This window comes from Orcinus orca, chromosome X (assembly GCF_937001465.1).
Source record: "Orcinus orca chromosome X, mOrcOrc1.1, whole genome shotgun sequence".
NCBI classification, from domain to species: Eukaryota; Metazoa; Chordata; class Mammalia; order Artiodactyla; family Delphinidae; genus Orcinus; species Orcinus orca.
The window spans coordinates 43,437,994-43,505,871 of record NC_064580.1 but is presented as its reverse complement, the minus strand read 5'-3'; the positions used below and the strand labels follow the sequence as shown (position 1 = coordinate 43,505,871).

The following is a 67,878-nucleotide window of genomic DNA, read 5'->3' as shown; positions in this document are numbered from 1 at the left end:
AGGAAAGATACTGGAAGCAAGGAATTCAAAAAGGAGGTCCTTGCCATAGTGCTGGGGAGAACTTTCTCTTCATTTGTTCATTGTTCCATTCAACAAAGTGTATGCCAGATAGTCTAAATATATTAATTCCTTTAATCTGCATAAAAACCCTATGAGATAGGTACTATTATTATAAGCATTTTACAGATGAAAGCACTGAATGAAAGGGGAAAACATGCTCTAGACCAAAGCGATAGTAAATGGCACAGAGAGCAGACAGTGCAATGGACGGAAGGTGGGCCTGTGCCTGGTGTGTCTGAGGAAGAACACAGAGGCCAGCATGCCTTAAGTAAACCATGAGGTAAGTGATGGATCTGAGGTGAGAAAGTGAAGCACGGCCTTAACAGTGAGGCATTTGTCAAAAGCTACACTGTAGGCTTGAGCGGAACCAGGATTTAAAATGAAGTCCTGCTCTGCACAGGTTACCTGGAGCCAGCTTCCAGGTATCTGCAGTTTTATTATTCATTCTTTGTCATCTCCTCAAAATTCCTCAAGTACCCATTTGTTTTATGACTGAAGGTCTATGAGGTTAATGACAGAGAGTGCAGGATGAGTGATGGGGGTCTGTAGGGTGAAGAGTATCTGTGGGTACATGACAGGTGGTCTGTGGGGTTGAGTGATAGGATATGGGGTAAGTGATGGAAGATCTGTGGGGTAATTGGGGATCTATAGGGTGAGTGATGGGGTATGTAAGGTAAGTGATGGATTCTGCAGGGTGAGTTATGGGGAGTTTATAGGGTGGTGATAGGGGATCTGTATGGTGAGTGATGAGGCCTATGGGGTAAATGATAGGGGGTTTGTGGGGAGAGTGAGAGGGTTTGTGTGACACATGATAGGGAGTCTATGAGGTGAGTCTTGGAGTTGTACGTGATGGGAGGTCTGTTGGGGCGAGTGATGGGGTCTGTGGTGTGAGTGACAGAGGTCTGTGAGGTGAATGATGGTCTGTCTCTGGAGCAAATGAAAGGCTGTGGGGAGAGTGATGGGTATCTTAGTTGTTAATGATGGAGTATGTGGTGTGAGTGATGGGAGGGTGGTGGAGTGAGTTTTGTGGGGTCTCTGGTGTGAGTGATGGGAAGGTTAGGGTAGTGATGGGGGTCTTTGGAGTAATGAGGGGCCTGTGGAGTTAGTGATGGGGTAGTTGTGGGGTACCTGATCAGGAGACAAGAGGTTGAGTAAACTGAAGAACTTGGATTTGGAAAATTCTCAGCCTATCCATATTGTAAAAAGAGAGGTGTGTTCTGGAGAGAACGCCAAGGGCGTGGGTGGATGATCACGCCTTAAAAGAGCTGACAGGTGTGATTCATGGATCTAATCAGCCATCAGAGGAATCTGTGGGGTCAGTGATGGGGATTTGTGAGGTCATAGATTCGAGGTCTACATGATGATGATGGCAGTCTATGGCTGAGAGAATGATGGTCTGTGGAATGAGTGCTGGAGGGGTCTATGGGGTCAGTCATGGGGCATCTCTGGGGTTAGTCATTAAAGATCTCTCAGCATAGGGTCAAGATCTTTATTTCCTGATTTAAAAAAATTGTCCCCATCACAGACTTCCAAGGTTCTCTTGTACCTTTGTCCCAACAGCTCCTGACAGTAGCTCCACACAGCTCCTTTCTTCCCCCTGTTCACCCATCAGCCTGAGTTTGACAGATCAATTTGATTTGTCCTTCCAACCTGTGAGAGCAAGGATTGGAATCTTCTGGCAGGTGGAGAGTTCCTCAATAGCCAGTGTTCAAGCCCAGTTCATCACTCATTAGTTCTGCTTGCTCTTGGCTTTTGTGGCTTTGGTGTCCAGCATGCTCTGGGCACGAGCAAGTTGCTTTATAGAATCAAGCACGAGGATTCCAGGCAGCACCAGCCACAGGGCGTTCAAGAAGACAAAGTAAAACCAGAAGTAGAGAGGGTGGCCCAGCTCCCCATGCTGGAATCCCTCACGGTGCTCTGTCAGGAAATATAGCACATCCCCGTATATCTGACCTGTGGGAGATAGAAGGGGAAGAAGGAAAGCCTGTAAGGAGGGGGAACAATTCCAAGCCATTTTCCAAGTCATCAGAGCTCAGGATTCCCAAATTCAGAGACCTAAGTGTTCTGCAATCATATGGCTGAGGATTTCAGAAAACAGAAGTGAGATTTCCAGAAATCAGAAGCTGAGACTTTCTGAACTCAGGAGAGTTCGTATCTCTAGAGTTTAAGGAAGCTCAAAATCCTTTCATTCAAGACATCTCAGGATTCCAGGACTAGAGAGAACTCACATTTCCAGAAAGTTAACAAAGTAAGAACGTAAGAGGACTGAATCTCAGATGAAGGAAACTCAGAATCTTGCTCCTGGAGGATCCGGGGGCCTCCCACCATCATGGGTCACCTCATGTAACCGTAACCTTCATGGGAGACTTTGTGATGGAGTGGGAGGAGAAATGAACCCTCCTCGCTTGAGAATGCAGGCCAAGAGGGGCATGGCTGTTCCAGAACCTCAGGGAGTTTGTCATTCAGTCTGACTCAGCCCTGGATGGGCACATTGAGAGGTCCCACCTGCAGGGATGCCCCCACGTCTGTGGATCCCCCATCAAGCCCTCAAGCACCCAGTGTGGGCCCTCTCCTCACCCACAGAGACCACAAGCTGTAGGACAAAGCGGAGGGGCTGCTGGCGGAGAAAGGCGATCACCACCCATAGGCTGAGTGGTCCCCACAAGCAAGCTGTGATGGTCTCCATGCATATCATGAAGCTATCATTCCTGCAAGAGAAAGGATTGGGGGGCACTGGCATCACTGTGCTCTCCCCACAAGGCACCCCATTAGTGGTCCCTGACTCACCACCCCTCCAAAACACAGGTCTCCCTTGACAGAGGCAAACACTTACAGGATGTATCGGCTGTCTCCCTTGGCATACTCTTTCCCTGAAGAAGACGAGAGACATACATGAAGAATATCATCAGGAAAAGGAACTCAGACTAACTTCCCCATGCCTCAGTTTCCTCATCTGTGAAATGGGGTAGTTGTTTGGACTCTAGGGTTAATATATGTATACAAGATAATGTGTGCAAACCTGGCACAGAACAATAAGTGTTGCTGTGATTGTCTGGTATTCAATAAATGTTTGTGGAGTAAAATGAGGCAGGTGTAAATGATGGAGTGAGGGACGTAGCCAATGAGTGAGTGACAGCGAGAGAGAGAGAGAGAGAGAGAGAGAGAGAGAGAGAGAGAGAGAGAAGGTGAACAGATGAGTAAATGAAAGAGTGAGAAGAGAATCAAGAAAAAGACAGATCACCCAATGTAAAAATAGGAGACTGGAATAGGCTTTTCACAAAAGAGGATTTCCAAATGGTCAGTAAACACATGAAAGCTACTCAAACTTTTGTTAGTCATTAAGGGAAAGCCAATTAAAACCATAATGAGATATCACTCACATCCACTGGAAGGACTAAAATTTAAGAAACACCTGACCATACCAAGTGTCAGTGAGGATGTGGGAAACTAGAACTCTCATATACTGCCGGTGGGAATATAAAATGGCGCAGCCATTTTAAAAATTGTTTTGGTGCAGCCATTCTTGAAAAGTTTGGCAGTTTTTCATAAAGGTAAACACACATCTACCATGTGACCCAGCCATTCCACTCCTCCATATTTACCCTAGAGAAATGAAAGCAGATCTCCACACGGAGACTTGCAGAAGAATGTTCTACCAGATTTATTCTTGAGGCCAAAAAGGAGTATTGTTTGTAACAGCAAAATATTGGTGGAAAATGCTATCAGTACTGGAAAAGTCAAATAGTTCTGTAAGTGTCCTCATTTAAAAAAAGCAAAGTTCAGAAGTGTATATAGCATGTTACCATTTACACAAAAGAAAAAATAAAAATGATGATGATGATGATAATAAGTAATATGGCATCTACTATCTGCCAAACACTGTTCTAAGTGTCTTACATATATTTGGATATGACTTATTATCCCTCTTTTATAATTGAGCAAACTGAGGCTTATGTGTGTTAATTTATGTGTAAAACCCTGAAAAGAAACATATGCAATTATTTGGGGAAACTTGGTGGATAGAACGCAGATTTTCACCGCATACCTCTTTAAATTGTTTAGTTTTGGATCCATGTGAATATATATGCAACAAAAAGTTAAATAAATTTAAAAATTTTATTTAAAATGAATGGAAAAGAGTTGGTGGGTGGGTAAACATCTAAGCCAATCCCTGCCCAGGAAATTCCCTTCCACAGCACACTGAAGAACTCAGGACTCACAGAGTTGAGACAAGATGGCTTGGTCTCCGAGAAGGTCCTCGTGGTAGAGGCTGAACCAGCCCTCAATCACCAAGTGAATGAACCCACACACTGCAAACCAGCACAGGGACAGTCTCCGCCAAGTCCCCAGTGGGATGACCGCAGCATGACCTGACAACAGCCATGTGGTCACAACTAAGACCCCAGAGATGGAGAAGAGGCCAGCCAGGAGATGCCAGGTGGGGCAGTCATTAGGCACAAAGTTGTCCAGCCTCAGGTGCCGAGGCCAGTATGGGTGCACGGGGCTGGCATTGGTGGTCATGTCTTTGTAGGCTGATGGAGGTGTGTGGATATGTAGAAAGGAGAATAAAAGGAAAGGAAAAACCTGAACAAATAGAGAGCACAGAATGAGATCATAAAATCAAATCCAAATAGTTTATTATGACAAGAAATGTAAATGGACTCAATTAACCAATTAATACAGACATGATTAAAATAATCTAATTATTTACTGTTTTAAAAAACATGACTATAAGGCCACAGAAAGACTGAAAGCTTGTTCCAGCCCTCCGGGAGCCATAGGATGCGGTAGATACAGGAACTAGAACAGGTCCCAGCCCTCATTGGTCAGTTTGCTGGGGAAGATAGGAACCAGGCCCAGTCTCTGACCTCATTGGTCACAGTCTGGTGGGCAGACACAAGAATCATACTAGGTCCCAGCCCTCATTGGTCACGCTTTGGTGGGGGAGCCACCTGATCCCCGCCCTCAGGGGTCACAGTCGGCTGGGGGAGACACAACGACCAGGTAAGGTCCCATTTGCAGGGGTCACTGTCTTGCATCATGCAACGGAAAGCTATTACCCTCCCCGTAGTCCTGGAAACTGCAGGACAGAAGAGAGAAGACTAATCAGAACGACGACCCTCAGGTTCAGTGTGTGGGATCGCCTGACTCCTCCCGAAATTGCGCAGCCCGCGGCTAACCTGCAACAAAGAGGAGCCTTGCGCGGGGCGCTAAAGAGAAAAAGGAGGGTCAAATACAGAGACCACCAATCAGAACTAGAACCCGCTAGTTCAGCTGCCCAATGAGAAGGCGGATCTTCTGTCGTCCGGACGACCGCGCGGTAGCTGGGGGTCCTGCGCAGGCGCGTGGGGGGTGGCGGGGGGGGTGGGACGGCGCGGGGTGGGGGGGGGAGGGTAGGGTCTTGCGCAGGCGCGCCGAGGGCTGGCCGTTTTGCAATTGAGAACTAAGGGATGGAGTGGCAGGCCAGGCGGAGGGAACTCACCCAGCAGCGCGGCTGCAGCGGCCTCTCCCACCGGCTCCGGGGTCTCTCTAGGATCGCTCGCTGGCTCCGAAATATCCCTAGTTCAAACCCAACCCCTCACAGGTTCCGCCTTACGGAACTGGCCAATGGAGGGGCTGGGAAGGAGGCCACTGCCGCTCCCAACCAATAGTAATTCTCTGTGCCGCCGACCCCGCCCTCACGCGTTGGTACCATTTTCGCTGTTGGTTGAGACCCAGTCAGGCGTGGAAGAGGCTGGGAGGGCCAAGGTTGGTGGGCGTTTTCGGCGGAAGCCAACCTGCAGCGAGTCGCGGCTTCAGTTTCCTATCCCCTTATAAATCACATCGGAAATCGGGTGTTTCTGTGCTGTTGCATCAGCATTGCGTTGTGTCCTCTCACCTTTGCCCTCATTTTCAAAGGCAGAGCAACGAAATCTTTTCCTAGACCAACCTTCAATCCTAATCCCCGAATGGGCAAGGAAACTGTTAATACAACAGGCAGATCAATACTACACGCTGCCTCTGCCTCTCCCTCAGGCCATCTTCACCTCTCCTGACTTCAAGTCAGAAGAACCAATCAAAACCCAGGCCCTTCAGCCTTGTTGGCCAATTGGCATGGAGACCCTCAATCTCCCCCTGCCAACTCTAAAGAACCAATCAGGACTCCATAACTCTAACCCAGTGGGCGCCCAGACTAAGTCAGTATCCAGATCCAACCCAGGCCTCCTATCCAATTAGAACCCACAGCCCTCAGTCCTAAGGACCAATAAGCATCAACTCTTCATCAGTCTTTCCCTCCTCTGTCCCAGTCAGGGCAACCAAACCGAATGGGGATCCCTCAGTTTTTCTAGCCAATTAGTATCAGGCCTCCCCTACATCCAAGTATCCAATCTGTCCTGGCCCCACTCAAATCAAGCAGTGCTATCCTCAGGCTCATCATCCAATCATGAATGATAATAAACCATGAACCAATCACAACCTCCCTCTTCACGGTTTCTAGCTTCCAAACCTTTATCCATGCTGTGCCCCCTTCCTCACTCACTTCTATTCCCCACTGAGCAGTGAAGAGCGAGCCTTTTGTATACTTCCTACTTTTATTTGATAATAACAAACTGTATATAAAAAGGGTCAAGGAAGGCGGGGAGGCCCTGGATCTCCCCCTCTCTGCTTCCCCAAGCATCCCCCGCCCCTAGGCCCCAGCAGGGACCACTCCCTTCCCGCCTTGTGGTGGGGTGGGGATTGACAGGCATGGAAATGGTTGTTTGTGTGTGTGTGTGTGTGTGTGTGTGTGTGTGTGTATGGGTGTTGGGGGGTCAAGGATGGAGAGAGGGTCAAGAATTAGAGAGAGGGCCTTCCCTCATCCCCCATCAGAGCTGGCACCCTGAGGAGGGGTCTTGAGAGAGTTGTGAGGGTCCACAGATGTGCCTCAGCCTATGAGACGGTAGAAGATCCAGCATCCAAAAGTGACCCAGTGACTGGCCCAGCTGAGCTCTGACCATTTGTGGACAGTGTATGCCATGCCGTAGCCCTGTGGGAGAGAAAGCGGTGATGGTCGGTCCCACTCAGCAAGAACAAAGAAGGTCTCAGGAAAACCTACCCTTTGCTCAAGGACGTTTCTGTGACTCCACTGCAGCCCTGAGTGAGGCCCCAGAGAAGAGATTGGGTACATATGAAAGGTAGGCATATTTAGTTTTTTTCTTTTGTATTTTCTTCTCTTTCAAAAATTTAAAAAACAAGACAAGGCAATCCCACTCTCTGACCTGTACTCTCCCGTATATATAAAGAGCTCCTAGAAATTCACTTTTTAAAAAGACAAAAATTAGCAAAGGAGGTGAGTAGGCCATTTTCAGTAAAGGAAAAAAAAACCCAAATGGCTCTTAAATATACGAAAAAATACTCAGCCTCACTCATCATCTTCCTCCACTCAAACTGGCAAACATATCCATGAGGTCTGAGAGGCACTCTGTTGTCGGGGTGTCAAGCACGATCACATACTGCTGGTGGGAGGGCAAAAGGTAACTTCTCCATTGCTGTCAAGACTAGATCCTACAGCTCTGTCTGCACCTATGTGAATCCACATGGATGTGAGGGTATTACTTGCTGCAGCACCACTTACCATAGGAAAAGAGTGGGAATCACCTGGGTGTCCACCAATAAGGGACAAACTACATTGTGTCACAATGGAAAAAATGAACGAGGACACTCTATGTCTTCATGTGGAAGGTTTTCAGGAATTATGTGAAAAAAGCAACATGTAGCACAGTGTCATTCATGTGTTACCTTTAGGGTAAAAAGCAGGGGGGAGGGAATTAAAATATATTTTTATATCTGCTTATTATGCTTCAATTTTAGAAGGATAGTTTAATAAAATGAATAAAAGTGGTTACCTGTAAGAGGGTGGGGGTAAGACGGCAGGAATAAGACTCTCCCCTGAATATCTTGAATACTGTTTGGTTTTTCAACCATGTGATATGCATTAACTTTTTTTTTTTTTTTTTTTTTGGTCATGCCTCGTGGCTTGAGGGATCTTAGTTCCCCGACTAGGGATTGAACCCTGGCCCCCGCAGTGAAAGCGCCGAGTCCTAACCACTGGACAGCCAGGGAATTTCCTTAAATTTTTAATTGAAAATAAAACTTTATATTATTTTATATTTTGTCATTAAAAACAATTTTTAATTTTTTATTCAGGTTGACTGTGCAAAATCTGGGTTTTGCTTCTTTTTAAATAAAATTTTTGTTTTATTTTTATTAAAACTTTAAAAATAGTTAATGCAGGGTATTCCCTGGCCGTCCAGTGGTTAGGACTCGGCGCTTTCACTGCGGGGGCCAGGGTTCAATCCCTGGTCGGGGAACTAAGATCCCGAAAGCCGCCTGGAATGGCCAAAAAAAAAAAAAAAGAAAAAAAATGAGCTGAAAGAGAAGCTAAACCGGGATCCTGCTAGTGCCATATGAATAAACATTATTTTGAAATTGTTTTTCATTTAAAAAGGAGTAAAACCTGGAACGTGCACACTCCACCTGCATAAAACTAGTATATACATTTTAATATACACTATTTTTTTTTTTTTTTTTTTTTTGCGGTACGTGGGCCTCTCACTGTTGTGGCCTCTCCTGTTGCGGAGCACAGGCTCTGGACGCGCAGGCTCAGCAGCCATGGCTCATGGGCCCAGCCGCTCCGCGGCATGTGGGATCTTCCCGGACCGGGGCACAAACCCGTGTCCCCTGCATCGGCAGGTGGACTCTCAATCACTGCACCACCAGGGAATCCCAACATACACTTTTTAAGTAGAATCCAGGATTTGCACAATCAATGTAAGTAAAACTATTTTTTTTAACAAATTAAATAAAGAAATCTTGTGAATTCTACCTAAATAAAAATATGATGAAATAATTAACTTTTAAAAAAGTAAAACCTGGATTTTGCACTCCATCTCTAGAAAATAAATTTTATAAGTAAAATAAATGTATTTTGCACACTTCACCCAAGTAAAAGACCCAACAGTATGAATCAACCAGAGGGACAAGGGGACAGAAGGACGGTAGAGCAGTGGCTACACAAGCTGGAGACAGATGACACAAGGTTCCCATGCCTTGGCCTCCCCACCTTTGTCCTCATGGTTCCCATGAATAGGTAGCATATCCCTGGGTAACCCTGAGCCCAGGGCCCCACCTCACCTGCTCCTCTGTGGTGTCGTCCACATCAACATCGAACAGGGAGCCCAGGTAGGCCAGGTGGAAGATGGCCAGGGCCCCAAAGAGCAGGTTTAAGGCTCGCACCCCCAGGCCCTGTGGGGGACAGATGGATATGCTTGGCAGCTGGACCTAATCACCATCCCCCAGCCCCACTTGGGCAGGGGCACACAGGGAAATGCACAAGGCACAGGAATGAGGATGTCCAGGGCACCCACCCCCAGGGTAGGAAAGAGATGGTTCTGATCCTCCTATGGGAGCTCAAGGGGTATCCAAGGATGAGGGTACTGTTAGCATGAGAGCGTCCAGGTTGGGGGAGATGTGAGTATTCAGGCAGAGGAGGAAAAATGGTGGGTAGGGCTTTGAGTTGGGGGTTTATGGTGATAAACATTGGTTGTCGGGTGGGAGGAAAATCTGAAATTCTCCATACTTCTTGTTGCAAAAAGAATGAGAAAAAAAAAGACTCAAACGAAAGCAAATCCCCACTGTGACCTACAGGGCCCACCTCTCCCTGTCTCACTCACTCTGCTCAAGCCATACCGGCCTCCTCGCTGTTCCTCAAATATTCCAGGCCCTCTCCCATCTCAGGGCCTTTACACTGTTGTTGACTTTGCCTGGAATGCTTCCCTCCCTCACCTCCTTCAGTTAAAGAACTCAAAAGTCACCTCCCCATTTAAACTTGAAACCACTCAGCCCCTGATACTTCCCTTTCTCTTTCTCTTATGTATTTTCTCCTTGGCACTAATCACAGTCTAACAAACTATTATACTTTACTTATTTTTTATTTACTGTCTTCCCAGTTAAAATGTTTGTCCCAGAGGGCTGGGACTTTGGTCTGTTTTGTTCACCACTGTGTCTCCAGCACCTTGAACAATGCCTGATACCAGCAGGTGCTCAACAGATGTTCACTGGGGAAAATAAACGCTAGGTGGGTATATAGCAGTTGCTTGATAAATGTTCGTTAGATAAATGGATGCCAGTGAATAGAGATGAGGTTATGGGGGTGGATCGGGCACTGGAAGAGGAAGCTGGGCACCCTGAGACAGATATAAGATGGAGACAGAAGTAATTTTTGAGGGGGAGAGTTGGACAAAAGGCTGCCTAGGCTGAACCCTCACCAAGCGATGCTGGTGTGAACAGTCTGCTGGGCACCGTTTCGACAAGATGCAGGCACTGAGGATCCGAGCCAGGCGCTTTCGGAGGACTAGGGCAGATGCGGGGTGGGGGGTGGGCAGAGGTAAGGGCGTCAGGTTAGCCTCAGGGGACAGTGGTTCCAGCCCGCCACCAACCTTCCATCCCATCTACTGGGCTGGGTTCCGCCCTCACCGTGCTCCACATAAGTGATAAACGCCAGGGACAGCAGCACCGCAGCCAGGTGGAAGCTGAAGCCCTGGGGTGGGGGTGGGGGGCAATGAGGTGAGTGAGGAGGAGGCCCTACCACCCCCATCCAGCTACCACCCTGGTCCCGCTCCGCCCTGCTCACGTGCAGGAGGGCGCTGGCTGCATAGGTGACCAGCACAGCTGAGAAGGTCCCCAGGCGGAGAGCATTCTTGAAAACATCTGCAGGGGGGAGATGTGGGGCAAGTGTCTCCTGAGATTCCCCCTTGCCCTTCCTGGAGGGCCATAGGGCAGGGTGAGGATACCCACAACCTCTTGGGGCCCCCAGGATGAAGTCTCTTTATAATGGCCTCCAACTTCACATTGTCTAAAAGTTAGCTCCTGATCTTCCCTCCCAACCTGCTCCTCCTATAGTCTTTCCCAAGTGCAGCCAGTGTCAACTACACCCTTCCAGTTCCTCAGGACAAAAGCCTCACTATCACCCTTGATCTGCCCCCCACCCCCAACGCCCATAACCAAACTCAGCAAATCCTGTCAGTTCTATCTTCAGAGTTTATCCAGAATCTGACCTCTCCTCCCCATTTCCACTCTGCCCTCCCCGACTCCCTGTCTGTCCTCACAGTAGCCAGAGGGTCCTGGTACAACCTAAGTCAGCCCATGGCCCTCCTCTGCTCAGAACCCTGCTCTGAGATCTCTCTCAGAGAAAAAGCCAAAGTCCTCCCCGTGGCCAGAGAGGCCCTACAGAACCAGGCCCTGTCACCTCTCCGAACTCACCTCCTGCCACTGGTCCCCTCGCTCACTCTGATCCCACCACACTGGTCTCCTCACTGTTTTTCAAATGTGCCAGGTATGCTCCTGCCTCAGGGCCTTTGCACTTGCTGTTCCTTCCATGTGTTAAATTCCTCCCCTACATGTTTGCATTGATTGCTCTCTCACCTCCTTCAGGTCTTTGCTCAAACGTTAGCTCCTCAGTGAGACTTGCTCTGGATGATGTATTTAAAATTGCATCCACCCCTACTCACACACTCCTAAGACTCCCAGGTCATCTTTACCTGCTTTCTTTATTTTTTACCATAGCACTTATCACTACCTGAACTATTGTGTATTTTCTTTTTATTATACTGCTACCCCCACAAAAATGTCAACTCCACAAGGGCAGGAATTTGGGAGATTTTTTGGTCCCTACTATCTTCAGCTTGTTGTATGAATGTGTGAAAGGGGTGTGGGTTGAGGACTGCCAACTCTCTTGGAGTGGTGACTCACAGTTATTTAGCCAATAAGACATGGGCAGGTTCCAGCTTGTGACAACTTCCACCATGGACCGGGGCAGCTCCACGTTCAGTGGCTTAGAGACCGTCAGGTCCCTATGGGCAGAAGAGACACGCAAACTCATTTGGGATTTCAACCCACCTGATGGCCACACTTCTGTTCTTGGCTGTTCCCTCCCCCAGGAACACCCCCCTCCTCCCTGCAGCTCCTCTAGGCAGCACCCTGTGGGAGATGGGGCTCCCCAGCCCTCCCCACCATTCCAGGTGATCCTTCTCCTCGGTGAAGCCAGCCCCTGCCAACGTGGCCGTGGCCTCGGACAGAAAGCCCACAAAATAGTTGCTGAAGTGGAAGGAGACAGCACTCTCATAGGCTCGCAGCCACCTGCGGGAAAGGAGCCAGGGAGAGAGAGGCATCACGCCCAGGCCCCAGCGTGACACCCCACCATGTGCCAGCATCCCTGGCCCCTCTGTAGACTCACCTTACCATGGTGCCCCTAGGGGTCAGGAAGGCAGCAGAGAAGAAAGGAAAGAGAGTCAGAGAGGCCCTGGAGGCTGGCCTGAGTTGTTCATCAACAAGACAGACAAATATGGCGGCAAAAGAGGTGCGCTGTGATAGTCCCACACATCTATCCATCCGTACACCATCAGTTAGTTTCAGGCAGCTCAAATGGATGTGTGAGCTGCCCTATAATATGACACGGTCCCGCAGCTTCACGTGGCCAGACATCCAGACCCAGGGACTGTTAGAGGCTGACCTCACAGCCACATGGCCAGACACACATACTATCAGACTCCAAGCTCTCTGACCTGATTCGGTGACCATAAGATACCCGGAAGTCCTTTAGTTAGGCACAGAGACCATCAAGCACCCTGTTACGCATGCACACACAATTCTGTACTCAGTCATCCTGTCAGTTGTACAGTCAGACACGGTCAAAGACAAGCAGCGTCTTACACTGGAAAAAGCATAGGTTCTGGATTCAGGCCTGGGATTAGTGCCTGGCTGCTTAGTTGGGTGACACTGGGCAAGTCATTCCACCCTTCAGAGCCTCATTCAGCATCAGACACAATCAGCGGCCAGTGAGTAGGGGAGAAGGTCATACAGTCAAATAGCTGGATGAAATCCTAGTCACACCCGGGGTGGAAGGTCGGTTCTGCCCCTCAGCTAGACAATACCAAGGAGCCAGAGAAGGCAGACCCACAGGCAGAATCCATCACAGACATGCGCACGACACGCGACAGTCAGACCCATTCCCAGCCAGGGTTACAGACAAGCCAGATTTATCCTATCCAGTGACAGCCACATACTCCCATCATGGACAACCGCCCAGCCAGACAGCCAGAACTCCAGTCCCACACAGGAGTCCCTGGCTGATAGGTAAACAACCTATACAAACCCCTAGCTAGAGTCACAGACAGGTCAGTGTCACCAACCAACACATACTTGTGGCACTGCAGTCACATAACTTGCTTCTGATGGTGAAATAGCAGAACAGACGGACAGCCAGGCACAGTATGTGACGGAGTATCCATTGTACACGGAGTCATAGGGCCAATCTTGGTCAAACCACAGCCACAGACACTCAGTCTCTGTCTAGTCACCGGGTGGATGGTCAGACAGTCTCAGACTCACAGAACCAATCAGTCACAGACTGTGCACCCACCCCCATTCAGCCCCACTCGCCCTCAGCACCTGCCCTCATTTACCTGGCTTTGCGTTTCTTGCTGTAGTAACAGAAGACAGACAGAAGCATTAAGAGACAACTCAGAGCTGGGGAGACCCCAGGTCCCTCCCCAACCCCCTCACTGCTGGGCAGAGGCCTCGAAGGCTGTGCTCACTTGCGAAGGAGGCGGTCACCATCAAGGGGGATGAAGTACGGGAAGAGGTAGGGGCCCACACAGGTGGACAGCACAAGGCACAGCAGGGCCAGCGCCAGACTCCGGGCCACCTTCTGCAGCCATCGGCGGCTCTGTGGGGATCAAGGCTCCATGAACACTGCCCCATGGTGGCTTCCCATGGTCCCTGCCCACCTGTCCACCCAGGACCTCACCAGCGGGCGGCCTTGGACGGCCTGTAGGTAGCTGTGGAAGGATATCCAGGGCCCAAAGACGATGGTGCCCACGAAGTAGAGGTAGCCCATGAACTCCACGGGCGAGGGCACTGCACCCACCTCACCCCGGTCCAGGTCGAAGCCCAGAGACACCGCCTTCATGGCCACAATCATCTGGGCCCCTAGGTGTGGTGCCCATGGTCAAGTGGATGAGCAGAGAGCAGGTCATCATGGGGTACGGGGAACACCAGGTGAGAGGTGGTAAGAAAGAAGAGCAAGTGTGGAGAGGTGGGCATGGGGCCAGACAGGCAGCTGAGCAGGTAGGCCCAGGACTGGCAGATGTCTTGACTCAAGATCTTGAGTCAGGCATGGACATGAGATGGGACAGACAGATGGGGAAGAGACACGGTAGAGAGAAACACAGATGTAAGGGGAATCTAAGGGCTGCGTGTCCAGTGGGCTAGGCAGATGAGGGAGAAAAGCGGGGAAGGAAAGACAGGGTGGGGGGAGTTAGGAGATGTGGAGTGGTGCTGGAGGGCTGGGGCAGGGGAGAGGGCCAGGGCTGCCTACCTCTCATCTTGTGCCATGTCACGGTGTCCACCATGTGCATCTCACTGAGGAAAAAGGTGGTGGTCTTGGCCCTGTGACTCCTCTGGCCTCAGATACCACAAAGGGGGGAAACCAAGGTGCAGAGAGGGTATACCCTTCCCTGCCCTGCACAACCTCATGGAGGAATAGTTCTCCAGGGCTCCCTCCTCCAGGGGGAGCTCAAGTCCAGCCTGTTCTGTGTAGCCTTCGGAAAGAACAAGTCTCCCAGATTTCCATCCCCTCCAGAAACACCCCACGTCCTCCCTGTCCTGGACAGCCTCAGGAGGGGCGGCCTGGGGATCCCCCCGCCCTTCTGCGGACAGCGTGGGGATGAGGACATACACCCATACCCCATGAGTAGGTAGATGAGGATGGTGACGGAGAGGAAGACGCCGCGATGGGAGGAATGTCGGCAGAGGAACAGCACGAGGTAGCACAGGAGGCTGAGCAGTACGACCCAAACCATGTGCAGCTGGAAGAAGTGGTAGAGGCTGAAGAACCCGCCTGCCACGGTGCTTGCATGCTTCAGGTAGGATGGCAACCCTTTGGGTGAGAGAAAGAGAGGACAAGAAAGGGAATTAGAGCAGGGCTGGTAGAAGGGCAGCCTGGGCAGAGGACGTAGCTCAGGCAAAGGCTTAGAGGTTGGAACGTGGTGGGATTGCAGGGGGCCCAAAGCAGGTGTTGGGGAGCTGGGGAGGTGGCAGGGCTTGGGTTTAAAGAAAAGAGACATCTATAAAGGTCACTTTGGGAATCCTGGAGGAAATTTGAATAACTTATATTGAATAATATTATGGCATCAAGATTAAATTTCCTGAGGGGTGATGGTTGAGGCTCTGGCTGTTGGGGGAAGATGTCTTTGTTCTTGGGGGACACACGCAAGAGGATTTGGGATGAAGTGTCAGCACGTTATTCAAGTGATTCAGGAAGATGATAGATAGATAGATAGGCAGATGGACGGATGGATAGGTAGGTAGATAGATAGGTAGATAGAGCAAGCTAATGTGGCAAGATGTTGACAGTTGGAGAATCAGGTGATGCATATATGGGTGTTCATTGTACTATTCTTTCAACTTAGCTTTTCAGTAACTTTGAAACTTTTCAAAGTGATAAACCTGGGGAAAAAATAAAACATCCATTTAAAATAAAAGAACAAGAAAAAAGAAAGTGTAGAACTTCTGAATCTCAGATTTCCAAAATTCTCAGCATCCCATGGGGATCTCGGGCACTTGGGATCTCGTTGTTTGGATATAGGCTTGCCACGATTTGTGGAAACATTCCAGAATCCTAGAATCCAGAGATTTTATCATGCCTTGATTCCAGAAATCCAGAATGCCAGCATTTTGGAAGCCTGGAATGTGAGAATTTCAACTTGTCAGAATCCCCAAACCCCATAACACGGCACTTTGGGATACATGGTACTTTCCATAACCCTGTGACATCAGCATTTCAGAATCTTATAACCTTGGGATGTAGGCATTTCAGGATCCCAAGATTCAAGAACCTCAGCTTTCAACAGTCCCAGAACCCAGGGATACGGAAAGGTATGGCTTGGCATGGCAGGATGTGGCTTGGTGTGGTGTAGCATGGGGTGGCTGGGTTAGTGGGACGTGGTGTGGTAGAATGGCGCTTAGCCTGGTGGGCTGTGGTAGGCTGGACGTGTACGAGCCTGGCTTGGCTTGGCAAGATGTGGCAGGATAAAGTGGGGCTTGGTACGGATGAACGTGGCAGGTGTGATTTGGCCTGGCGTGGTGGCCCATGGTGTGGCAGGCACTTACCAAGCCTCCACAGGAGGCGGCAGGCGAGGCAGATGGCAAGGAGCAGCCAGATCTGGTCAAGGCCCTGCTGGGCAGTAGGCAGGAGACAGCCCTGCAGCAGCTGCTGGAAAAATTCCTGGCGGCTGAAGGTGGCCATTGTGGACCCCCACGGATGGATGGACTGATGGATAGACCTGCCAAAGGGGGGACATAGAAGGAGCTTAGTTGGGATGTCCACGGGGCAGACGATGCTCAAGAGATGGACTTGAGCACTCAGATTTCAGTCTGGGGCTGTCCAACCCTTGTAGAGACAGGGTACTGAGGGGCTGAGGGAGGGTGTGAGTGTCAGGTACATCAGATTGAGCCGCCAGCTGTGTGTGTGGGGGTGTTCTGGGTGCACACACACAGCCCATGACCTGCGGTGAATGAAGGACCTGTGTTTCTTGTATGCTGGGAAGAGTCCGGGTCCGATAGGGATTGAATGGTGTACATTGTAGGCCTGTATATCAAATTGGGGGGCTCCCTGGTTTCCGAGGTAGAGTCACTCAGTGTGGAGGGCAGAGAGGGAGATCCTGTGACACTTGGGGGCCGTGTGCATCTCTCCTTGAACGGATGTGGGGGGTGTCCTGTATCCCCCGCGCGCCCCATCCCACCCCCACCCGGTCTCTCCCGGCCGCCAACAAAGCCCTGCCCAGGCCCGGGGGCTGCAGGGAGGTGGAGGTGGTGGAAAGGGACACAGCAGAAGGGAGAGTTGGAAAGGTGATGGAGAGGGGGCCCTAGCACACGCGCTGCAGACCCGCAAGGGGAGGCCGGCTCAGGATGCGAGCGGGAGAGCCGCACGTGCACTACCGGCGACCTACCTGGCAGTAAGAAAGCTGCGGTCCAGGGGGCCGGGGACGTACAGCCGCCGCCACCGTCGCCGCCTCCTCCGGGCAGCCTCCCCCGCAGGCCGCAAGGCCGGGACCAGCTGCGGCTCCCAGGGCAGCGCGGAGAGCGGGCCCTTTAAATCCCGGGGAGGCCCGGCCGGCCCGCTCGGCCAATAAGAGGACAGGAGCGGGGCGGGGACGGAGGAGGAGGGGAGCGGGAGGATTGAGGGAAGGAGGAGCGGGAGGTTGAGAGGAGCCGGGCGCGGGAGGACGTCGGCGCGTGGAACGTTGGATCCCGCACCTTTCCGACCTCTTGGTGTGCCAGTCCCTGAAGGGTCGCGTCGGGAGGTCTTCTGGCCGTCCAAGAACAAACTGTCCAAACGCCAAATTCCTAATCCTTGGAAGCCGAGATGGGAAAGATGGGGGAGGGAGGAGAGAAAGTCCGTTTCCCCAGCCATCAGCCTCGCCCCCGAAACTGCCCACCCGCGCACGTCTTCGTGTCACTGTTGTGCCCCCTTTTCACAGATGGGAAAATAAACCGAGGTCTCTCCTTTCCCATCCTTTGAAGGAGCTATGGGAATTTCCAACCCTCTCCAGCACCAGGGACCGGCCAGAAACACCAGTATTGACTGTCACCTAGGAGCAAGAATTAGGCGCCTGTGCTTTCCCCTAGGGACTCCTTCCGGAGGCTAGTACGGAGCACCGATTGGGAGCATTTATAAGGCACTTACAGCGTCCCCAACAATGGTTTGTATTGGGCCCTATCTGCACCAACTCTGAGGATTTATGCAGCACTTGCTGTCTGCCTACCCTACCCTGCAGTGTCTGGACACTCCGCTCTGTCCCTAGGCTGATGAAGGGCCTTTTTCCAAAGGAGCATTTATTGGGCACGGACTGCATACTTACTTAGCTATCAGGTGCAAGGGAGAAGGAAGCCAAGGTCAAGCTGGACCCCACCCTGACCTGAGGAGCTAAAGAAAACAGGTTCTAGTCAGATTAATGCCTGCCTGTATGGAGCTGGGCAAGCCATGCCCACTCCCCGGGCTTCAGTGTCCCTTTCTGTTAAACAAAAGAGTGGGATTAGCAGTTCTTTGCTTGGAAATACCAATGGCAATTGAAGAGAAATGCATGTCTCCTCTCTTTAAAAAAATGTTAACATGAAGTTAGATGGAGTTTTACCTCATAAATGAATATGCATATATTACAAATGAAAAATATTTAACAGTTGACCCTTGAACAACGCAGGTTTGAACTGCACAATCCACTGATAGGTGGATACTTTTCAATAGTAAATACTACGGTACTACACAGTCCTTGTTTGGTTGATTCCTGGGATGCAGAGGAACTGTGGGTATGGAGGGCCGGCTATGAATTATACACGGATTGAGACCCTCCCCAGTTGTTCAGTGGTCAACTGTAATGGGTAATTACATAGGCCAGATGCACAAATATTAATTCCTTTCCTTAACAGCAGAATACAGGCCATACATTTTATGACTTAGACTTCATTCTAATTTTTTCCTCAGTTTTCAAACATACTCAAATCGAGTCAACAATGACCCACAGCACAAGCAAGAAATATTTCCTTTGGTTGCAAGACCTGGCATTTAAAACTGGAAGATCCTCACTATGTGTACCCTGAGCTTCACAGACTTGATTGTTTCCATCTAGTCTTCTGATGTGTGTGACAAAGAACTAGTCTCTAGATTCTAGGACATATAAAGGGCATCTACAAATCAATAAGAAAAGGACAAACAATACACTAGAAAATGGACAGTAGACATGAATAGGTAATCCACGGCAGAAGTCACCTGAAATGGCCAATACGTATAATATATGAAAAGATAACTCAATCTCTTTATCAGGGAAATGCAAAATTAAAACAACAGATATGATTTCATATCTACTAGGTGTGATGTTTCATATTTTTACCGCTGGAGCTTAGTAGAGAGTGGGCACTCAATAAATATCTGTCAGACTTTATAGCCTTTGTAGTCATTCTGGGTTATAGATTCTAGGACATTTTAAATGGTCTCCCTATAATTAAAGATGAAAATTAAGACAAAGAGATCCCATTCTTTGCTTATTAGATTGACAAAAAAAAATTGCCAAGCCTCAGAATAATGTTTTCTCTCTCTCATTTTGTCTCTCTTTTTCTCTCAGTATATCTCTATCTATCTATCTATAATTTTTTCTAAAGTATTTGATCGTAGTTGCAAGTGTGATGCCCTTTCAATGAAATACTTCAGTATAAAATTTCTAAGAACAAGGATATTTTCTTACGTTCCTGCCAGCAGAGTATGAGGGTTCCAATTTCTCCACATCTTCACAAACACTTTGTTATCTGATTCTAGCCATCCTAGTGGGTGTGCCAATACTGTCCTTTTATAGGAAAAGGAAATCCTAGGTCACGAGCTGCATTCCTTTATCAGGTCTTTTTGGTCTCTTTCAATCTGGAACAATGTCTCCATCTTCCATTAACTTTCGCGATCTTGATGTTTTCGAAGAGCACAGGTCAGTGCTTTGGAAGAATGTCCTTAAATTTGGGTTTATCTGATGTTTCCTCAAGATTAGATTTGGATTATGCATTTTGGGCAGGAATTCCACAGAAGTGACGCTGTGTTCTCCTCAGTGTATCCGGAAGCACAAAGCATTGGTTAATTCCAAATTGTTGGTATTAGCTTTGATCATTCGATTAAGGTGGTGTTTTCCAGGTTTCTCCACCGAAATGTACTCTTTCCCCTTTGTAATTAATAAGTATCTTGTAGGGACATACTTTGAGATTATGTATCTTTCCTATTTTTCGTCAAACTTCCACTCACCAGTTTAGCATGCGTTGGTGATTCTTGCCTGAAGCAATTACTACTATGATGGTGGCCATATGATGATTTTCTTTTACATGTATAGCTGGGATTCTACTGTGAGAAAGAGCTTTCTCTTCTTCCCCATGTATTTATTTATTCGTTTGTTTATTTGTATCAGTGTGGGACTCATAATTTACAGGTTAAAATCAGTTACTATCATTTTAAAATTAATTTATTAATTAATTTATTTTTGGCTGCATTGGGTCTTCGTTGCTGCACGTGGGCTTTCTCTAGTTGCGGCGAGCGGGGGCTAGTCTTCATTGTGTGGCTTCTCTTGTTGTGGAGCACGGGCTCTAGGTGCGGGGGCTTCAGTAGTTGTGGCGCGCGGGCTTAGTTGCTCCACGGCATGGGGGATCTTCCTGGACCAGGGCTCGAACCCATGTCCCCTGTATTGGCAGGTGGATTCTTAACCACTGCGCCACCAGGGAAGTCCCAGTTACTATCTTTATGTAGTTATAAAAGTAGCTTAATTGAGATATAATTTACATACCATAAAATTCACCCAAGTTAGTTGTACAAGGCAATGGTAGTTAGTGTATTTATAGGCTTGTGCAAAAATCACCACAATCTAATTTTAGGATATTTCGATCACCCCAAAAAGAAACCCTGTGACTGTTAGCATTCAATCCCTATCTGTCTCTGACAGCCCTAGGCAACCACTAATCTCATTCTGGATTTGCTTATTCTGGACATTTCATATAAATGAAATCATACAATCACAAATCTTTTGTGTCTTGTTTCTTTCACTGAACATAATTTTTTAAACTGTGATAAAATACACATAACATAAAGTTTAGCATCTTAACCATTTAAAAAATAATACATTTATTTATTTATTTTTGGCTGCATTGGGTCTTCGTTGCTGCGCGCGGGCTTTCTCTAGTTGTGGCGAGCGGGGGCTACTGTTTGTTGTGGTGCACGGGCTTCTCATTGCAGTGGCTTCTCTTGTTGTGGAGCACGGGCTCTAGGCGCACAGGCTTCAGTAGTTGTGGCATGTGGGCTCAGTAGTTGTGGCTCGTGGCTCTAGAGCACAGGCTCAGCAGTTGTGGTGCACGGGCTTAGTTGCTCCTCAGCGTGTGGGATCTTCCCGGACCAGGGCTCGAACCCATGTCCCCTGCGTTGGCAGGCAGATTCTTAACCACTGCACCACCAGGGAAGTCCGTCTTAACCATTTTTAAGTGTACAGTTCAGTGGCATTAAATACATTCACATTGTTGTGCAATCAACACCACCATCCATCTCCAGAACTTTTTTCATCTTTCCAAACTTAAACTCCATACCTGTTAAACATCAAATCCCCTCCCCTCGTCCCCCAACCCCTGGCAACCACCATTTTACTTTCTGTTTCTATGAATTTGGCTACTCTAAGTACCCCATGTAAATGGAAGCATACAGTATTTGCCCTTTTGTGACTGGCTTATTTCACTTAGCATAATGTCCTCAAGGTTCATCCATATTGTATGTAGCATGTGTCAGAATCTCCTTCTTTTTTAAGACTGGATAGTGTTCCATTATATGTATATGCCACATTTTGTTTATCCATTCATCCATTGGTGAACACTTGGGTTGCTTCCACCTTTTGGCTATTATGAATAATGCTACTATGAACACAGGTGTACAGATGCCTCTCTGAGAGCCTGCTTTCAATTCTTTTGGTTATATGTCCAGAAATGGAATTGCTGTATCATATGGTAATTCTATTCTTAGTTTTCTGAGGAACCACCATATTGTTTTCTGCAGTGACTGAAGCATTTTACATTCCAACCAACAGTGCACAAGAGTTCCAACAAGGTTATCTTAACCAGCCCTTGTTATTGTTTATTTTATTTATTTATTTATTTTTATAGTAGTCACCCTAATGGGTATGAGGTGTATCTCACTGTGTGTGTTTTTTTTTTAATAAATTTATTTGTTTATTAGTTTTGGCTGCATTGGGTCTTTGCTGCACACAGGCTTTCTTTAATTGCGGCGAGCGGGGGCTACTCTTTGTTGCAGTGCATGGGCTTCTCGTTGCGGTGGGTTCTCTTGTTGCAGAGCACCGGCTCTAGGTGCAAGGGCTTCAGTAGTTGTGGCACACGGGCTCAGTAGCTGTGGCTCACGGGCTTAGTCGCTCCGCGGCATGTGGGATCTTCCCGGACCAGGGCTCGAACCCATGTCCCCTGCCTTGGCAGGCGGATTCTTAACCACTGCACCACCGGGGAAGCCCCTCACTGTGGTTTTGACTTGTATTTCCCTAATGATTAGTGATGTTTATAATCTTTTCATGTGGTTATTGGCCTCATTTATATATATTCTTTGGAGAAAGGTCTATTCAAGTCCTTTGCTCATTTGAAAATGATGGTTGTTGTTGAGTTGTAGGGGTTCTTTGTATGTTCTGGATATTAGCCCCTTATCAGATATATGATTTGTAAATATTCTTTCCCATTCCATGGATTGCCTTTTCACTCTGTTGATTTTGTCCTTTGATGCACAGAAGTTCTTAATTTTGAGATAGCCGACTTACCTATTTTTTTCTTTTGTTGCCTATGCTTTTGGTGTCATATCCAAGAAATCATTACCAAATCCAATGTCATGAAGCTTTCCCTCTGTTTTCTTCCAAGAGTTTTATAGTTTTAGGTCTAACATTTATATGTTTGATCCATTGTGAGTTAATTTTTGTATATGATATGACCCAACTTCATTCTTTTGCATGTGGATATACAGTTTTCCCAACACCATTTGTTTAAAAAAACTGTGATTATTTATTTTAATGCTCAAATTGTTCTAGTTTTGGCCAGTGGGAGTCTCTTCGAGCTGGCTCCTGTGTCCTTTTGACATGTCTCCATCATTTTTTTAAGCACATCTTTCCTTTAGATCACATCAAGATGTTTCAGGCTCATCTTGTACTTTCCCAGTCCTGGCCCTGGACTCAGACATTTCTCTAGAGAAGCTTCGTTTTCTTTGAGTGGATAATGGCACTTAGGACACCAAGATCTGGGCACTAGAAGTGCTCATTGCTTCTGTAGTGTTGCTGATTCTAGGCCCTCTCCGTGGACAGAGTTAGGATATAATATGGATGCGTATATGTTGTGAATCCATATACACATATGTATGTAAATCCATGCACACATCTATCTTTCTACTTATACATTAAAATCCATGAGTTCCTACTGACATCTATTGTACAATACCAATCCAACACCAGAATGTTCCTCCGAGCCTTTCTCTGTTTCCCTTTCTGTTTGTAACTCCCTTCTCCAACAGTGAGAAACCTGATTCTCATTAGCCACAAGAATTTTACTTATTTGCTCAGTCCTAAAGTACACATTCAGTAGTTTCAGATTCACTAACCTGATTCACTGTGGAAGAGAAGTCCACCAACTAGAGGTCAGTATTTGTTACAGTCCATTTTGTCTGTAGCCTGATGGATACCTTGTTCAAAAGTTACTTCAGTTTGGGAATTCCCTGGAGGTCCAGTGGTTAGGACTCTGTGCTTCCACTGCAGGGGGCACGGGTTCAATCCCTGGTAGGATTTTTTTCCACAGCTTTTAGAAAGTTTTTTATTGGTTGCAATGATATAAAATGCATCATTTGAATTCCCCCCTGTCATTAAGTGCTTGCTAGCAACAGCATAAGAAAACTTTCTGTACATCTGACAAGCTCAAATGATTTATTTCATGCTGGAAGGGGAAAAATAGCAAACACCACTCTTAACTTGTCTGTCTATAATTAACCTCTCTCTCTCTCTCAAGGCTACGTTGGTTAAAATCAACGGACAACCCCTTTTGTATGTCAATTTGTAAATTTTAATGTTTTCATCAGAATAGTCTTTTATATCACTCTCCAACAAGAAACAATAAAATTACTAACAGCAAACTTCAATACAAGAACACTCTCCAGATTAACAACTCAAACAAAATGCAAAATGTAAATCACAATTGAAGCATCCAAAACAATTTAAATAATTTTAAATATTTTATTTTTAAACTGCTACAAACGCTTTATACAATATTTCAACATAAAGTCCCCATAACAGAAATGTAACAAAATGGGAATGATAGTGAAAGGGTTAAAGCGGCACAAATTCACCAAACAAGTATTAAACTACAAATTTTAAGAGGTAGATTACTTTTAAAGTTGAGGACAACAACAACAACAACAAAACATGAATAAAACAGCCATTTTCCACCAACTCAGTCATTAATTAGAGGGAAGGCATATAAGAATGCACGGAGAAATGACACTTGTATACTCAGATATAGGCCAATTCGTTGGGTTTTTAAAATCTGTATTAGAGACTGATGTGTAAAACCTGATAAGTAAATTCATTTACCCTTAGGTGTAGACATACATCTATACAGGCCTGTGATGTATCCCGGGCACTGATATATTGCTACCGTCTCCGATAATATAACAATTATAAGTTAGTGCCAGATAATAATCTGAGAGGATAATGTCCATTTGGATATATAAACGTGACACTGGAAGAGGCATAAAAAAGAGTCCATATCCAATCTGGTTTCCTCTCCATTATGCTGGCAATCGGCTTGTGGTAAAAAACAACAAACAACACAAAAAACAGGCTAAGAAAGAAGCTAAATCCCTCTGTCTACAATTCATTTAAAGGAAAGGCATCAAGGGCTGGTGTGACCAAAACATTATAAAACGAGTGCATCAGAATCCGTCATCCCTGAAATCTACAACAAACTATTGATAAAACAGCGAACTTGCTTTGCAAGATTAGGTTCAACTCATTCCTTTCTCTGCTCTGTGCCAAAAGGCAGGGCCACGCTCAGGTCTGAGTTACCAGTCCCGTGAAGAGGAGCCAGGTCAGCTAGCCCATCCTATAGCGCCCTCCTCTGTGCATCTCAATCCCCTGCGAGCCCAGCACGTGTGTTGGGCGCCAGCGAAGCAGCGGATGCCTGACTCTAACCAGGGCAACAAGAAGCCCGCTGGCAATCGGCTGTGTGTTAGGGTTTCTGAGTCAGCTTCAACTGGTCTTGCAAGCTTGGTAGATTTCATATGCTTTGCCGTAGTGCTTATCCTAAGTTGAGCATGCATTATCTTTATTTAGTCAATTAAGGTTTGTTTTGTTTGGGGGGCTTTTCTACAGGAAGTTCCTAGAAAGTAAGAAAACTGAAGATAAATGACAACATAACACAACCTTATATGAACTGACCATGTTAAAGGAAAGGTGGGAAGACCATGGGACGAATGTTAAGACAGCAACAGGATGACTCGGAAGGTGTGTGGGAACGTGGGTGTCCCATGCAAAAGAGACATGCTGGGAGGGACACAGACAGTCTCCTTGGAGTGATGTGGCAGAGATGGTATGTGAGAAACCAGCACCATTTTGTTTTTTTAACCAATTTCATGGTAAATGGAAAAGGTTGGTCTGGAATTTCGTTTTGCTTCTCCATCACTTATTTACATGTCCTTAACTGGCTGCAGTGGGAATATAGTATTAAACAGCAACAACAACGAAAGCGGCTCTAAAAGCAGCATTGAAGAATGTAAAAATGCCTTGGGATTTACAAAGATCAAAGATAGATAAGAGGGGAGTAGAAAATGTACCTCTTTCCTTATCTTTCTGTCTTACAGTCCATGGAAATGAGCCCTCAGCAACAGCTCTAAATGCAGTCCCACCGACAAGCCACAGGTGGGCTCCAACCCGACCCGTGGAAGGTGAGCCTGACACAGCATTCGCTGGGTTAAGAGCTGTAACAGGAGAATCTAGTTGGTGGTATGCCTCTGCGGCTTTGTCCTAAGAAAAGGATTTGGAGCACATGCCTTTTTCACACCCAGATTGGCACAATGGCTTGTGCTACAGGAAATGACCAAATGGCAAATTCTGCTGAGCTCTCAGTGTAGAATGGAAAACTGACGTCGTTCTCACGGCTGACTGCAAGTGTATACTTGAAAATGTGGAATCCTAAACTGGCATTTGAATGTAAAACGTCTGAGTGCTGAGGACTAGCCCTTAATCACAGTTATGATGAAACACACAGGAAAAGGGTGTACTGCCAGTTCGGGGATAAGTCCTGGAACATGCAATGGGGCAAGGACAGCGAAATCACTGAAAACCAGAGTGAAAGTGGATATTTCCAAACCTGTGCTATGAAATCACCCCTGAATAAAATTTACAAATAGAAATATACTGAAAAGGGAAGAAGACTAGTTAAAACAACTCCTTGGGCTTCCTTGGTGGTGCAGTGGTTGAGAATCTGCCTGCCGATGCAGGGGACATGGGTTCGAGCCCTGGTCTGGGAAGATCCCACATGCCGCGGAGCAACTAGGCCCGTGAGCCACAACTACTGAGCCTGCGCGTCTGGAGCCTGTGCTCCGCAACAAGAGAGGCCAAGATAGTGAGAGGCCCGTGCACCGCGATGAAGAGTGGCCCCCGCTTGCCGCAACTGGAGAAAGCCCTCGCACAGAAACGAAGACCCAACACAGCCAAAAATAAATAAACCAATGAACCGACATTAAAAAACAAAACAAAACAAAAACAACTCCTTGCCAGTGTAATACAACAAACATGGAAAATGACGAAGCCTCCACTAAGAGCCCTGGGCTGACACCGATGGACCATCACATCCCCAGGCCTGCGCCTAGGATCCTGGCTTTATACCAAATTCACTACAAGGTACTAAGACGGCCACAACTCTCTGAAGAAATTCCCACTCTTCTGCCCAGATGATCAAAATATGATGTCCCACTGAATGCTCATTTTGTAATTTCCAAAAATACTTCCCAAGTTCATGGTCATGGAAGCCTGCTGCTACCATCTACAGTCAGAATAATACCCGTGTCTTCTTACCTGATTCTTCCTTGTTTCCTTTTAGGCCAAATTTCATTCCAGCAATGTTAACTTTCAAACAAAGCAAAATAATTAAAACTAACTGGAGCAAAGAATAGAGACACAATTTTGTTAGGCACTTCGGTCCTTTGCAGTCTTTAGGGTTCTTCAAAAGCACTGGATGAACTTCACCCAGAGAGTTTTCCTTTATAGTAAGTTAATTTTTTTTTTTTTTTTTGCGGTACACGGGCCTCTCACTGTTGTGGCCTCTCCCGCTGCGGAGCACAGGCTCCAGACGCGCAGGCTCAGCGACCATGGCTCACGGTCCCAGCCGCTCCGCGGCATGTGGGGTCCTCCCGGACTGGGGCACGAACCCGTGTCCCCTGCATCAGCAGGAAGACTCTCAACAACTGCGCCACCAGGAAAGCCCCAGTAAGTTAATTTTTTCATATCCACTTTACCCTTGAACTGTATAAATGGGATCCAGTACAAAATAAGTGATTCTTTCAGATACTATCGGAAACAAAGGAGAATACACATATACATTCTGAAGCATCAACCACCTGGGAAATGTTTTTTAGTACAGTCCATGAAAACGATGGCATGTTCTAGGTTCTTTAACCTTGAAAAGGACAGTTCGAGATATTAAAAAAAAAGTTACTTGAGCTAGTTCTTCCTGGTCGCCTTCAGTGAAGCTGTGTTTGAAATATGGTTAAGGTTCATTTGTTTCTGTCTGTATTCCATTTTAGGATTTTACCCCATCCTTGTTAACTTCATTTATTTTTTTAAGTATGTGAAACATTAACACGGTTTCAAAAGTCAGAACTTTATCAACAAGTATGTTGATGTGACAACAAGCAGTGTCACTTCTCTGTCCCATTTCTTCTAGCTGGCCCTCACCCAGCCCTCTAGGCAACCAATCTCAATATGTGCTGGTTTAGCCTTTGTATGTTTCTTTTTTGTAAAGGTAAGCAAATATACATATGTTTTCTTATATCATCTTGTTTATTACACGAAGGGTTGCATACCCTTTTATGCACTTGGCTTTTTTCCATTTAACAGTATGTCCTGGAAATCACTCCTCATCCATCCACAGCTTTCCTCCTCGATCTTTTTACAGCTGCATAGGACTCCCTTGTGTGACTGTACCACCGTTTTATTCGACCACTGTCTATGTATAGGAACTGGCATTGTTGCCAATATTTTGCAATTATCAATCATGCTGCAGTGAATACCTTGTGCATATGTATTTTCACATTGTTGGAGGTGTATCTTCAGGGCCAATTGCTGGAAGTGGGATTGCTGGGGCAAATGAGAAGCACATATGCATTTTTGTTAGATGTCATATTCCCCGGCATTGGAATTGTAAAAAGGACATTTTTAAAAGCACGAAGAAGAAAAGCTGCTATTCACAAGAGAAACCAAACAGTCTTTCTTACTGCCATTCAATGGTCCATGTTGGTTTTAAGACTGAGGGATTTAATTTCACAGAGACTGGTTTTAAGAGAGTGATTTAATTTCACCAACATTGTCGGAGCCTCTGCGGGTGGCTGCACCCTCCCCCACACAACCTGATGCTGCTATAAGAGCCACTCATTTCCCAGAGGCAGCAACTGAGGTCACATATGATAAGCCACATGAGGGGCCATCTTGGACAGGCGATTCAAAGCCTGTCTGGGCTCTCAGCGATTTTAGAATTTACGCATTTGTTTCTTTGTGAGGTCCCAGATCTCCCAGAAAATCTGATTAAAGCCCTCTCCTTAGGAGCACACTGAGAAAGAGAAAAGCAGGCCCCATATCCAAGAGCTGGCATCCAACTCACAAACAGAACTTGGTGTGTCCCCACCCCCCCACGTTGAATGTGAACAGTTTTGTAGCACATCAGCCTCAGGCAAGGCCACTCTGCAGCCGCCATAGATCAAGACAAAAACAAGCCCACTCCATAATTACGTTCGAACACAGACAGAGCGTGAGGATTGTCCGAGCCACAGAAATGACCAAGTGGTCTCCTAACCTGGCTAATATGCTGCTTCTTTACCAATTACAACTTTAGCCTCACTTTAATCTTCCCTCTTTCTAGATAAGATTTACTGATACGCAATCACAGAATCACTCCACTTCCAATCCAGAGCAAAGCCCTGCTTCCTTAAGCCTTCCCCCAAATCACCTAACACCAGCCCAAATCCTAGAAGAAATCCTCCCTAGCACCCTCTTACTAAGATACCCCACGGTTCCCCACAGTGTGAGCTGTCTCTTGTTGCAATGAGCAGTCAACCCAACTTGTTCAAGCACCGGCGTATTCCTGGGGGTCTTTGGCTGGAGGGCTTTGACAGCACTTACAGAGTTCGCTGAAAATTCAAGGGCTCCTTGAAACCTCTGGTCCACAGGCTCTTAATTAAATGGCCTTGTGCCTAGAGCATCAGTAATGTCATTAAATAGATGGAAAAAGTGAGGTCTAGACAGATTAAGTGACTTCCTCAAAGTCCCACCCCCCAGGGCTGGTAGCTGGGTGGGAACTGGAAACCATGGTGGCTAACCCAAAGTGTTTCATCTTCCCTGGTCCAGCTGCTCTGGGTCGCAGAGCCTGGTCCCTCACAGACCCTGTCACCAGGAGTATGCCTTATTCCCATCTCTCTGCTTCCCTTCTCATACCTCCCTGCCTTTGCCCATGCCATGCCCTCTGCCTGGAATGCCCTTCCTCTGCTTCTCATCCTTGAGCTCTCCTGATTTCCCTTCAAGAGCCAGCTTGGTATCACCTGCGAGGTGGGGGAAACCTTTCCCGTCTCCTGTCTCTGGCACTCCCACACCCTGGGCCGACCCTCCCTTCATAGGCCTTGTCACACAGAAGCTCCTGTCTCCTCACTAGGCAGGGCCTGCACACCTGTTCTGTCTGGGGCCCCGAGTGCCTGTGCTGGGCTGCGCTGGGCTGGGCTTCCAGGGGATGTCCAGGGAGGGCTGACTACAGGACTCCATCAAGCAGCTGACTAGTGTGGGTGAAGGAGGGGAGGTGCTGCTGGCCTCTGCCTGCCTGGAGCATGCTTGGAATGGGGCTGCCAAGAAGACTCTCTGGATCTGGGGGGGCACTGACGCTCACCCCGCAGTCAGTCCTATTGCCCTCAGCTTCCTGCCCCACCACACCTGCAGGCTGCTGCTCCTGTTCCTTCCAGGACCCGCTTGGGCCTCTCCATAGCTCCTGGCTCCCCAGGGCCCCCTGGTACACTGTCCCTTACCCTGGGTCCCTCTGGTGCCCCAAGGTCTGACTGCACCGACCTCATGTTGAGCTGTTAAAGCTGTGGGCTTTTCCTAACTGGGCCTGACACCTGGAAGGCTGCAGCACGGGGGTTTGTTCAGCCACCGAGCCCCATCCCCTGCCAGGGATGTCATCCCTATGGCACATCCTCGACTGTCCTCCTGGCTCTTGGTAACTGTGAAAGACAACGCCATCCCACAGAGCCAACAGAGCCCAATGCTCCTGACAAAGGGCTTCGGATGGTTTCTTAGATAAAAATTCAGCTACACTCAGGAGATTTCAGAAGCTGCTTCCGTCGAGGAAATTCTTAGAGCCCCAGCTAGGAGTGGCCTCCACTTCCTGGTTAGAGATGCTCACCAGCACAGCTGCCCAGCGCTCCCCTCCCTCCTCTTCCCTTGGCGATGAGGCCGTGCATCCTGCAAGCCCCCCAGCTCTGCAGAGCCGGGTACGTTGGGATGCACATGCCTAATGCCCCCAACCATGCTGGGTCCCTCACACGCGTCCCCAGAGCACGTGGCATGAACCAGAGTTCACGATAGCATCTGCACACCAACCAGTCGTCTATGCATCCATCTGTCGTCCGTCTGTCCGTCCATCTCAGAGACAGTTCCCACAAAGGCATCCTTTCTGCGAATTTGGAGTCTTTTTGTTTCTTTGAATTGCAGGCTGGATTTGACACACATGGCTCCTTGGGGCTTGGAGCAAGAGTGGGCTGGCCACCCAAAGGTCTCTGGCTACACTCTCTGGGTGCCAGCTTTTTTGCTCAAATGTCACCCCTGGCTTCCCAGGGTCAGGGATGAAAGGTCCCTCCCCCTCTTCCCAGTGTCAACTTCTGCCTCGGCCCTTCATTCACCTGATTCTTCAACCACACTCATCTCTCTTACACCTCCCCAAATTTATCCATGCTGTGCCCACTTCCAGGAATGCCCTTCCTTCTCCTCTCTCTTGGGGTTTCCACAGAATCGATCACAGAATCATGCAGTGAGGTATGCCCGTGGATGTCTCTCCAGCTAGACTGGGGGCTGCATAAAAGCAGGGGGTGGACATGATTCATCTCTGTGCTCCCGATGCATGGTATGGGCTGGATCCATAAGAGTCTCCAGTTATGTGGGTGGGGGGGTGGATGGTTGGGTAGGTGTGTGAGTGGACGGATGGGTGGATGGATGAGTGGATGAATGAATAGGTGGGTAGGAGGGTCACTGATGGGTGGATGAATGGGTGCAAGGCTAGATGAGTGGTTGGGTGATGGGTGAGTGGGTGGGTGGATGGATGGAAGAGTGGGTGATGACTGTTCTAATGTTTTGACCTGCCCTATCTGCTTCCTGGAGCCTCCCGTCTGACCCTCCCACACAGAACTTATCTGTAATCATCCAGAAGAACAGACCTCCCTCTTTAGGAAGCTCCTTCCTCAGTGTTAGAAATTGATGCTTGATGAATACACATCTACTCAACAGCTTTGAAGCAGAACTCAAGTGACAGGTTGACAGCTGGACAGACAGAGCCCTCAGAGGAAGGGAAAAGAACTGCCTGGGAGGGCCATCTGCCTTGCATGGAGACCTAAGATAGGAAAGAGATTTCTCTTTCCTCCTGGGCTCCCTTGGGGCCTCTAGATCCACTGTGTACTTGGAAGTCTCCCCAGAGACCTCTCCTTCCTATTGCCACACTGCCCTAAATTCCACCATTAGATTAAATCGTTTCCAGCGAGGCTTTGCCTTCTTCAGATAGCCTCTGCCACAAACACGTTCACAGCTTCTGGAAGACATTGACATTTTAGTATAAAATACGTGTCACGAGAGGCAGAATTTCTGGTGGCTGAGAGAGATGAGGTTTACTGAGTCCATCCCTCAGCCCCTACAAGTTCCCCAAGCAGGCCTCAGGTGTGACCTAAGGACCAAACTCTCCTCTACATTAGCCTTGCGCACCCGGGCACTTGGGCTCTTGGCCGACTCTGCCTCTCAGCCTTTTGAGCAGCTTCCTTATTGTGGAGGGGCGTGCCTTTCCCCTTCTGGTCTGCAGTGCTTTATCTCTGAAAGCAGGGCCTGGGGTAGGGGGGAGCTTCAGTTTTCAGCTGTTATGCTCTTGGAGACCATCTGTTCCTCCCTAAAAGGTGGCTGCAAAGTCCTCAGCAGCCAATTCCCAACTCCAACGTGTCCATTGTGCAGATGGAGAAACCAAGGCCCCAAGAGGTGACTTCCCCCAGGGAGCCCCACAGTCACCTGATGGGAATTCATCTTTCCTTGTGTTCCTCCCCGCTTCGTCCTCTGGGCCCCAGGATCCCCTGGGTGGCAGCCACAGGGGTTCCAGAGAGAGTGAGCCAGACACATCCTCGCTGGCCAGGGATCTGACTCACTGATCCATCCCCCAGGGAGCACTTCCTAGGTATCTTAGCCCAGGATGGAGAAGCTGGGCCCTGCTAGGCCAGCATCTGCAAGGGGTCCCAAGCATCCTTTCTAAGATGTCTGCCATTGGAAGTTCTGCAAACAGACCTAATGACTGGCAGCTGACATTTATTTAGTCGTTGCTCTGTGCTGGACTATTTAAAGAGCTTCTCATCCATTACCTCGGTTAATCTGCTCCGCAGGAACCATAATTACCTTCATTTCATCGATAAGGCAGCTGAGACTCAGCTGTTGAAACAACCTGCCTGAGAATAAAGCCCTTCCCACTGGTGTCACCAGCCCAGCAGCCCAGGATGGCAATGGGGCATTTCAGCACCTGTGTGTCCTGAATAAGCCCAACACAACTGGCAGTGTCCAGGAAGGGGATGGGGAGCTGGCTGTGCCTTAGATCTGAATCAGGGCACAGCACTGACGGTGGGAACAAACAGGGGGGGCCCTCACCCCAGAGGGTCATTCCACATCTTCAGGGTTGGGGGGTGTCACAGCCCCCCTTTTCCACACCCTGTGCAAAGCACAGCCCTTCCCTCCAGGAGCAGGGCAGAGCCCAGGATGGCCTGGATTCAGCTGTCTCCCCACCCCAGCCCCTGGGGCTCCCTTCACGCAAGACCCTTCCCCTCCCACCTCTGTACCTTATCTGTACTATGACCTGGCAGATGTGGTTAAAGAAAAAGTTCCAAAACGGTAAGGTCACGACTCATACACATATAAAGTGAACACACGTCAAAGATTTTACTTAGGGCTTTTAGTAATGAGAACTGCTAAGACGTTACAATCAGCTCAAAGGAGAATCTGCAGAATAGATGTATATAGATGAATTTGCCAATTGCTGCCCTAGGATATTTGGAGTCATCCTTTCTACAGGGTAGAAAGCACTTGTATCTCGACAGGACAACATTCACTTGCATGTTTAATAACGGGACTCCTCAGTTCTGCGCATGTTAACTCCTGTCTCTATAGAGTTTCAAAATGGCCCAGCCACAGACAAGGGTGCTGCCCCTATGGATCAGATAAGCCATAAATGTCCCCTAGACACACGAGCGTTCCATTGAAATGACACCTGGGAATAGTTCTGCCCATTGAAAAGCCTCCCACCGTTTTTCCTGACAATGTACAGCACTGAACTAGACATTGGCTGAGACTTTTTGCAGCTCAGAGGCCTTCCTGAGTTGAGGCATGCCCAGCCCCTGTGGTTATATCCGCTTTCTGACTCATCTATCTCCTCACTTCTTTGCTTTTGAGACCTGGACGCTGAGGGGCGCCACTAGCTCACCTAGGACGTTTGCGAACTTCAGGAAAGGACGCCCCTTCCTCCTGACGGACATGGCCCCATGCCAAGATCCAGGGATGCAAGAGGAGCCCAGGCCACATCTCCGTCCCCACCTGCCTCCTTGGCCGGGTGTCCCTGGTCAGGGCACAGCCTGCCCAGCTGTGCACGGTGGCCTGCTGCCCCAATATTATACAGTCAGTAGTGGTGACCCCCTTACTAAAAGGATCTAGAAGAAAGCGATCAGCTTGGGGTTGAGGTGGGGGCCCTGACACTACACCTGAGGGGCTTTTTTGGGGTGAAGGGCTAGGGTGCTGAGACTAGAAGGGAGACCTCTCTGCTCTCTGCAAACCTGCTGTACATCTGGGCCAGCCTTGGAATTCAGGAGCAGCAGTCCCCCTGTCCAGCCAGAGCCAGGAGGAGGGTTGGGGGTCCCTGTGCCTCGCCCCCCCATCTGGGCAAGTTGGTGGGGGGCTGGGGCTGGCAGTGGAGCTGCCCCCTCCTAGCCCAGGGTGGCTGGTCCGCCAGGCCTGGCCTCCCCACTGCCAACAGGCCAGCGGGCATGGCTCCCTCAGCCCATTTCTGAACCTTGCCCCAGGAGAAAGGGTGTGAAGACTCAAAGGTAGCAGAGGAGCAGGACAGTGGCCTAACGCTGGGGAGCCGCTCTTCTGCCCGCTCACTGTCTGTGGGCTACTCTTTCAGGCTAAATGCTTCCCTGGGCCTGGGCTGCAAGCAGGCAAGCCATTTGACAGCAAAGAATACTGAGGCCCGGGAAGGGTTGTGGCTTACCTGGGCCCCAGTGGCCCTGGGAACCCTAAACAACTTCCTAAGTGTAAGCTGCCCATTCCAGGGACAGATCAACGACTCCCCCAACTACCAACCCTAATCCATCTCTAGGCCCCTCCTAGGCCTGGCCTCTGGGTCTCCTACAAGCGATGAGAGAGCCAGATGCGGCTTCCTGACCGAATGAACACTGCCTTCCTACTCCTAGGCCTTGGCCTTCTGAGTCGAGGCCTTTGCCTTGACTTCTGTCTCCCTTTTCCTGTCCCTGCACATCCAGGCCCTCCCTTGCCCTGGGCCCTCTTCCCTGCACCTTCCTACCCCACCCTCTAGGAAACCTTACCTGAGTCTCTGCTCCCTGATCTGAGCAGCTTGCTGGCACTTCTGCTTTGTATCATGGAGGCTTATAAGCATTGCTCATCTTTCCTGGAGTCTGGAGTTTGGTCACATCATCTCCAGGGTTCCAGAGCCCACCACTGTGCTCAACTTGGCTGAATGAAGGAAGGGGCGGTTTCCCAGCTCTAGCTTTGTCCCAAGTAACAAGGTTGGAGAAAAGCAAAACGGTCCTGAATTCCACTCCCCGGCCTCTGCCAAAACCTGGATTCCTAGAGAAAGCACACTTCTTGGTTTCTCTTACAATCCCCAGCCAGGTGTAGGTGGAAGGGGAGCAGCACGCCCATCCCCCACACAGATGCCATAAGTGTGTCCCCAAGGAGACATGTGCACAGACACCAAGATCCAAGCTCATGGGTACATCTGAACACCTGAGCACATGCCATGCATGGGCCCCTAGGGATACACGTATACACATGCCCTTACCCAGGCCCATGTCCACACATGAAACCACGCACACACATGGGCATGGGCCCCCAGAGTTGTACATGCACAGATAGTGAGGCCCAGGACTGTGGGCACACCTGCACCCACCCACCCACACACATGCACATTTATACAGGGCCCATGGACCAATATGCACCTGTGTACACACACATTTATGGGTGCCCAGGGGTACGCATGCACAGACATCACAGTCCAGGCTCCTGGGCGCTAGTGAGTCCATACAAACACAGATGTGCTTTCATGAACCCCCTAGGGGACATGAGCACAGACAGCCAGGCCCAGGCCGATGGAAATAACTCCAGCCATGCCTACACACATGCCCAGGCCCAGGCTCTCAGGGGTACGTGCTTACTGACACCCAGGCCCAGCCCCATGTGTGCACCTGGTCAATCACACTGGCAAATGCACCGGCACCCGGGATATACAAGCACAGACACTACACACACAAGCCTGGGCCAATGGGCTTCTCTGTACCTGTGCACTTACACACAGCCACGCATGTGCACCCTAGGGTACACCCATACACACACAGACACAAACACTCAGGCTTGCGCCCATGGTAATAGGGCTTTGAACACGAAATCTCCTGCATAAGCACATCCCAGTGTGTGTACACTATTGCTATTCACAAACACCCTGATCAGGGTATAGGCCTCCGTGTCCCTGCTGGGCTCATCTGCACCCTAGCATCTCCACAGGTGCACACTTGTACTTGTGTAATGCACATACACACCTGCACCCAAACCAGCAAAGCCTGAATGCACATGCATGTACCACATATGCGTGCACATGTGAACACTGTAAATGTGCACACACAGACATAAGCACACCAGGCACGCATGCAAATAATTTCACACATGCTGGAATGCACACTGTGCACACACACGTCCATGTGGGCGTGCACACCCGATAACCCTTGGAAGCTTTCAATCACCAACTCTGCCTGGCTGGTAATTGCTTTCAGCTCCTGCGTCTGGCAGAACTTTCTTGTGAGATGCGGTCTGTGATCTACGATCCACCCCAGCTTTCCCCAGCCCCTGCCACCTAGAGAGATTCAGACATTTGTCCCTAACCTTGGGCTGCCACCAAGCCTGAGACTACACCATTACAGCTACTCTCCCAAACCACGGCACCAGTGGCTCTAAACTGCATACGTGTTATGTGGGAGAACAGCCTGGCGTGAACCAGGTTTGGGTGGGGTTTTAGAAGGAGGCTTAGGGCGGTTCTGAAAACTCCCCAAACAATTATTTTTTAAAAAAATTTTTATTACCCCCAACAATTCTTACTCATCTTGCAGTGTGGCTGAGGATGTCCTGTGGATACAGCCCCCAGAATCCGATCTGTGGGAGTGCTGTGGATTTCACCCTGTGTTTCTCTGGCTACACATCCCCTCTCTGAGCTTCAGAGCCCCGTTCAGCTAGACAGGGAGACTGTGCTGAATTTTCCTTCTTTCACTTGAATGCCTGCTGTCCTCAGACATGGCCAAAATGAGTCTCCTGGAGTCAGATCTGAAACTGAGAGGCAAAGTATTAGTTTGCTCAATGTATTAGGGCTGCCATAACAAAATACCACTGACTGGGTGGCTTAAACAACAGACACATTTTCTCAAAGTTCTGGAGGCTGGAAGTCCAAGATCAAGGTGCCATTCGAGTTGGTTTCTGGTGAGGCATCTCTTCCTGGCTTGCAGATGGCCACCTTCTCACTGTGTCCTCACATGGCCTTTCCTCTGTGCACGTATGCATGGAAAGAGCTCGCTGGTGTCTCTTCCTCTTCTTATAAGACTCCCTCCAGTCCTATTGGATTAGAACCAACTCCTATGACCTCATTCCTCATTTAATTATGATCTCCTTAAAGCCCCCATCTTCAAAAACAGTCACATTGAGGGCTAGGGCTTCAACACATGAATTTGTAGGCGGACACAATTCAGGTCCTAACAGTCAACAAACAAAGCGCTACCTTGAGCTGTGGCAGGATGGCTACAGCTCCTCCTTTTCCTCAGATGAGTTCCTGAGACGTGTCTGTGCAGAAACCAGATGGAGAGGAGGAGGAACAACAGGCACGATCACAGCCCATCTTGTAGACATAGAATTCCTTACTGCTTGCAAAGTACTGCACTTAAAAAAAAGTCATATTTACTGAGGTATATTTTACATACAGTAAAATGTCTCCTTTGTAGCATACAGTTCTCCGAGGCTTGACAAACAAAACTAGTTGGTTAACTGCCACTAGTAGGAGAGAAGTTCTCTCACTTCAAAATAGTTCTTTGTGTGGCCACGCTGAAGTCAGCCCCTCCCTCCACCCCTAACTCCTCCCTGGCAACCACTGATCTGTGTGCTATCCCCACAGTTTTGCTTTTTTCCAGAATGCCATATAGGTGGAATCGGACAGTATGTAGCCTTGTTATTCAGGCTCCTTTCACTTAGCCTAGTGCATTTGAGGGTCATCTATGTTGGATGCATCAGTAGTTTGCTTTTCATTGCTGAGTAGTAAGTGAGGATGTATCAGTTTCTTCGTTTATTTGCCAGCAGTTGAAAGACATGTGGGTTGTTTCCAGGTTGGGGTGATTGCAAACAAAGCTGTTATGGATATTTGCATATAGGTTTTTGTATAAACACAAGTTTTCATTTTTCTTGGATAAATACCTATGAGTAGGATTGCTGGGTTGTGTGGTAGGTGTATGCTTCACTTCATAAGAAACTGCCTAACTGTTTTCCAAAGTGACTTAACCATTTAACACCCCTACCAGCACCATAGGAGAGTTTCAGCCTGGCCAACACTTAGTATGGTCAGTCTTTTTAAATTTCACCATTCGAATAAGTGTATAATGATATCTCATTGTGGTTTTAACTTGCATTTCTCGAATGATTAATGATGTTGAGCGTCTTTTCACATGTTTATTTGCCATCTGTATTTCCTCTTTGGTGCAGTATCTGTTCAAATCTCTTGCCCATTTTTTAATTGGGTTGTTGGTTTTCTTATTATTGAATTGTGGGAATTCTTTATATATTCTGGATACTGGTCCTTTGTCAGATAATGTATTTTGAAAATATTTTCTCCCAGTCTGTGGCTCATCCTTTCACTTTTGCATTATACATTTATATCTATTATTTTGTTACATTTATATCTATTATTTTGTTTCATTCATACTTTCAACAAGTATTTATTAAGTGTGCCATGCACTGCTCTAGGTACTAAAAACACAGAAGAGAACACAACAGGCACAAACACCTGTCTTCAGGGACCTCCCATGCTCAGTATTATTCAATAGGCAATGGAAAACACTAAATTAACATGTTAGATATTCTACTTGTCCCCTCACCCCCGGCAATCCATTCTCCCTCCTTCCCTGTCCTGCCCTGTGTCCCAGTGTGGACTCCATCAGCCATGCTCTGCCCCACCTGGCTTCCAGCGGGGTTGGCCAATGAGAGGCCCCGGTAGGTGACTGGACAACACAAGGACAGAGAAAGCCAGGTGTTCACTGGCTGGGGCTGGGTTCCAGCTTCTCCTGGGTTTCGGGAACACTGTTCCCGTTCCTGCCCCTTCAGGCCTAGGAATGGTGGCAGCACCCCTCTGATGCCAGTCCCTGGGTAGCTCAGCAACCTTACTGGTTTACTGAACTCTCTGCACCTCTGTAATTGTCCCTTCATTCAGGTCTCTTTGAAATTCCACCTGTGTGTGCTTTGTGTCCCTCCACCCCAAATGCAGTGCCCTGGCTGACTCAACAAGTAGATATATAATATACTATTAGGATGTACTAAGTGCTATGAAGAAAAACAAAGCAGGATGCAGGGATACAGAGGTCCTATTTTGGATAGTCAGGGAAGGCTTCCTAAGGAGATGATCTTTAAGCAGAGAAAAGAAAACGAAGGGGGAAGCCATGTAACTGTGAACGATGTACATATCTTGGGACAAGTGTTCAAGCACAGGGGAAACAGCAGGCGCACAGGCCCTGAAGTGGGAATAATGCTTTGGTGTGTTTGAGGAACATCAAGGAGGCTAGTGTGGTTGGAGAGAATAGGTGAGTAGAGATGCTGGAGAGATTGGCAGGGCAAGAATTATTATACTCATCTGCCAAAGGTGGAAACCCAGGGCCCAGGGAAAGGCAAGGCTGGCCTGAGGTCCCACAGTGAGGTCATTTTCATTCAATCCCCATGACTTCTCCCCAATATATCCTGTGTTTCTGGGGAACAGGAGGAGGGCTACCATATGCCCCAGTGAGAATGTACAGCCCCCTGGGGAGGCCTGTCAAGTGGTTATGGCCCTGGCTCCTGGGGCCCCTGCCCTCCATGGCTCAGCCTGATCTCTGATCTGACTTAAGGACTCCAGTCTGTCCTCACAGCAGCCAGAGGGTCCTGTTACAATCCAAGTCAGCCCACGGCCCTCCTCTGCTCAGAGCCCTGCTCTGAGATCTCTCTCAGAAAAAAAGACAAAGTCCTCCCCGTGGCCAGAGAGGCCCTACAGAACCAGGCCCTGTAACCTCTCCGACCTCACCTCCTGCCACTCGCGCCTCGCTCACTCTGCTCCCACTCTACCTCAAGTGTGCCAGGTATGCTCCTGCCTCAGGGCCTTTGCACAGGCTTTCCCCCTTTGTCTGGATTACTCTTTCTCTAGATGTAGCCCCTCCTGGGGTCACACTGACTGGTGTATGGATCCTCCCAGGGTCACATAGCCTGGGGTGTGGCCACTCCTGGGATCAAACAGATGACAGTGTAGACATTCATGAGGTCACTAGATTTGGGCGTAAGCAATCCTGGGGTCACACTGATTGGAATGTGGACCTCCTGGGGTCACACACTCGGGTGTGGAGGCTCTAGGGCGTCACACAGCCTGGTGTGTGGTCATGCAGGATGGGGCGTGGCCACTCCTGAAGTCTCATGGGCTGGGATGTGTTCTCCTAGATTCCTACAGATTGGTGGGTGGACACTCCTGGAGTCACACGGACTATGATCTGGTACCTTCTCACACAGGTTCAACTTTGGACACCATCAGAGTCACAAACTTTGGGGTCTGGACCACAGACTGGGACAATGACATGACTGAGGACACATACACTGGGGAGCCACTGTAGTCAAAGGACTGTCGCGTGGACACTGCTAGAGTATCATAGGCAGGAGTGTCCACGCCCCAGTGTATGTAACACCAGGAGGACCCACAGTCAGCCTGTGTTTATCCAGAAGGAGACCTCTGTAGTCATGCTGCTTGCAGTGTGCCCTCTGCTGGGATCACACCAACTGCAGCAGAGATGCCTCTCAGGACAGGCAGATGGGGGTGGACAGTGGTGTGATCACACCGAATTTGGTGTGGGCATTCCTCCAGTCACACTGAATGGGTGACCAACGCCCCTGTGATCACAGACACTGGAGCATGGAGACTCCTTTGGTCACACAGATGGGGGGTATCCTCCCCTGGGTCACCCAGACTGGAGTGTAGACCCACCAGCAGTCACAGGCATGGGACTTTCATACTCCTGTGGTCACCCTCATGGGAGCACACCCTCCTGAGGCCACAGGCACTGGGTATAGACACACTGTGCCAGCAACTGTGGGGTTTGGACAATACTGGGTCACATACACTCGAGATTGGACATTGCTTCTGTCACAGAAATTCAAGTGTGGACATTCCTGGGCCACGGAGACTGGAGCGTGGACACCTCTGTGATCACACAGTTTGAGATAATCACACTCACGGTGCCACTCAGACTGTGCTGTGGAACCTCCCAAAGTCACACAGACTAAGCCATTGCCACTTCTGGACTCTGACTGTGGGGTGGACACTCCTGGGGGGTCACAAAGGCTGGGCTGTGGACGTTTCTGTAGTCAAACATTGGGATGTGGACACAGCCAGGGTAAAACCCACCGGAGCCATCTGGGGTCACAAAGACAAGGGGAGGACATGTTTATGGTCACACGCACTCAAGTGTAGACACCCCTCTGCTCACCTTGTTCGGGATGTGGACGCTTGTGGCATCATGCAGACTGGAGTTCAGCTACTCCTAGGGTGACAGGGATGACGTAGTAAATGAGCCTGTGGGGCCACAGAGACTGAGGTGGGGACACTCCTTGCTCCCACACCGAGTAGAAAGCTCTGGAGTTGCAGGCTGGGGAGTGACGCCCTGGTGGTCACAGATCCCAGAGCACAGAGACTTCATTGATCACACAGTCAAGGGTGTACCATCCTAGGGACACATGGACTGGGTGGTGGCCACTCCTGTGGTCACACAGAAAGTTGATCATCCTGGGGTCATACAGACTATCGTGTAGACCCTTCTGGAGAAACACAGGCTGACTGTGGGTCCTCCTGGGGTTACATACACTGGGGTGTGGACACTCCTGGTGTTTCAAGCACTGAGGAATGATCACTCCTAGGGGACACTGACTGGCAGGTGGAAAGCCAACAGTGACAGACTGGGGTGTAAACAAACAATGCTTTCGTAACACAGACTAGGGGTGTGCTTCCCTCAGGACACACACTGGCATCTGGAGACTCCTGGGATCAGGCAGAGGGGGTGGACATTTCTATGGTGACAGAACCTGACATATGCCACTGGTGAAGTCACCCAGACTGGGACGTGGGCACTGCCGCTGACTGACATACTTTGCAGTGGGCACCTCTGTGGTCAAACAGACTGGAGTTTTTACAACGCTGCGGTCAGAAGCTTTGGGATATGCACACTTATGGGGTCACAGACTATATTTTGAATACTCCAGGTGTCACACAGACTGGAGTGTACACCCTCCTGTGGTGACACAGACTACACTGCAGACACCCTTGGGGGGCGACAATGACTGAGGTGTGGTAACCCTGGGGGTTACAGCGACAGGGGAATGGACACCCATTGTTGTTACACAGTCTAAGCAATTGACAAACCTGCAGTCATCTGACCAGGACGTGTACACTTTTGGGGTAACACAGGCTGTGTTGCGGAAAGCCTGGGGTCACAAAGACTGGAGAATAAACAATCCTGTCATCACAGACCGGGGTGGAAAAACTCCAGGAGTCACTCAGACTAAAGTACGTACCCCACTGGGGACACACGGGCTGGGACGGATGTACCTCTGGGGACAAACTGACTTTGGCGTGGAAAATTCTGGGGTCACACTGAGGGGCGTGGACACTCCTGGAGTCGCAAGGCTAGGGCCACGCAGGTGGAGAGTGGGCACTCCTGAGCTCAGAGAGCAGGCCTAGGCTGGGTGGGCCTCTCCTCGGCCACACACTTGGGGGTGTGGACTCCACTGGCTTGCACAGACTGGGAATTAGACACTGCTCCCGTCAGAGAGACTTTCGGTGTATACTTTTGACGTTACACAGATGGGGGTGGACACCAGGGACACACAGCCCAAGGTGAGTATGCCCACAGGGTCCCAAAGGCTGGTGTGTTTACGCTCCTGGGAATTGAGACGTGGATACTCCTGGGATTATACAAACTGGGCTGTCCACACTCCTGGGGCGTCACTGACTCTAGTGTGGACACTGCTGAATTTACACGGTGATGGGTGTGGACACACCACCTTTTGTGTGGATACTTCTGTTTTACATTCCTGGAGTCACACAGACTGGGGTGTGGACATTCCTGTGGTCACACTGACGTGGGTGATAAGACTCCTGGGTTAACAAGCTGTGGTGTGGGCCCCCTGGGGTTAGACTCAGTATGGACACTCCCAGGGTCACAAAGTCAGGTATAGAAACACCTGGGGTCACAGACTGGGATGTCGGTAGTCCTGAGGTCAATGGCTGGTGTGTGGACAAAGAACAGCGATTTTCTAAAGATAAGCGAGTAAGCTGCGGAAGCTGGGTCTGCCCATGTAGCTCGTGTTTGTCAGCTCCTGTTTGCTAAAATATAGAAATTCAGGACGGCAGTCATGGCAGACTTTCCGATATTCCTTTAAGAGAGGGGTTCTTAATGTAAAAAATTTGCTCTGGGGAGTTCCCTGGTGGCCTAGTGGTTAGGATTCTGGGCTTTCACTGCCGTGGTGTGGGTTCAACCCCTGATCAGGGAACTGAGATCCCACAAGCCATGCAGCATAGCTAAAAAAAAAATTGTTCTGGGGAACCTTTGGCATCTGATCTGATCAAGTCTGTGGACCCCTTCATAGAATATTTTTGAAAGCATGCGTGTGCATGTGCATACACACACACACACGCTCAAATACACAGGATTATGGAAACTAAATAAACAGCATGGGGGTTCCTCAAAATATTAAATAGAACTACCATATGATCCAGCATTCCCCATATCCCAAATATATACTTCTGAGTATATATACAAAGGAGATGGAATCACTGCCTCTAAGAGCTATCTGCACCCCAATGTTCACTGCAGTATTATCTACAATAGCCAAGATATGCAAACAACCTAGGGATCTGTTGACAGATGAATGAATAAAGAAAATGCAGTATATGCATATGATAGAATATTATTCAGCCATAAAAAAGGAAACCCGCCATTTGTGACTACGTGGACAGACCCTGAGGTAAGTATTATGCTAAATGAAATTAGTCAGAGAAACACAAATACTGTATGATCTCACTTATATGTGGAATCTAAAAATGGGTGAAGGTGGTCAAAAGGTACAACACTTCTAGTTATAAATAAGTTCTGGGGATGTAATATATAGCATAGTGACTATACTTATCAATACTATATTGTATATTTGAAAGTTGCTAAGAGAGCAAATCTTAAAACTTCCCATCACAAGAAAAAAAACTGTAACTATGTGAGGTGATAGATGTTAATTAAACCCGCGGTAGTCATCTTGCAATATACACATGTATCAAATCATTATGTTGTACACTTTCAACTTACACATTATATCAATTGTATTTCAATAAAACTAGAAAAATAGTTACCATGTTAAAATGAAACAACATTGGGATGCTATATGAACTTTTTTTATTAATACATCAAATTTTAAGATCTTATTCAAAGTAGTGACCAATGTGAACAATATTTTAAGATGCCTGCAACGACTGTAACATAACATAAAAAAGTAACTGTGATCTGTATTGGTGGAAGTTGCAGGCACTGCTTTTACTATTGTGATTTGACGCCAACATTCAGATCCGGGGGTACAGCTAAAATTTCAGTTATATTTAGTGAAAATAAAGATGTAATATATCCCTCCATCAAATCCACACATAACCCTGACTTCTACCAAGGTTAAGAACCCCCGCTCTCAGGGTAAATTCTGGACATAATCAGGACACGGCTGGAAAGATTTAGAGAAGAGGCAAGACCCCACTCAAGAATCCCCTCTGCAGTGCAGACGGACATTCCGTGATGTTTCTTTCCTCGCTGTGTTCCTGGTGGTTGCTGCAGGTTCCCACTCGGAGCTTGTATGTTCAGGACCGGTTGATGAGATATTTGAAAACAAGTTCATCAACTCAAGTTCTGGTTTTCCTGACAGCAAACAGCTTCCGAGTCCTTATCAGATTGCCAGCTAACTAAAGGTCAAAGTAAAAGGAAGTTTTAAACCAAAATATGTTTCCCCACTGTCTTCTACTATAATCATTGTTTGCTCAGCTACTAACATTTTTTTGAAGTTTTTTCCTTTACTTTCATTGTGAACCATAACACACAGAAAAATGCATAAAACATATAATGTTCATTCTTTGATGTGTAGTTCTCCACTGCGAATAAACCAGGATTTAACGATCCATACTACAGCTATTGGATATTTGGGCTGTATCTAGTCTGGGGGTACTACAAATAGTGCTGGCTAGGAACATTCTAGTACTCATTTCTTAGGAGTGGAACTGGCACACATGCAGCTTTAGCAGATAATGCCTAACAATTTTCCAGTGGCTACACCATTATATGCTGCCATGGGCATATTCAAGAGTTCCAACTGCTGCACATCCTTCCAGACGCTTAGTATTGTCAATCTTTTTAGTTCTAGCCTGCATTTCCCTGATGAGCAGCTTTTCATGTGCTTACTGGCCATTCTCATATTTTCTTTTCCTTACTGATTTATAGCAGTTTTTTAAATATCAAGGATACTATATATAGGGATTATAAATATCTCTTCCCATTGTGATTTGCCATTTCATTTTTTTAAAGATGTCTTTTTTACTTCTTATTTTAATGGAAGACTTGGTCTGAATAACCTGCAAAGCCATTGCCAGACAGGGATGTCCTCTAATGTGGTATCCTGAGTGTGCGAAGCCCTCCAGCACTGATAGGTTTAGCCCAGACTGTTCCAGGCAAACTGGCTCCTCACTGCTCCCTCACATACCAGGCAGGGTTCCACCTCAGGGCCTTTGTATTTGCTATTTCCTCTCCCTGGAATGCTCTTCCCCTAGATAAACACACGATTCCCTCCTTCATCTTCTTCAGGTCTCTGCTCAAACATTACCTCAGTGAGACCTTCCATGATAACCTTTTCAAAAACTGCAAACTGCCACCTCCTAGAATTCTTGACCTCTTTACCCTGCTTTAAAAATTTCTTCATATCCCATATTACTTTTACATTTTATATATGTGTGTGTGTGTGTGTGTGTGTGTGTGTGTGTGTGTGTGTGTGTGTACGTACATATATAGAGAGGTCAAGATAAATAGTTTGTGTATGTGTGGGTGGAAACTCCTGCATTTAGACTGTGTCACTGCTTATCACCTCTTTCCCAAACTAGAAGCTCTGACGGCCAGGATATTTGTCTGTGTTATTCCCTGCTCTATCTTCAAACCTAGAACAATGCCCAGCACACAGCATGTGCTCAATAAATGTTTACTGAGTACCTCAATATGTAAAATCCTTAAAGCAGTTCCTGGCACATAAGATCAGGTGTTTTAGTAAAGGTCTGCTGACTGAAATCTTACCAGCTGATGTAAAAATTTCAAAGGTGAAATTTTACTGTTTTTTCTTAAAGGTGCCATTTACTCAAATTCTTAGACAAAAAGGCAAATTTACCTTAACATCTTAAGGCGAACAGTTCATTTCACTGTCTTCCACCTACTCAAGAAAAAAAGAAGGGACTCAGATACTTGGCTAAGCTTTTCTGTTCACTGTACTTGGTTTTACCCATTGACTTTTATAGCTATTGGGAGGCAGGGAAGAGAAGTTTGTCCCAGAAACCATGTGATTTGGGGCAGAAGGAGGCACACGAGGAGGGGGTCACTGTGGGCACAGAGAAAGGGCATTAAGGGCTCTGGGCCCGTGTTTCCAGACCTCAGAGGCCAGCAGGGTGTGGCGCTGTGGGGCGGCCAGGGACTGGGGCAACGTGTCCACCGTGCTGATGGGGCAGTCCTGGGGGCGCATCTCCTTGGCCAGCCGCCCCTTCTTCTTCAAGGTGCAGGCCTCCTGGTATGGTGGTGAGATGGGGGGCTGCGTGGGCGGAGTATACTTGTATTCTGAGCCGTCCTCTAGCTGCAGGGACACATATCGGCAGGGGGTGGTGAGGACCTGGGAACCTAGGACAGCACCCCCCATCCACCCACTGTTGGCTGGGCGCTTACATCCAGTGGGTAACTGCGGTCCGAATCATATGCACTCAGGTCCCCACAGGTCACAAATGGTACAATGATGCGGGTGGGACCATCTAATTGGTTGAAATCTGGATCTGACAAGCAGGGAGAGATGAGGCAGGACAGGGCTGGGGTGTCTGGGAACAGTCGTGACTCAGGCTGCACCCAGGATGGGTACCGAGGCCTCCCCAACGTATCCACCAGCTACTCTTACCCTCCTTTACCAGAAATCCTTCATTTGGTTCAGATCACTTCCTCAGGGAAGCCCTCCATGATCACCTGTTCTAAAACACACACCCCCAACCCACTTTTCTCCGACTGCACTAATGTCCACCTGCCATATACTGTCTGGACTTTGTCTCACTCAAGTGTGCCTGCCACAAGAGCCACTCTGTGCTTTTTCCCTCTAGGGGCCAGTCTGAAGGCCCTCACAGGATGACATTCCCAAACAGGGGTGGGGTTTCCACCTGGGGCGTGACTGAGTCTTCTTAGTCTAGAATCTCCGCAGACAAGTGGAGTCTCCCTTGGGGTAGGACTCAGGATCCTCCTGTGACAGACTTTTCACCAGGTCCAAGAGTTACCACTAGGCCACTGGGTTAAAGATCCTCCTGGGACAAAATATCCATACGGGGGTGGAATTTCCAGAGGATGGGGCTGAGGATCCTTTTGGGACAGAATTCCCCTAAGGTGCAGAGTTTCCACCAGGGGGTGGGGCTGAGGGCCCTCCTGGGACATAAATTCCATTGGTGGACAGACTCTCCCCAGGGATGGGGCCCAGGGCTCTGGCTCTCACCGTAAGAGTGGTCCAGCAGGGGTTTGGTCAGGTCCGGCAGGAAGCCCTCAGGGGGGTCATAACCCTTACAGACAGCAAAGGCCTCTGTGGGGATAAGGTGGAGTGAGGGGCGACTGCCAGCACCACCCCGTGCGGATGGGTCCCTGAGATGCGCACCCCCCAGCCTGGCCCCTCCACCCCACTGACCAATGCTGGAGTTCCGGCTGCTCTTGGGCTTGGCACAGAGCACGGTGGAGAAGAAGACACGCAGCTGACTGTAGATCAGTGTCACATCCCGGCCTCGGAAGATCTGCAGGGTGGGGAGGCAGAGATGAAGGCATGAGGATGACCTTTGGAGACCCCTCTCTACCCCCTACCAGGTTCCCTGAGTCTTACCTTGGCCACAAAGCAGCCCCCTGGCTTCAAGACATGTGTAGCAATATTCAGAGCCTGTGGGCAGGACAGATGGCTAAGGCTGAGGTGGAGACAGCCAGGAGGGGGCCAAACTGAGGCAGGGGCAGCCAGGGTTACTCACGGCTAGGAGGAGCTGGGCCTGCATATACTCATCAACATCATGGAGGCCGGTTACTGCATCAAGAGAACAGCATTAGGGGGCCTTCCAGTCTAGCTATGCTCCTGTTCTAACCTCCCAGAGAGGTTAGAGAGCTAAAAACGTTTCCTAGGCTCTCTTACTGCTAAGGTTCTGCATGCAAATACTACCTGCCAACTAGATGCGTACTCTGAGCTCCTAACCCTTAGGCACTCATTTTTATTCTCAAAACCACCTCAGGCGCGAATATTGTTATCATCATTTCTACCTCCAGTCCAGACTGTTCCTCTTGACTCCAGACTCAGATCAGAACGAACATCTCAGACTCAATACATCCAAAAACAAACTCCCCATCTTCCTGTCCAAACCTGCTCCTCCCATCATCTTTCCCATCTCATCTGATCCTTCCAGTTGTTCAAGCCAAAAATCTTCGAGTTACCTTTGACACACACCCACCCACCACTCTCTCCTCACACCCACATTTAAGCCATTAGCAAATCTTCTCAACTCCACCTGGACGACTGCAGCGGCCTCCCCTCCCCAGGTCTCACCCCTCACACTGCTCACAGCAGCCAGAGGGATCCTGTCACAACCCAAGTCAGGCACGGCCCTCCTCTGCTCACAACCCTCTCATGGTTTTCCCCACGCTCTCATCTCAGTGAAGAAGCCAAAGTCACCACTGTGGCCCAGAAAGATCCACACAAGGATCTGTTCTCACCTCCTACAACTCTCCTGCTCACTCACTCTGATCCAGCCACGCTGATCTTGCTATACCTCACACATGCCAAGCACCCTCCTACCTCAGGGCCTTTGCATAGGCCAATTCCTTTACCTGGATTGTTCTTCCTCCAGACGTGCCCCTGGCCCATTCCCTTGACTCCTTTAGGTTTTTGTGCTAAAGCCAATGAGGCCTTCCCAACTTTATTTAAAATTCCTACAGGTACTCCCCTCTTCCCTCTCCTTTTCATTGACATCCCCATGGTACCTATCACCTTTTGACAGGCTACAAAGCTCAATCACTTGTTTCTCTTCTGTCTGCTCCCACTAGAACACCAGCTCTATAAGGTCAGAGATTAGCAGAATTTTATTCACAAATATTTTCCCAACATGTACAACAGTGCCTGACACACAACAGGTGCTCAGTAAATGTGCTGAATGGATGGATGGCTAACTAACTGAAAATAAAAAAAGAAAAAGAGTGAACACTAAGATGGAATTGGACAGTTGCAGAGAGATGAGCAATAAGAAGATGAAAGGGTGGACAAAACCCAAATGGTAGAGTACGGGGAGGGAGAAGACAGAGGCAGAGAATAGGAAACAGAGGTAGGGAGAAGTTGCTAGATATAGGAACAGCTGACAGTGGAGAGGAGAGGCAGTAAAAGAAGCCAACAGAGGCGGGACATACAGAGAAGGACACACATAGGGCCCCCGCCTGGCCTCCCAATCCCTGCTGTTTACCATCAGGAGCCCCGTCGCACACCACTAGGTCCGCGGGGCAGCCCTCAAAGTGCTGGATGATCTCCTTGGCAGTGGACAGCTATGGAAAAGAGGGAGGATGAGTGGCCCCAAAGCACCCCCTCCACAGCCCTCTAACCCCACCTGCCCTTGGCCCTGGCCCGCAGCCCCTGGGTCAGCCAAATTCTCAGGCTTTGCCTAAGACCAGGCTCCATCTCTGGGATCATTTTTTGCTGTCTCTCTGTGATGATTGACAGGCTGGCTCTGTTTCTCTGCTGTTACACTCTCTTGGGTTCTCTCAGTTACTCCATCTCTGTCTGTCTTTCTCAGTCTGTTTGTCTTTCTCTTTCTCTCTTCTACTTGCCGTAGCCCACAGGTTGGGGGGCCTTTGCCCAGGATACACCCCAACACCCCAAGCCATGCTCTCACCTGGGTGATATCCCCCTGGATCTGTAACACACCTGGTAGTGGAGCCATAGCCTGAAGGTCCACGGCCACCACGTGGCCGGACCCCTGGCCCCTGTGGACAACATGGTCCATGTCAGCCCAGTTATCACTCCTGGTCCACCCTCCATCTAACCTGCCCTCCCACTCTCCCATCTGGGACTCCACACTCACCCAATCTTCTGGCTCAGCACCTGGCTCCAGCTGCCCGGGGCCGCGCACAGGTCAACTGCCCGCGTCACACCTGAGCACACACAGGAAGGTGTAGTGGTCAGCTGCACCCACCTCTCCAACCTGGGACCCTACAAAGTTCACCCCTTTCCCCTGGGGAGCACCCGTATCTATCTGCTGCCTAGATGCCCAGCTCCTTTCACATACCTGCCCATCTTCCTGCCTGGCCCCTGCCCCATAGACCCTCCAAGTCAGCCCACCTACCACAGGGAGCTCTGTAGGCCTAGCCCACTTGTTTATTCCCTTCGCCCACCCCATCCCCCCGTGACCCGCCCGCCAAGTGGGGACCTTGGAAGAGTTGGAATTCCTCGTCAAGTTGTAGCAGCTTGAAGGCACTGCGGGCACGCCAGCCATTCTCCTTGGCTAGGCGGTAGTAGACATCCCGCTTATCCTTTGACGTCCGTCCCATCTCACACACTGTTTGCCCAGGGACCTGCCAACAGTAAGCTGACGCCGCCCTATATCAGTAAGTGGGCCATCACCTACCTCTGCAGGGCAGCGAGAACCACAAAAACTAAACCGGGCTCATCTGATCCATGTGACAGCTCACTCAACAGGTGGGAAGGCTGGAGCCCAGTCACTAACCCCAATGACCTCACTGAGCCTGAAGGACCCCACCACTGAGCTCTCAGGCTCCATCACTAACCCCACAGATCCCCCCCAAAGATCCCACAAACCCAACCCATATCTCATAGATGACCCATTACTGACCCTGTCCACCTCCCACTGCTGTCACTCACACACCACATATTAAACCCTACTATCAACCCTTCTCTGCCCACCTTACCCCCAATAACATCTTACTGTCTTCCCAGCTCTCCTCATTGCCCCTAGAGTCATATAGCCCTACTAGCCCCCCATTAATCCCTTGTTTTCACCCCATTATCCTCATACTACCTCACTGCACTCCCCACCTCCTTAATCTCTCTCCCCTGAAGTGATTAGGCCCCCAATAATTCCCTTATTACTACATCTTTATCACCGCCCCCCCATTAATGCCTGGAGAATCATGGCCTATTAGTCCCCCATCGAGCTCTCAATTACTATGATTTATCAGTCCCCATTAACCTGGCCCTCCAACTGATCCTTCATAGATCACACCACTAGCCCCTTGTAACCCTTCACTACCACACATTCATGTTAATCCCTGATAATCATACATCAGTTCCACATTCTCCCCTCACTGCCCACCTTTATCCCCACCCAACAATCACTTGATGATCACACCCAACAGCTTACTATTACCCCCTCTTTGCTCACTCTGCTCCTATTAATTCTTCAATGATCATACCATCATCACCCACTAAAATCTTTTGATTACAACACCCCTTCAGCCTCTCATTCTCTCTTCTTTGATCACTACTCCCATTAGTTCCTTGATCATGACTTTTACTGGCCTCTATTATTCCCTCCACGGTCGCACCATTATCCTTTCAATCACTATGCCCCACCACTCTTTAACCCGTTGAATATCATACCTCCATCAGTCCCTCAAGGATCACACTCCTACCTACCTCCCATTATCTTCTAGTTGCCCACTCTACCATCCCCTCATTAATTAACGAACACATCCCATTGGCCCCCTTGAACACATCGACTAAAACACGCCTTTTAGCCCTCACCGATTCCCCAATAACACTCCCACCAGACCTCTATTACACCCACGCAGCCCACCAAACCTCCACACCCACCCATTAACAGCCCTCTGGCTACACCGCCGGTCCCTCCTCCTCATTACCTGAAAGCCCAAGTCCCCAATGGGACCACAAGACCGGCTCCGCCGGTATCTGGACCTCTGCGCCCCCCTGCCCACCCCCAGACCATCCCGCATGAGTGGTCCCCTTCTCCAGACAAACCTTGGGTCTGGAGCCTACCTGGTGCCAGCTGCCCGGACTACGCAGCTGCAGCGCCGAGGGCGAACTTGCCTCCTTCCCTCACCGGCGGGACAACGCAGGCATGCCTCAACCGTCTTGGCCGGGACCCAAGTCCTCCGCGCCCCAGGGCCTACCTTAAACTTTCGGAGTGGGGAGAAGCGGAACGAAGGAGGCCGGTCCGCAAGCAGCCGGAGCCTCGGCGAGAGCGCAAACCGGTGAGAAGTCGTAGGGCTTCAGTCTGTATTCTAGTTGATCCGAATGTCTGTCGCGCATGCCTAAGGGCAACCAGAGCGTGGAAAGCCTGTCATCGTGGAACGCGGTAGCTCGCGCCAAGCGGGGACCAGACCTGAACGTACCACGTGAGTTCCGCCATCTCGCGCCGACGTAGCCGGTCGGGCGAACTGCCGTTCCCAGCATGCAACGGGCGCGAGTAAAGCGCCAAAGTCGCGCACGGCATGGCTGAAACGTCGCGAGGCACGAGAACTGACTTTGTTCTTTTGTTACAGGGCGAAAGTCGACGTACTCTCCGCCCCTCCCTTCTTGTACAATAGTATTCCTTGAACCTGTGGACTACATTTCCCAAGATACAACGCGCGCGGCGGCACCTATTTATTTTTCGCACGCCGCGAAGTGCAATCACCTCTGGGGTAGCGAATTTGAGAGGAAGGAGAGTACGTTAATTAAGTGCGCGAGCGCGCAGAAGCTGCTCGGCTGCAATTTCAAATCCCACTTCCGCTAACTGATAGCGCCTTCTGACTGTTACCGTCTCAGACCTGCGGTTTCTTCTTCTGTAAAATGGGGATGACAAGTAGTTCAGACTCCAGAGAGAGTCATTGGCAGGATTAAATAGGTGTAGTTCCGCACACTGTAATTCTGTGTTCTTCAAACACTTTTAACTCGGACCTAGAAAAAAGACTGCATCTCGACCCAGTGCACAAGCAAATATAGTAATGGAAACATTTGTTACAGCGTTTACCATGTGCCAGGCACTCTTCTGAGTGCTCTCAGTGGTGTGCTGGTAAATGGTTAACAATCAGCTCTTTAGGTGGAGAGGGAGAGGAAGCCCTGATTTCTAACATTTGCCAGTTTCCATGGTTTACATACTATCATCTTGTCAAATTTCAACTTACCAAGGTGTAGTCACGAACACAGTCTTGGAAGAGATGCACTAGTGCACCATTGTGTATTATTTCTACAGTACAATTAAAATAGGGATAAATGATCTCAGGAGCATAGAAATAATGAAATGTAGTAAAATAATAATTAAGAAGTGATGAGTTTTGAGTATCACCTTTTAAAATCTAATTTATTTAATTATAAGTTTACATAATTTCATTTTTAATAATAGCTGTGTTTTCCCCAGTTTACAGATGAGGAAAAGGAGACAAAGGAGAATATATATATATATATATTCTATGTGTAAACATATGCCATTTACTGCGTATGTGATGATATAGAAATATATAGTGATGTCTAATATTTACTAGTATATAAATTATATATTAGCAAATAAATATAAATATGTCATGTGGAAATATATCTATGCTTTTTTGTATAGTTTATGTATAAAATATACATATCTTATATAAATGTATATGCTGATATATATATATAAATCTGCTAGTATCTATACATATCTACTTACTAAAGTAACTACTAAATGAAATATACTATTAAGTATATAAATATGTTATGTCAGGTGATGATAAAAGCTATGAAGGATAATAAAGGAGGGTGAAAGGATTGGAGAGTAACAGGGATTGAATTGCTATTTTAGACAGTGTGTTCAGGGAAGGCTTTCTGACGAGGTGACATTTGAGCTGAGACCTGAAGGGGAGCACACCCTAGGAGTATTTGGAGGAAGAGCATTCCAGGCAGAGGGAACACCAAGTGCAAAGACCCTGAAGTGGGAATGAGCTTGGCGAGTATTCAAACAACTGAACGATAGATTCATCATTCCTTAGAAATGTGAGCTTCGCTAGGCAGGGGTTTCTGTTGTTTTGTTCACTGCTGCCTCCCTGGCGCCTAGAATAGGGCCCGGCACACAGGTGGTGTTCAATAGATGTTTGCTGAATTCACCCTTTTGTTGCTTTGTTCCTTCACTCTTTCCGTAGTGGTGTGCTCTGCATTTATGTGGGGCCCTGGGAGGAGGTGTAGACAGCCACGCAGAGACCCTGGAGAGCCAGGGAGGAAGTCAGAGCTTCTCAGCGGAGTTCAAGGGCATTGTGGGGGGCGGTGGGAACATGGCTCCCCTGCAGAGGTGAGCAAGTGTGAGAAAGCAAGGGTTCAAGCCACCAGGCGCTGCTCCACAGAGAGGAGGGGGTGCCAGGCATTGGGGGCCCATGTTCACTCTGTGGGATGCTTCCTGTTTTCTTGCCTCTCACAAAGAGGATGTTTAATTTTTTGCAAAGAAACTTGCTTCCTCCAGCAGGGCTGGGGGGATTGGGGGACAGGAGCCAGGCTCTGAACTCCCCAGGCTCTTCCCGAAGTGGGGTGTCCGCCTGCAGCTCCCACCCAGCACCCCACTGAGTGTAAAGGTGTCCTCCCCTCAGCCTCCTGAAAAGGTCAAGGAGAGGGGAGCTGCCAGGCCGGCCCTGTGCTGGAGGGCATCTTACCACGTGAGGGAAAGACGGGGGTGGTCCAGGTGCAGGGGACCAGACACTGACTCAAAAAGCCTTGCCGTCCAGGGTCTGCTTTGAGGGACGGAAGTGTTATCCGTGGGGAGCCTGCATGAAAGGAGAGATTAGAATCCAAACCCAGCTCAGTGGGGGGATGCCTTCACTGGCAGAGAAGAGTTCATTAATTCCTTTCACAAAGATGTTATTGAGCGATTACTGTATGTCAAGCATTGTTCTTAGCGTTTCACCTGTATTAATTCATTCAATCTTCCCCATGACCCTGAGTTAGGCAGTAGTAAGCCCTGTGGGAAGCTGAAACAGTGAGGTTTCGAAACTTGCTCCTGGCCGCACAGCTCCTAAGTTGCAGAGCTGGGAAAGCTTGCGTTGTTAACTGCTTTGCTCCGTGGCTCCCTCCCCTGAAGACTGCTGAGCAGTGTTTTAATGAAAAGCAGGGGTCTGCTTAGAAGAACTGACAAGATCCTAAACTGACTTTTAATAGATTCGATAGGAATCCCAAGTGTCCCACGAGGGTCTGCTTTAATGAACCAACAAAAGCCTTAAATGACCCTGAGAAAGGGCCCTACTTTGATGAACGAACAAAGCGTTCTTATCCCTGGCACGGCCTCAAGGCCTCGGTCAAGCTTAAAGACATCTGTTCCTTCTAAAGCAGGCTGCCTCTGCAGCCAGATTTCACTTTCCCTTTGTTTTTCCTCCTACCAGCATATGTGGAACACCTGCTATTTGCAATGCCCTGAAACTTAGCTGAGCTATGGGGTGCAGAGCTGGATGAAGGTTTGCCCCTCCCCTAGAAGAGTTCACTCGGCAGAAATAAAAATAATGATGATAATATGACACTTGATAAGTAGCATTCATTGACCTCCAGCTGTGTGCCCAGGTGGCCTTGTGCTGGGCAATGTTGGAGGGCAGGGCTGGCCCTTGGAGGGGAGGACAGTGATCAGAGGAGGAAGCTGCTCTGGGAGGTGGTGGGTGAGGGCATCTGTTTTTTGTTGAAGTTTCACTAGTTCTTTGGATGGGACACTTCAAACTTTTCTTGGAATCTAGACACCTGCCTAACCAGTCCCCGTCCCCCGCCCCTTAGTCATTTGGGCCAAGGCCTCTGCTGACAGGTGTCTCTCTCCCTGGCTGGCCTGAAGCACAGATGTTTAATGGCTCTCAGGGGGGAAGAGGAGAGAGACGAGAGACACGGAGTAGGCCGGGATAGACGGTGGAGTGGTGTGTGTGTGTGCACCCGCTGGCTTGTGCCCGCGCGCCTGTGTATGAATACCCTGAGGGTATCTCAGCTACCTGTACATGTTCCCAGCAACAAACACATGTATGTGAGTTCCACGTGTGTCTTACTATGTTACTTGCCTGGTTGTGTCTTGTGTCTATCGCTGCCTATCCAACTCGTGTGTTTCCTTTTTGACAACTGTGTGTTGGTCCCATCTGCTTGCGCAATTCATCTATATGGGGCTGTGTGTGTGTGTGTTCCCTGGGTGCTTATGTGTCTCCTTTGTAATGCTCGTGGGTGAGAAGTGTGTTTATCTGTCTCTCCTCTGTGTGTGTGTCTCCGACGTCTGTGTGTCTTTCTTCTCTGGCACCATGTTTGCATCTCTCCTCGGTGAGTGGCTATAGGTGTGTGCTCCCTAAGGGCATTTCTTCTGGTGCCAGTGTATGTTCCCTTGTTTCCTCTTCATGCAGCTTTAGGTGTATTTTCTGCATTTCCTCTTTGTAATGATAGTGAGTGTACTCTCTGCATCCCTGTTTTTCCAGTTTGTGCGCCTACATATGCATTCCCTGTGCGTGTCTTCCCCGACTTGATTTGTGTGAATAGCTGTGTATACACGGCTGTGTGCACCTATCTGCTTGAATGCAGTTGTGCACGTGTCTGTAACTGCGGCTTCTCTGTCTGTACAATCGTGTCTGCCTGTGGGTGCCTCTCTCTCTGTGACCAGAGCTGTATGTGGTCGCAAGTTCATACACAAATTCACATGCACAGAGGTATCATGATAGAGGCTGAACCTGGACGTTGGCCTCCAGGGTCATCTGAACCTGGAATCACGTGTGTTGGAGATGCTGGGCCTGTGTATGATGTTGTCGGCTCTGTGGAATCATATCTGTCTGTGTGCTCTGGCTCCGTGTGTGGCTGTGAGTCTGTGTGTGATTTGCCTGTTGGTTCTCTTTGGTGTGGCTGTGAGTCCGTGGGTGACGATGTCTGTGAGTCTGTAGTGGCTGTAAAGCAGTGTGAGCCTATCACTGCATCCGTCTGTGATCTCTGTGTGCGGCTCAGTGGGTGATGATACTTATCAGACTAAGTCACTCTGTGTGGCTATATGTGGCTGTCCCATGGCCTGGGCTCTCCATGTGCCATCTGCGCGTGTTCGTATTGGTCAGCCTATATTCTCTGTGTGTGGCTGGGAGTCTGCATGCGAGTTTGTACCTCTGTGGGTGATGGCGAGCCTGCCTCCATCTCTAAGCCCCTGGATGGGGCTGTGATCCCTGAGTGTGCGGGAGTCTCTCTCCTGCTGTGGGGAAGTGAACGCCCCATCCCTCACCCTCCTCCCACTGCGAGTGGGGTGGGAGCCTCCAGGCTAGCTTTGAAGCCCCAGCCAGCCCCTGGCCTTTCCGGGAATTCTGTGCTCCCTGTGGGGGGCGGGCAGGTGGGTGGAGGGGCCGGGACAGAGGCCTCTTGTCCACCTGGGCCACAAACAGCCCAGTCGAGTCGGGCCTGGACCCCATGTCCACCCCGCCTGACTTCCTGCGGGAGACACATGCTTTGCCTGGGACAGACATGCCTGTCACATGCCCGAATGGAGTCAACTGACAGACCCCTATTTAAGAGAGACAGGCAGACAGACAGTGGGGCTCCTCCGTTAGGGTGTGGACAGGCTCCACCCAATGCCTAGGCTGGGGTCCAGGACTTCAGGGTGTGCCTAGTTTGCAGACAGTGTGTATCCACACTCCCCGCCCAACTACAAGTGCCCTCCCTGCCTCCCTCTGGGGACCCCCCCAAGATCTAGGGTCCTCTCTCGGCTGGGCTGTCTGTCTGAGGTCAGCCTCTGGTGGCCTGGCTGTGCCTCTCCCTGCACCTGTCCCACTGCTGTCCCCAGGTCTGTCTGCTCCTCTGCCTGAATCTGACTTTCTCTGCCTGTTGCCACCTGCCCCTCCATGTGTCTCTCTGCCTCAGCAGGACTTGCTCTGTCCCTTTGAGCCAGTGTGTCTGTTCCTAATCTCTGTTTGGGGATGTGTCTGGCTGTGTCCACCTGTCCATCTGCATTCATCCAGGAGCTTGCGAGAGCCTCTCCTTGCCCACCGTTTCTGAGTCTCTTTCTTCGCTGACTGCCCCTCTGCCTGTCTACCACTCCCTCATACCCTTTCTGTCCCCTCCTGTTGTCTGTCCTTGTGCTGTTTCTTCTGCCTGCCTGTCTCTATTTGGGATTGTTTCTCTTCCTATTTCTGTCTCTCCTCCTGCCATCCATCCCATCCCACTGTATGTCTGACCCCTGAGTCAGTTCCGTCTGTCCCTCTCTCTAGGAGTGGATCTACTCCCTTGATCTTTCAGCCCATCTCCCCCACCTCCCCCGAAACCTCTGTTTCCCTCCATGTGGGTTCAGATGAAGGGAGGCACACCTCCCCCCGACTTCCCCCTGCCCAGAACCAGAAGAGGGAAACTGAATTAAAGTTAAAACTTTACAGGAAAAAAAAATCCGCCTGCCAGATGGGGCCCGGGCAGTGCTGATTAGCCGCCGAGCAAGCCCGGCGGAGTTGATTGGTCAGAGGGCAGGGGAAGGCAGGGTCTGGTTGAGCGGGAGCCCTGCCGCCCGGCGGGGTCCCAGAGCCCTAGTTCTGAGTTGCTGCCGCTTCAAGAGCTGAGAGGAGCAGGAAGGTGAGGAGGGGGTGCTGGCCATCGAGGGGGGCTCCTGAGTCCCCAGGGCACGAATGGGGGTCCTGGGAGAGGGCTCAGGGGCTCCCTGGAGGCATTTTTAGCACTAGTGTGGAATTGAATGGGAGGGGGAATCCTTTTGGTACCCTGATCCCAGGAAATGAATTCAGGAGTGGGTGGGAGGCTCCAGAGGGTGCTCGTGGCTGACGAAGGGGCTCCTTGAGAGCCTTCCCCGACCCAGGAAGGGGATTCAGGGCTTGAGTAGGGGGTTTCCTGGAGGGAGTTTTAGTCATGATGGGGACCTTGAATGGGGGTTTCTGAGATACGGCGTTCCCAGGAAGTGAGTTCAGGGCTGGGGGCTTCTTCAGAGACACTCCGTCCAGAAGAGGGAGGCTCCAGGCTTGCGTGGGGATTGCAGAGACACCCCACCCCAGGAAACACATCAGGCCCTGGGAGGGGGCTTTTGATGATTGTCTCAGAGACAGCTCCTCTTCAGGAGGGGAAATTAGGGCTTGGCCATGTTCCTGAGACACCCCAAGCCCAGAAAGGATCTCAAGTCTAGAAGTGTCTCTAAAGTGACTTCTACTGGAATAGGAGTGTTTAAGACTTGACAAGGGTCCCAGAAAATACCTCTCTAGTCCCTAGAAGGGGGATTAAATGAGGGTCCCTGGGTCACTTCTATCCCTGGAGGGGGGTTCAGTTTGGGGAATTGCTTTTGGCCTCCAGTGAGAATATTCAGAGTTGTGGCAGAGAGCAGTTTGCCGCGTCCAGGTTGTGGGGGGCTGGGGTCGCTGAGCCCGCCTCCCATCCTCAGCCCCTCCAACAGGTTGCATCAGCTCTGGGCTCAGGCTGGCGGCCCGGGCGGGGAGGAGGGGGGTAGGGGGCGTTAGGAGGGGTGGGGCAGTCAGGCGGACACGTGTCCCTGTAAGGAGTGAGAGGCATGACCACTCGGTGAGGGTGGAGGGAAGAGGGGGGTGCGCGGGGGACCGGGGCAGGGAAGAGACAGACAGCAAGAGAGAGTGAGTCTGGGGTCTGGGAGGAGAGGCTATCCCAGCTCCAAATGGCCATCTCATCTGCTGAGGGGTCGGTATCTCTCTCCTTCTGTCTCTGTCTCTACCCCTCTACCTCTTGCTGCCCTCTTTTTCTCCATGTCTCAGTGAGTAACTGTTGGCGTCTCTCCCCTGAGTCCCTCTCTCTCTCTCTCATCTCTCTTTGTCGGCCTCTCCCTCTTGTCTCAATTATCTCCACTTGTCTCCCTGTCTCTCTAATCCCTCTGTTCCTGTTCCCCTCACCTCATCTTTGTGTCTCTGTTTCTATATCTATCTGTCTGTCACTATCGGACCCCCCCGACCCCCTTCATGTAATTCTCCCCACGTTGTAAGCCCCCCTGCTCCATCTCTGAACCCCCCACCCCATTTCTCTGCCCACAGGATGGAACTGCAGGATCCAAAGATGAACGGAGCCCTCCCTGGGGGTGCTGTGGAGTGAGTCGGGGACCCAAGGGGTTGAGGTCAGGGATCAGAATTACCTTCTCATCAGCCTCAATTTCCCTGCCTATTCTAGCTACAGGCAGGAGCACGAGGGCTTCCTGCCCAGCCATAGTCCTTCTCCTGGGAGGAAGCCAGCCCAGTTCATGGATGTGAGTGACCCCACAGGATCTGTCCCAGCTGCACCTTGCCCAGCTCAGCCCCTCCCCTGCTGCTCCCTCTTCCCGGTTATTCCCTTCAGCTGTTTTACCTCTGGTCGCTGCCCCACCCTTCCCTGTTCCTCTCCACTTCCACCTGCTCCCCTCTAAAATCTCACCTAGCCTTTCCCTTTCCAGCTCTCCTCTTCAAATCCTTTTCCTTCCTCTGATGGCCCTTCCTGGGCTTCTCCTCTGCCCCAGTCGCTTCCTCCCTAGTCTTTCCCAGGCCCCGGCACTGGTCTCCTTCCCTGGTCCCCCTCCCCATGTGTGCCCGGGCCTTGCCCCTTACCCGCAGTTCGAGGGGAAGACATCGTTTGGAATGTCAGTGTTCAACCTCAGCAACGCCATCATGGGCAGCGGCATCCTGGGGCTGGCCTATGCCATGGCCCACACAGGGGTCCTCTTCTTCTTGTGAGTCCTAGGCAGTCTGGGGTGGGGGAGGGGTGTGGTGGGCAGGCGGGAGGCCTGGGGGCCAAGTCCAATCAGTGCCATCTGCCACAGGGCCCTGCTGCTCTGCATCGCTCTTCTGTCTTCGTACTCCATCCATCTCCTGCTGACCTGTGCTGGTGTTGTAGGTGAGACCCAGAGCTCAGCCTAGACCTTGGACCCCAGATCCTGGACCCAGGACCCCAGACACCATGCTCAGCTCTCTGGGCTCCAGACCCCAGACGGCACCCTGGCCCTCAGCCCTCATCTGGGCTCCCAGGTTCCCAGCCCTCAGCCCTCAGTCTGGCCATCAAACCAGAGCCCCCACCCCAGACCACTCCACGCCACTTCTAGCCCCCACCCCTCAGTCTCCAGCACACGTACCCATGGGAGCCAGCACCGCAACCCTGAGACTGCCGGTCCTCAGCCCCCAGCTCTCAGACTTCACTCCTGCCATGGCCTCAGTCCATATCCTGCCCCAAGACCCCAACTACCCACATCTGGCCCCCAACCTTCTCCCTGGCCACAGATCCACCTACCAGACTCCAACCCCAACTGCTTAGCCCTCACCTCCAGCTCCCAGCAATGAGGCCCAATTAGCCCAAGCCCCAGCTCCTCAGCTCCCAGACTCTCTGGCCTCCAACTCACCCCTGGCCTGGGCTCCTCGACCCACAATCTGTTCCTTTCTGGTCCCCTCCCCTCCAGGCATCCGAGCCTATGAACAGCTGGGACAGAGGGCGCTGGGGCCTGCGGGGAAGGTAGTGGTGGCCGCGGTCATCTGTCTGCACAATGTTGGGGGTGAGGACTCTGGGAGGTGGGGGTCAGCTTGGGGGAAGAGGGTGGGCTGAGGTGGGCTTCCCCAGGCTGGGGTGGGAGGGAGATGAGAGGGATCCTTCTGCTTACACCTCCCCCCACCTGCACCAGCCATGTCCAGTTACCTGTTCATCATCAAATCCGAACTCCCCCTGGTTATCGGCACTTTCCTGGACATGGACCCTGAGGGGTGAGTGTGCAACACCCCTTGGCTCTGGCCCACAGACCACTGATTCTGCCCGTGAGGTCTGGCTACTAGCTTCAACTGTGTGTCCAGCTGACCCCCAGGTCTTCCATTTTGAGACAGTTGGGCAGGCCAGTTTGTTCAGACTGCGATTCCTGTGTGTTGTGATGCCAGTAGTACGTGTGACTGTTGCTCTGGCTGCAGGAGTCCAGTAAGACCATGTGTTGATTTTTGTGACTGTTCTGGCTGACTCTGTGTGTGCAGGGTACTCTGATGTTGACCGTGTGGCTGTACCTATCCAGTTGACCTAAACTCTGTCCGTGGGTTTGATTCTGTGACTCTTATACTGGCAGGTTCTCTGGCCATCTGTATGCTAGCTGACTACAGCTGTGTCCTGTATACTGTGGCTCCAACCATGTGTGTTTGACATTTGCTTACTCTGACTTTCTCTGTCCAGTGGATTCTGTTTGATTCTGGGTCCATTAGGCTGGCTGAATCTGTCTAGCTATAAGTGTATGGTCACTGACTCCAAGAGAGTATGTGCACGTGTGTGTGCAGTGTACCGTGGTGCCAGCTAAGTATACGTGATTTGTGTTTAACTTTCTGTGTTTAACTTGGTGACCATCGTTCTGGCAAATTCTTTCTGGCTGTTTGTGTGTGATCCTCAACTACAGCTGTATATGTCTTCTGTATTATGGTTCTAGCCATGTATGTTTGCCTGTTGTTCTGAGTATGTATCCAGCTGACTGTTTAATTCTGGATCCATCGGCTGGCTGAAACTTTTCAACTGTTTGTATATGATAGCTGATTCTGTGTATACTGTTAGATCTTTGGTTTGATCCTGAAACCATCCAGGTAGCTGACAGTCTATGTGACTAGGTGTGTCTAATTATTATAATTAGCTCCCACTGTATATATGACCAATGGTACTTTGTTGGTTCATGTCTGTGTAACTGTGTGTCTAAGGTAGAAAGAGAATGTGTGAATACCTGGAGCATAGTAAGCACTTAATAAAATTCTTTTGAATAAATGAGCAGTTGTTCAGCCAATCCTGTATTAACAGACTATCTTGCCTGGGCACCTCCCTCCAATCTCTGTACAGATCCTGCTCTTTCTTTGAGCTTGGTTCCAACTGAGTGGCCAGCTGGCTGATTCTGTCTCTATTTCCATCTTTGACTGTGTGGCCAAATCGGCCCTGCCACTTTCAGGTGCTCAATAAACCTTGAGTTGTTCAAACGACCACACGTGTGTGTTTCTGACTTTTTGTCTGACTCTGCGTTGTTGCCTGCCTACCAGATCATCAGACTGGTGTTCTACCTATCAGACATACCAGGGTCATGACTCTCTCTGTGTCTGGTACCTTGTGTTGGACTATGTGAGTCTGGCTGATGTGGGGTATTGTTTGCTCATCTGGTTGTATGTCCATTTGAGGTCTGATGGCACAGTTTTGTCCAGCTGTGTGTGTGTTTCCAGCTATATCCCTCTGACTGTGTGTGACTGACAGTCTGATAATCCGTCTGGCTGTTTCCATCAATCATTTTGTGCCATTTGTCTCTGCAACCACCTGGATGACTTCTCACAGCTGAGGGGTCAGCCCATCTCTTCTGACTGCATGCAGAAACCTCTCTGTCCAGCTGTCTTCTATGAGCGTCTGCCTGACAGTTTTCTTTGGCAGGCAGCTACTCACTATGTTTACCTGTCTCCTTAGGGACTGGTTCTTGAAGGGAAACCTCCTCATCATCATTGTCAGTGTGTTAATCATCCTGCCACTGGCCCTCATGAGACACTTGGGTAAGAGGCTTCCTGAATTGGTCATTGGATCGTGGAATTAGAGAAGGGGAGCCAGATTCAAAGAATCTCGACTTTCAAGGGCTGTGGAATACCAGAGGAGAGCTTGTTTGGTGTGGGTTTTTAACAGATGAATAGGAGTTTGCTAAGTGCGTGTGTGTGGTGGTGGTGGGGTGGTCCAGATAGAAGTAGAAGTTTGTGTAAAGTGTGGCAAAATTGGGGTGAGGGGGCCTTGAAGACCAGCCTGCGGGGGTTGATATTTGCTCTGGGGGGGTCCCTTGATTTCTGAGGCTCCATATATTGCCCCTTGCAGGCTACCTGGGGTATACCAGTGGTCTCTCTCTGACCTGTATGCTATTTTTCCTCATTTCGGTGAGTCTGAGGGAGAAGGACATGAAAAAGTGCGGAGGGAGTTTGGGGCATTGGGACATAGCCTTCCCCATGACCTCACTTCCACACCCTCCCTCCCCAAGGTCATCTATAAGAAGTTCCAGCTTGGGTGTGCTGTAGGCCACAATGAGACAGAAGTGGAGAGGAAGAGCCCCCCAAGCCTCAACACAAGCTGTGAGGCCCAGATGTTCACAGCTGACTCACAGGTTGGTGTGCAGGCGTATGTCTATGCCTTGCACCTCACTCAGGTCCTCTGGTTCTGTCACACAGTGCACTCTGCTCAGAGTGGAGGCAGGTATCAGACACTGGGGGCTTCCATGTGTCTGATATGGAGGGCAGTGGTGGGGCTGGGGGGATGGGGAGGAGAGGATGGAACCCTGCAGGCTCTAATCTCTTGTACTTGGGCCACTCCCCCAGATGTTCTACACAGTGCCCATTATGGCTTTTGCTTTTGTCTGCCACCCTGAGGTGCTGCCCATCTACACAGAACTCTGCCGGTGAGTGGGCAGGCAAGTGGGCATGTGTGATGGGGCAGCAGGTGGGGCGATAGTCATAAGCCACAAGCCCTACAACAGTCCTAGTGCTGTAGCTTGATTGTGGCTAGATAGTGCCAAGGGAGGGGTTTGAGGTGGCCAGGAGGCCTTGGGGGACGCAGGGCAGTGACTGTTTACTAATTGGAACTTAAGTATTCTACTCTTTTAACATCCAGTACAAGTGTGAATGGACAAGAGGGGAGGCTGAGAAGATGAGATGGAGGGGTGGCATACGTGGATGGGATCTGGAGATGGGGATGGTCAGATGGAGAGGGATATGGATGGACAAAGGGAGGGCAGGGATGATATGATGGGGGGATCTGGGGATGATCAGTCAGAGGGACAGCATGGATGATCAGAATGAAGGGAGAGGCTGTGACAGTCTAATGGAAGAGAGAGGCAGAGATAGGTGGAGAGATAGGCAAAGATGGTCATATGGGGTAAGATGGATGGACAGAGAAGGGAGGAGTGGCTAGTACAGGGGAGGCAGAGATGGGCATCCCAGTGTGTACTAGCTGAACATCAGCTCTGGGAGGAGGGGACTCTGGAGGGTGGGGGCTGGTTTTGAGGGGCCTGGACCAAGTCCAGGGGTCTGGGCATGACAGTTCTATGACCTCTATACCTCAGGCCCTCCAAGCGCAGAATGCAGGCCGTGGCCAACGTGTCCATTGGGGCCATGTTCTGCATGTATGCACTCACAGCGACCTTTGGCTACCTGACCTTCTACAGTGAGTGGGGCTGGGGCCAGGGTTGGGTAGGGAGCTGGTGTGGGGACTGGGCAGACTGCTGGGCAGGAACCTGAGCACTTTCCCTCCATGCCCTCAGACCTATCAGCTTCCAAAGGGACTGTACGCATCACACATGGAGATTTTGTCACCATCTGTGTGTGTGTGTGTGTGTGCGCGCGCGTGCACACGTATATGTTTCTGGGACACTGGTCCTGGTGCTCCAGTCACATCCTGTATCCCATGTCCCATGTCCCAGGCAGCGTGGAGGCGGAGATGCTGCACATGTACAGCCAGCAGGATCTGCTCATCCTCTGTGTGCGCCTAGCTGTGCTGCTTGCGGTGACTCTCACTGTGCCAGTCGTGCTGTTCCCTGTGCGTTGGGGGCGAGGGTGGGCCCATGGAGCGGAGGGACATGGATGGATGGGTAGAGGGCATAGACAGGAATGTTTGGATGGACAGTGGAGATGGGAGTGGATGGATGGTTGGATAGAGGAGGTTGGGACGGACAGACGGGGAAGGCAGAGTTGTCAAATGGACGGAGAGGGAAAAAATAGATGGGCAGACACAAGGTGGACATAGATGGCAAAGCAGAAAGAATCAGGAGGACAGGGGCAGTCAGTTGGAGGGAGGAGGCGCAGGTGTCTGGCTAGACAGAAGAGGGAGGCAGGAATGGTCAGACAGGGAAGAGGCACAGATAGACATTCAGGATGGAGAAATAGGGATGGCCAGAAAAAGGGTGGAGGCAGGAGTAGTGAGGTGTAGGAGGGACAAGGCTCTCAGATGGAGAGGTGGGATGACTAGACAGAGGGGGGAGATATGGAGGTTGTCAGATGGAGAGAGAGGGACAGGGATCTCAGGGTGAAAGCACAAGTGGGTGGTCAGACAGGAGGAGGCAGAGATAGTTGGATAGAGGAGGAGGACAAGATTTCAGACAGTGAATGGAGGAATAGATGGATGATCAGACAGAAGGAAGAGTCATGGGTTGTCAGACAGAAGGGAGGCAGGATGCTCATTCAGAAGTTGGAAGCACAGAAGGATGGTCAGACAGGGTGGAGAGACAGTCAGATGGAGGGGAAATCAGGGATCTCAGACTGAGGGCGGTGTTAAAGACAGATGACTACATGGAAGGGGAGGTAGTGCTTGAGCCCTGACCTGTGTCCTACCCTACTCTGGTCACAGATCCGCCGGGCTCTGCAGCAGCTGCTCTTCCCAAGCAAGGCCTTCAGCTGGCCACGCCATGTGGCCATAGCCCTGATCCTCCTTGTCTTGGTCAACGTCCTCGTCATCTGCGTGCCAACTATCCGGGATATCTTTGGGGTTATCGGTCAGTACCCCCAACCCCAGTCCCAGACCCCACCTAATATGGGCCTTGTACCCCAAACTTACATTGATTCTGTCCCTCCTGCTTGTCCTTCAGGGTCCACCTCAGCCCCCAGCCTCATTTTCATCCTTCCCAGCGTCTTCTACCTCCGCATTGTACCCTCTGAGGTGGAGCCCCTCTACTCGTGGCCCAAGATCCAGGTGAGCATTCCAGGGGAGGGCTGGGGAAAGAGGGAGCATTCTGCGGAGGGAGCACTCCAGGATGGCTAGAAGTTGAAGGAACATTTTCAAGAGAAGGCTTGGCGGGGAGGGGGGCAGATGGTCTGGAAGAATGAAGGAGATTGTCATAGGAAGGGCCTGAGCAGACAGAGCACAAGAAGGGTCTAAGAAGACAGGAAGCACTCAAAAGGGGGCTGGCTTATAGGAAGCATTCTTCAGACAGATGGAAGGAGCACTCTTAGAAGAGGGTTGGAATGTTTTCAAGGAGGATGCGGGAGAGTACTCCCTGAAGGGTTCTAGGAAGATGGAAGGAGGGTTCACAGGAAGGCGCTGGTTTTAAGGAAGGAGAGGGAGCAGGAAAGGAGGGTCATGAATGAATGGGGCACTCTCTGGAGGTGGTGGAGGGCTTGAGGAACATCCTTTGGAGGAGCTTGGGTGTAGGTACCCAACCAGCTCCATCTTTTCTCCCTCAAATCCACAGGCTCTGTGTTTTGGTATCCTGGGGGTCCTCTTCATGGCGATCAGTCTAGGTTTCATGTTTGCCAACTGGGCCACAGGCCAGAGCCATGTATCTGGACACTGACCAAGCCCTGCTCCGCCTGGGCCCCCGTGTGCATGTGCCTGCGCACGTGGAGGAAGATGGGGCTGCTCACCCGGGTCCCTCCTGCCTGGGGTGTGGAGGTGGCTGGTTCCCATCAACATGGCTGTTGGAGGAGGGGGCTACAGAGGCTGAAGAGTGGTCCTCTCCCTTCCTCCCCAGGGGATGCCGAGCTTGGATCATGGCCCTAACCCCAACTCCAGCCCCATGGGAGGAGGGGGAGGCCAGGTCCTTGGGGAGCCCCTGCCCAGCCCAGTCTTTTCTGCCTCCTCCTGGCAGAAGCTGTTTGTCAGGATCACCCTCGAGCTAAAGGGGAAGAATAAAGATGCTGAATTGCAACTCTGGCTTCAGTTTTTTGATCTCTTTCTAGGACTTCTTGGGGGACCTTTCCTAGGTTCACACAGGGGTAAATTGAGGCCCCAAGAGTAGGACTGCCAGCTCTCATCTGTTCACCCATATCTCCACAGTTCAGTAGCTCCCTACACAACTCATAGATCTGTTCACTTGCTCACTCAGGAAATATCTCTTGAGAGCCTACTGGCTGCCAGGCACTGCTCTAGGTGCTGGGGATATAGCAATGTATCAAGCAGACAATAACCCCTGAAGTTGATGTTCTAACACAAGAAAGGGCAAACTATTGCCTGC

The 67,878-nt window shown here is 49.8% G+C and overlaps 4 protein-coding genes and 2 long non-coding RNA genes across 30 annotated transcripts; 2 read left to right on the top strand and 4 right to left on the bottom strand.

The window, feature by feature from the left end:
* Positions 1–1,535: 1,535 nt before the first annotated feature.
* EBP (EBP cholestenol delta-isomerase) lies at positions 1,536–5,717 on the bottom strand. Of its 3 annotated transcripts, none has more exons than XM_012537491.3 (5): positions 5,543–5,717; positions 4,281–4,644; positions 2,894–2,930; positions 2,638–2,768; positions 1,536–2,013 (listed from the first exon to the last, which is right to left on the bottom strand). In XM_012537491.3, exons 2-5 carry the CDS (start codon positions 4,579–4,581, stop codon positions 1,790–1,792), a joined length of 693 nt encoding a protein of 230 aa, XP_012392945.1. In that variant the 5' UTR covers positions 4,582–4,644; positions 5,543–5,717; the 3' UTR covers positions 1,536–1,789. The 3 variants fall into 3 exon arrangements, with proteins under 3 accessions (XP_012392945.1, XP_033265558.1, XP_033265557.1); XM_033409667.2 differs by lacking the exon at positions 5,543–5,717 and adding an exon at positions 5,121–5,468; XM_033409666.2 differs by lacking the exon at positions 5,543–5,717 and having other exon boundaries at positions 4,281–5,468.
* An 896-nt stretch (positions 5,718–6,613) lies between these two features.
* PORCN (porcupine O-acyltransferase) lies at positions 6,614–17,523 on the bottom strand. Of its 7 annotated transcripts, XR_007474688.1 has the most exons (17): positions 17,088–17,523; positions 16,249–16,421; positions 14,824–15,016; positions 14,456–14,499; positions 13,886–14,067; positions 13,674–13,804; positions 13,542–13,559; positions 12,314–12,328; positions 12,091–12,216; positions 11,830–11,930; positions 10,712–10,788; positions 10,555–10,618; positions 10,347–10,432; positions 9,214–9,324; positions 7,926–8,147; positions 7,655–7,818; positions 6,614–7,066 (listed from the first exon to the last, which is right to left on the bottom strand). XR_007474688.1 is itself a non-coding variant. In XM_012537479.3 (15 exons), the coding sequence occupies exons 2-15, from the start codon at positions 16,382–16,384 to the stop codon at positions 6,965–6,967; spliced, it is 1,386 nt and encodes a 461-aa protein (XP_012392933.1). In that variant the 5' UTR covers positions 16,385–16,421; positions 17,088–17,519; the 3' UTR covers positions 6,614–6,964. The 7 variants fall into 7 exon arrangements, 5 of the variants coding, with proteins under 5 accessions (XP_012392933.1, XP_004282021.1, XP_033265547.1 ...); XR_004478165.2 differs by lacking the exon at positions 7,926–8,147; XM_012537479.3 differs by lacking the exons at positions 7,655–7,818; positions 7,926–8,147 and having other exon boundaries at positions 17,088–17,519.
* Positions 17,524–23,898: 6,375 nt separating this feature from the next.
* Positions 23,899–25,637, bottom strand: LOC117197514 (uncharacterized). Its single transcript, XR_004478166.2, has 2 exons — positions 25,511–25,637; positions 23,899–25,056 (listed from the first exon to the last, which is right to left on the bottom strand). It is a non-coding gene; the product is annotated as an uncharacterized LOC117197514 (long non-coding RNA).
* A 10,872-nt stretch (positions 25,638–36,509) lies between these two features.
* Positions 36,510–52,549, bottom strand: FTSJ1 (FtsJ RNA 2'-O-methyltransferase 1). 11 transcript variants are annotated; one of them, XR_004478172.2, is made up of 14 exons: positions 50,464–52,102; positions 50,119–50,188; positions 49,930–50,020; positions 49,504–49,582; positions 48,031–48,083; positions 47,892–47,945; positions 47,703–47,805; positions 47,517–47,600; positions 46,715–46,818; positions 46,428–46,625; positions 46,170–46,211; positions 41,204–41,257; positions 37,222–37,379; positions 36,510–36,779 (listed from the first exon to the last, which is right to left on the bottom strand). XR_004478172.2 is itself a non-coding variant. In XM_049704467.1 (13 exons), the coding sequence occupies exons 2-12, from the start codon at positions 50,582–50,584 to the stop codon at positions 46,179–46,181; spliced, it is 990 nt and encodes a 329-aa protein (XP_049560424.1). In that variant the 5' UTR covers positions 50,585–52,324; positions 52,406–52,549; the 3' UTR covers positions 44,139–44,706; positions 46,170–46,178. The 11 variants fall into 11 exon arrangements, 8 of the variants coding, with proteins under 8 accessions (XP_049560424.1, XP_012392935.1, XP_033265584.1 ...); XR_004478171.2 differs by having other exon boundaries at positions 37,222–37,374; XR_004478173.2 differs by having other exon boundaries at positions 37,222–37,283.
* Positions 52,281–52,914, top strand: LOC117197521 (uncharacterized). Its single transcript, XR_004478174.2, has 2 exons — positions 52,281–52,408; positions 52,556–52,914. It is a non-coding gene; the product is annotated as an uncharacterized LOC117197521 (long non-coding RNA).
* Positions 52,915–55,863: 2,949 nt separating this feature from the next.
* Positions 55,864–67,572, top strand: SLC38A5 (solute carrier family 38 member 5). Of its 7 annotated transcripts, none has more exons than XM_049704463.1 (16): positions 55,864–56,000; positions 59,981–60,034; positions 60,114–60,189; positions 60,530–60,645; positions 60,721–60,809; positions 61,366–61,458; positions 61,585–61,663; positions 63,366–63,448; positions 63,759–63,817; positions 63,919–64,041; positions 64,253–64,332; positions 64,996–65,096; positions 65,353–65,468; positions 66,276–66,420; positions 66,514–66,617; positions 67,117–67,572. In XM_049704463.1, exons 1-16 carry the CDS (start codon positions 55,945–55,947, stop codon positions 67,216–67,218), a joined length of 1,476 nt encoding a protein of 491 aa, XP_049560420.1. In that variant the 5' UTR covers positions 55,864–55,944; the 3' UTR covers positions 67,219–67,572. The 7 variants fall into 7 exon arrangements, with proteins under 7 accessions (XP_049560420.1, XP_033265580.1, XP_004282027.1 ...); XM_033409689.2 differs by lacking the exon at positions 55,864–56,000 and adding an exon at positions 57,735–58,553; XM_004281979.4 differs by lacking the exon at positions 55,864–56,000 and adding an exon at positions 57,746–58,553 and having other exon boundaries at positions 60,736–60,809.
* The last annotated feature ends 306 nt before the right edge of the window (positions 67,573–67,878 follow it).

Excerpts from the sequence above, each read along its gene's own strand:
- EBP (XM_012537491.3), bottom strand. The coding sequence starts at position 4,581 with ATGACCACCAATGCCAGCCCCGTGCACCCATACTGGCCTCGGCACCTG. Across the intron at positions 2,769-2,893 it reads GGAGACAGCCGATACATCCT|GAATGATAGCTTCATGATAT; the intron begins GTAAGTGTTTGC and ends TTTCTCTTGCAG. Across the intron at positions 2,014-2,637 it reads ACAGCTTGTGGTCTCTGTGG|GTCAGATATACGGGGATGTG; the intron begins GTGAGGAGAGGG and ends TATCTCCCACAG.
- PORCN (XM_033409659.2), bottom strand. The coding sequence starts at position 15,203 with ATGTCTCTTTTCTTTAAACCCAAGCCCTGCCACCTCCCCAGCTCCCCA. Across the intron at positions 14,068-14,455 it reads GACATGGCACAAGATGAGAG|GGGCCCAGATGATTGTGGCC; the intron begins GTAGGCAGCCCT and ends CACCACACCTAG. Across the intron at positions 11,931-12,090 it reads GAGAAGGATCACCTGGAATG|GGACCTGACGGTCTCTAAGC; the intron begins GTGGGGAGGGCT and ends TTCTGCCCATAG.
- FTSJ1 (XM_049704467.1), bottom strand. The coding sequence starts at position 50,584 with ATGGGACGGACGTCAAAGGATAAGCGGGATGTCTACTACCGCCTAGCC. Across the intron at positions 47,946-48,030 it reads AGGCCCAGCTCCTCCTAGCC|GCTCTGAATATTGCTACACA; the intron begins GTGAGTAACCCT and ends TCCTGCCCACAG. Across the intron at positions 46,212-46,427 it reads ACACCCTGCTGGCCTCTGAG|GTGGAAGACAGTGAAATGAA; the intron begins GTCTGGAAACAC and ends TTTCTTGAGTAG.
- SLC38A5 (XM_049704463.1), top strand. The coding sequence starts at position 55,945 with ATGAATACCCTGAGGGTATCTCAGCTACCTGTACATGTTCCCAGCAAC. Across the intron at positions 63,818-63,918 it reads TGCTATTTTTCCTCATTTCG|GTCATCTATAAGAAGTTCCA; the intron begins GTGAGTCTGAGG and ends TCCCTCCCCAAG. Across the intron at positions 64,333-64,995 it reads ATCTACACAGAACTCTGCCG|GCCCTCCAAGCGCAGAATGC; the intron begins GTGAGTGGGCAG and ends TCTATACCTCAG.